Consider the following 54,588-nt stretch of genomic DNA (forward strand, 5'->3'; position numbering starts at 1 on the left):
CCCCAGGACTTATTCTTTGTAAGCCTACTTCTTATTCTATCGGTCACTTTTGCTGAACTGCTAAGTTATGGTCTCTTTTGCCAAACTGCTAAGTTACGAGGACATAAACACATCAACATTGGTTGTCAAGTGATGGTGGGGGAGACAAACACAGACACACAAATATATACACACACACATATACGACGGGCTTCTTTCAGTTTCCATCTGCCGAATCCACTCACAAGGCTTTGGTCGGTCCGAGGCTATAGTAGAAGACACTTGCCCAAGGTGCCACACAGTGGGACTGAACCCGGAACCATGTAGTTCTTAAGCAGGCTACTTACCACACAGCCACTCCTGCACCTAAGTTTAAAATTATAAAATTGTAGGCTATTGCTTTGTTGCTACTTTTAAATTCTAAATTTATTTTGAAACATGTTTTACACAAACAATTTTATTTTGAAATTAAACACAATACTTCAAGAAAATATCAAGAGGGCCACAAGATAAAAGTCTGTGGGCCACATGCAGCCCATGGGCTACAGGTTGGCCATTAAGCATTTTGTCCAACATGCCAACTGTTCTGCATTCTCACAACCTTAATAATAATGATAATAACTGATTTCAAATTTTGACACAGGGCCAACAATTTCAGGGGAGGAGGTAAGTCGATTTCATTGACCCCAGTACTCAACCGGAATTTATTTTATCAATTCCAAAGGATGAAAGACAAAGGTGACCTCAGTAAGATTTGAACTCAAAACGTTAGGATGGAGAAAATGCTACTGAGCATTTTGCCCAGTGTGCTAACAATTCTGCCAAATCTGCTTAAATAAACATATAATAATAAAAATAATAATAATAATAATAATAATAATCTTTTCAACTATAGGCACAAGGCCTTAAATTTTGGGGGAGGGGGTAGTCAGTTACATCGACCCTGGTGTATAACTGAAAGGATGAAAGGCAAAGTTGACCTTGGCAGAATTTGAACTTGGAACGTAAAGATGGATGAAATGCCATTAAAAGTGAAGGTTGAGCATTGCAAAAGAAAAGTGGTATTCAAGACTTTTCCAAAAACATTAGTAAAGCAAGGTAAAGTCGTTCCATTTTGAAATTCAACATCAGCCACCACCACCACCACCACCACCTTCCAACACCACCTTCACAACAATTACAACAATAAACATACCAAAAGCAACCTTAAAAAAATGAGAAGAACTGATTTGAAGAAAAGAAGAATGGACTTGAAAATTATGTTGAATGTTGATACAAAGATGATAAAGAACACGAATCCCATGCAAGAGACTGGATGCAATTACATTCCACCAAAAACTCAGTTTAATATTGGTTGTTTAAAGCACAAGTAACATATATTTAGTTTATTGGGGAACTGTAATAAATATAACAGTGACTGTCCTGGCGTTTTCAGGATCAGCAATGTTTGAATAAGAAAGAAAGGTGGGTCACTGATCAAAGAGGATTTGATATTGGAGATGTGGACTGAGTAATAGACAATGCCCACTGAATGGACCAAATAGCCAATGGTCGCATGTAGCCAAGAGAACGATAGACATTGTCCAGTGTGTAAGCTTCAGGTGTCTGGAATGACAGTCCAAGGACCTCCCAACACATATGATAAGCTCCCCATGCAGTCTGGAACCCTTCTTTGCTCATTCCCTGGAAAGAAGAAGAAATATAATGAAATTAAGTGACTGTTGTGAACACTGCTGCCAATAATTTCTCAAAAGATACAACAAAATACAATGCATATTAAACACAGGCGTTTCAATAGATGGGTGGTGGGAACAGACAAGTTACATTAAGAGGAGAGGATGGGTGAAACATGTTATACAATATAAACAGAGAACAAGTTAAAAAGAACTTATAAAAAACACAAATGATTTCATGGAATAAATAAATGAGAAAAATAAAATATTTATTAAAAAAAATTGAGTTTAAAAAGTGCAACAATCTGCACATAAGTGGAACGTTATCCTTGTATTAATTAAGGTACTCTACATTATCTGATTAACCAACATTACTTCTATTCAGTTGTGTGAGAATATGATGCCCTCCCCCCCGTAAGAATGGACTGGACCACTACATATAAATAGTAGTGGTCTGAGTAAGTGAGGTAGTTAGTGCTAGTTCTACAGTTTGTGTGTTGATAGTTCAAAGTTGGAGAACAAAGTTCACAGCTTGAGTTAGCGTGTTGGATGGTTGGTCCTTAAAAGATTGTTGTTACATTCCGTGTGGTTACAGCAATTTGTTTCGATTATATTGTTATTACACTATTGTAGTGTATTCGTTTATCCATAAGGATATAACATCTGGCAATGAGAATCGTTCGAAACTCACATTGGTCATCTGAGAATTTCTGCATCATGGAAAACCTATTAGCCGCAGTAGTACAGCTTCAAGAGAAGCAACAGGAACAAACTACAGTTACAAAAAACAAATACTACAACAACAACAATTAATTGAGTTACAATCAGCGAAGTCTGAAAATCCAGTAAGCTTGTTTATGCCAGAAGACGTAGTTAATGCAATTTCTGAATTTACGTATAATCTAGAGGAGGGTATTACATTTCCTGCGTATTATAGAAGATATATAGAAATTTTTAACAAGTGCAAGTCATGGTTGGAGGAGCAGAAAGTAAGGCTTTTACTACGCAAAGGTAGCTCGAGACTGGCTTCCAAAAAACCGTTGAACTGCAAAAATTCAAATGTGTTGTCCTGGGAAACACAATAAAAAAAAAGGGTCAGGTCTCAATCCGCGTTAGGGTTGTGGAGGCCAATACTACAAAAAGGATTGTCCATTTAAAAACAAAAAGTGTTATAGTTGTCAGAAGCTGAGACACAGTTCTCATTGTAGAACAAGACTATGAGGCTCAAACAGAAAAATGTTCTGAGGTGTTTTCAGTAGAGAGTGATTACTATGAAGAAACAAGAAAATTCATGCATGTAAAAATAAATGATGTGAATACTAAATTACAGTTAAATGCAGGTAGTAACATCTTGGGAAATGCTCAGAGTATTTGACAATTAATACACACAGAGGATTGTACAGATACACAAGATTACCTTTTGGATTATTCCAGCAATATTCCAGCAAATCATGGATACTATGTTACCTGATTGTTAATTTGCAATCCTGTACTTGGACGATATTTTGACCAAGAGTAATTCTCATGAACAGCATGTGGAACACATGAAAGTTGTATTTAAGAAAATTAGTTTTTGGGTTCATTTTGAGTGAATAAAAAATCTTCCAGCTTTACAAGCATTGGAATTGAAATTTGCACTATTTACCTGCAGAAAAGCACCATCCTACATTCTGCAAGAATCCTAAGAAAAATTTGAGATAAGATAAGATATCTGCTAACTAAATTAGCATGCACAACAACAACAACAACAACAAGAGCACTCAGAGTGCGCAAACCTCCGCCAAGGCAATACAAACGTCCTCTCAACGATTAGCTGGAGAAGATTTTTAAAATGAGAATATCTGAAATAAACTTGACTACTCTCCCAAACTAGAATACTAAAAATGAATCTGGCCACTCTCAAAAATTAAGTAAAAGAACAGAAAAATAATCCAGAATTCTTGTTCAGTACTGGATTCATCCCAAAATCTAATCAGTTTGTGCCAGTCACGAGACCAAACATACCTGACAGTTTCATCCGAATCCATTCAGCGGTTTTTGAAATATCTCGTCCATGGACAAACAAACAAACAAACACTACTGAAAACAATACCTTCGTCTTCACTAAGGTGGAGACAATAATGGTTTCAAATTTTGCCATAAGGGCAGCTTTTTTGCGGGGAGAGATAAGTTGATAACATCAACCCTAGTATTCAACTGGTACTTAATCTATTGACCCTGAAAGGATGAATGGCAAAGTCAACCTCAGCGGAATTTGAACTCAGAATGTAGCGACATGCGAAATACCACTAAGCATTTTGTCCAGCGTGCTTATGATTCTGCCATTTCGCTGCCTTCAATAATAATAATAATAATAGTAATAATAATAATAATAATAATAATCTAAGCACAAGCTAGCAAATTGTGGGGAGGTGTTAGGCAATTAAGTTCACCCCAATGCTTAAAAGGTAATTTATTTTGTTAACCCTGGAGGGGTGAAAGACTAACTTGACTTGAACTCAAAAATGAACTAGGCAAAACTAAATACCAAAAACCATTTTACGGAGATGTACTTGCATAGCAAGTGACCTGATCTGAGATCGTGTGCTGGAACGAAAACAATTGCAGCGTGGAAGGTGTTTATAAGCCATTTAAAATAACACACAAAATCCATTAGATTCACTTCAACATTTAAATTTAATTTGTCAAAATATTTTCGTCGCTTTGAGAGCGCGACCTGTTCACTGACAAAATTCTGTGCTGATTTTGTGTGTTATTTTAAACCATTTTGTTTGTCACTAACAGAGATTTCTGACAAAGATGTAATCTCGGGTGAGGAACACAAGTCATTAAATAAGCTGTAGTAAATTCCTGTAACTTATTTTATCAATCCTACAAGTATAAATAGCTAAGTCAACCCATATGAGATCTGGATGTAAAGGGAGATAACCAAATACCTAACGCTTTTAGCTTCATATGTAATTTATAATGTAGGGCACATTGCCTGAAATTGGGGGCCGAGAGCAGTCGATTATATTGATCCTGGTACTTATTTATACTTGCTTTTATTGTTGCCTTTTGATAGGCCCTCCCTCCCTCTGATCTGTCTCTCTCACTCATTCCTACAACCCTCTCCTTCCTTGTGCTACAGGGGTAGCCAAGTATCTTCTCTGTAGTAAGACAGCTATCCTTGTCCTGCCATGCTCCAATCTCTTCCTTGACACATGATCACTTCTCCCCTCTTCTAAGCTGAAAGGTCCTTGTCTTGCAAGTAATGTGGCGAGATCCTGTGGGTGCCGATGCACATAGAAAAACACCTGTGCTGGCACCATGTAAAAAGCAGCCATGCTTGGGCCATGCACAAACAACTCATGCTGGTACCACATAAAAAGCACTCCATAAAGTGGTTGGTATTAGGAAAGGTATCCAGCCATAGAAACCATGCCAAAATAGACGACTGGAGTCTAGAGCAGCCCCTTGGTTTGCCACTTCCTGTCAAATCATCTACCCCATGCCATCATGGAAGTCCTTTATATCAGGACAGTGGGGCCTTGTCGCTGCTCTGCCCTTCAGAATGGCGAAAAATTAAACAATAATTGATCACTGTAGTTAGTTTTTATCTTCTACTGGTTATAGTCATTTGACTATGGGGACATAAACACACCGACACCAGTTGTCAAGTAGTGTTTGGGGTAGGGTGGAGATGGTAGAGAAACAGATAACACACGTGCGCGTGCGCACACACACATACACACACAATGGGCTTCTTTTAATTTCCATCCATCAAATCCGCTGACAAGGATTTGGTTAACCTGAGGCTATAGTAGAAGACACTTGCTCAAGGTACCATGTAGTGGAAATGAACACAGAACCATGTGGTTGGGAAGTAAACTTCTTACTACACAGCCACAGCTGAACCTATAGTAACAATAAAGGTACATAAAAGAAATATATTCTGAAACGCATGACTTACCTCTTGTATCATAGTAGCAGCCAATGAGTAGATGATTCCTACCCAAAATTCCTCAGCCTGGCAATTAGTTGTATCCTTCATGCAATCCAGTCTACCACCATTGATGGCACCACAGTTACCATTATTCAATTTCATTACATTATGTTCATAAATCACATTCAACACACTTCTGACCTTTTGTGATGGAAATACCTGCAATATACAATGGAACATTCCAGATCACATTTGATAAAGGAAACACATATATTAGATATTTTAATATTTTGCTAGTATTAGTTTGTCTGTCCTTACGTTCTGATTTCAAATTCTGCCGAGGTTGACTTTGCCTTTTATCCTTTCGGGGTCGATAAATTAAGTACCAGTTGCATACTGGAGTCGATCTAATCGACTGCCCCCCTCCCCCCCCAAAAAAGAAAATTTCAGGCCTTGTGCCTGGGGTAGAAAAGAATATTTTGCTAATATTGTTTTTCAGATTTTGGCACAAGGCCAGCAATATTAGGTAAGAGGCTAAGTTGATTAAATCGACCCCCCACCCCGCCAGTACTCAACTGGTACTTATTTTATCAACTCCCTAATGGTGGGTGCTGTGCTAGGAAGAGCATCCAGCCAGAGAAACCATGTCAAAGCAGACATTGGGGCACAGATCTGCAGTTTTTGGATCTTAGCAAACCATCCAACTCATCCCAGTATGGAAAATGGACATTAAATGATGATGATGATGATGATGATGATGATAATGATGATGCTATATATATAAATAAAAAGGAATACAAAAAATGGGACAAGAACACAAGACATCCAGACAACTAGGTGATACAAAAAAGGGACAACAAAACATCCAGACAGATGATACAAAAAAGGAACAAGAAAAAACACGGACGGGTCATTCGAAGTTTTCTTTTCTCAGTCAAATTCCAGATTAGCTTTGCAATTTCAGTTGGTTATATTCGAGATTGCTCCAATCTGGCCAGCCCCAAGGAAAAACAAAGCTAAGAGCATTAGATTCCTTGGAAGAAAGCAAGCGAATGTATACGAAAAGATGGAAAAAAAAAAAAAACTGGAGAAATGGTACACAAATACAAATGCAAATAACAGGACATAACAACAGGAGTCTTTCGACTAAGGACGAATTAAATTAAGCTGGCAGGGACATAAGGGATGACAGATAAATATATATGAGAGGTATTGGTGTCAAGAAGACCAAAGGTGTCAGGGAATGCTGAGTAAGTGCTATGGACAGACTATAGTTAAGCTCCAGGTTCGGTAATTATGCGAATAAGGAGTCCAACGTAGGTCAAATATCAGCAAGTGTATATAAAAAAAAATTAACAGAATGGGATAAAAGTCCAAGGCTGTGAAAGTTTTCAGAACATTTATAAAGAGAAGGTCTTACAGCTGTTTCCGGGATATTTTATATATCACTTCATCAGAGGTGGTGCGAGAAAATGCTTAAGTAATAGTTATTGTAGAGAAGATATGAAGTACAGAGTGAAGTAGAGGAATGAAAACAGACATGAGTTATGTAGGGATAGTGTGTCTGCAGTTCCATTATTTAAGCAGAATGGTGTATATATAAGTTTCCTGAACATTGTGAGTTCCAATGGTGTTTATAATTGGTCATTCCAAGCATAGAGTCTTGTGAATGGTGTTATTTGATCCCTCACCTCTCCTTTCCTTCTATCATTTTATCCTGACCACTAGGTAGCACACCTTCTCTTTCTTAATTTCTTTATTGTCTCTCTCCCTCTGTTTTTTTCTCTCTTCTTGCTTTTGACTTGACCTTACAAACACATCCCCAACTTGTAAGTCACTTCAAAAAAAACCTCGATCAAATAACACTGTTTACAAAACTCTATGCTTGGATTAACCAATTATAAATGCCTTCTCTTTATAAATGTTCTGAAAACTTTATAGCAGTCTTGGATTTTTTATCTCATTCTGTTAATTTTATATATATATATATATATATATATATATAAATCATCATCATCATCATTGGCAAAGTTTCTATAGCTGGATGCCCTTCCTAACACCATCTCATGGATGCCCTTCCAATATATATATATATTGATTGTGGGTCAGTAAGAGTTCCATCAGTTGTGATGGTACTCTTGTTGACAGGAAGGAACTAAGCTAAAAATTGTGAAATATATGAAGCATGTAGGTGGAGTGGGCAATTTTGCAATATGAAATGCATGTAAGATAAGGGCAAAAACCCACTGGAGGGTGACAAGTCTCTAGAAGACCTGGCTTTACAAAATTTCTATTGGTGGTCAGTAATGAAGAAGAGAGTTTGGAGATGATGGAGGAAGTTGTTGTTAAATGCTGTGCCCATCATCTTTGAAATATTGGAAATGAATGAGCAAGGAGAGTTGACAGTGTGAGAAGAATAGCCCTTCTTTGGAATGGGTTGCACTGTATTGTTGTACTGTGTTCCCAGAGATTGTAATATGTCCTTGTAGAGTAAAAGAATTGTAGAAGAGTTTGAAAAAGATAAGGGCTAGCTCTGTGGAGCATTCATTGAGGTTAAAGGATGGGACATTATTAGGCCCAGTGGCTCTATCATGTTTGTGAGGTGAATGGAAGGAAGATTCTGTATAATCAGTAGAAACATGTTTTTGGAAAGGGAATGAGATAAATGGTTGCTGTACTTACTAAGTCATCCTGAATACCTGAAGCTCTGATGAACCATTGACCAATAAGTTGAGCTGCCATGATACTGTCATGGTAGGGTTTATCACTGCAATCGTAGTTATAGTATAAACCTGAAATGATGAGAAAGTGAAACCAGTAAGGTGACTGTTTAGCAGGACAACAATTAGTAAGTAATAATTACTAAATAGACAATAATTCACAAAGAGGCAATAATTCATCGGATCAATATAAGACAAGTGCACTGGTAAGAAGCTTGCTTCCCAACCACATGATTCTGGGTTCAGTTCCACTGTGTGGCACTTTGGGCAAGTGTTTTCGACAATAGCCTTGGGTTGACCAAAGCCTTGTGAGTGGATTTGGGAGATGGAAATTAAAAGAAGTTTATTGTATATACTCACACACACACACACATTATATATATATATATATATACATATATATATATATATATATATATATATATATATATATATATATATATATATAGCTTCCGCTATCTGGGCGACCAAGTTAGTAGTGGGGGTGGGTGCGCTGAAAGTGTAGCTGCTAGAATAAGAATAGCCTGGGCAAAGTTTAGAGAGCTCTTACCCCTGCTGGCGACAAAGGGACTCTCACTCAGAGTAAAAGGCAGACTGTATGACGCATGCGTACGAACAACCATGCTACATGGCAGTGAAACATGGGCTGTAACTGCTGAGGACATACGTAAGCTCGCAAGGAATGAAGCCAGTATGCTCCGTTGGATGTGTAATGTCAATGTGAATACCCGTCAGAGTGTAAGTATCTTGAGAGAAAAGCTGAACATTAGAAGCATCAGTTGTGGCGTGCAAGAGAGACGATTGCGCTGGTATGGACATGTGGTGAGAATGGAGGAGGATAGCTGCGTGAAAAAGTGCCACACCCTAACAGTTGAGGGAACCCGTGGAAGAGGTAGGCCCAGGAAGACCTGGGCTGAGGTGGTGAGGCAAGACCTTCGTACATTGGGCCTCACCGAGGCGATGACTACTGACCGAGACCTTTGGAAATGTGCTGTGCGTGAGAAGACCCGGCAAGCCAAGTAAGATCGTTGCCAGTGCCCCTGGACTGGTTCTTGTGCGGGTGGCACATGAGATGCACCATTTTGAGCATGGCCGTTGCCAGTACCGCCTGACTGGCTCCTGTAGGATTTTCGAGCGAGATCGTTGCCAGTGCCCCTGGACTGGCTTGTGCAGGTGGCACATAAAAGACACCATTTCGAGCGTGGCCGTTTTCATGCGGGTGACACGTAAAAGCACCCACTACACTCTCTGAGTGGTTGGCGTTAGGAAGGGCATCCAGCTGTAGAAACCATGCCAAATCAGACTGGAGCCTGGTGTTGCCATCCGGTTTCACCAGTCCTCAGTCAAATCGTCCAACCCATGCTAGCATGGAAAGCGGACGTTAAACGATGATGATGATGATGATGATATATGTAGGCGCAGGAGTGGCTGTGTGGTAAGTAGCTTGCTTACCAACCATGTAGTTCCAGGTTCAGTCCCACTGTACGACACCTTGGGCAAGTGTCTTCTACTATAGCCTCGGGCTGACCAAAGCTTTGTGAGTGGATTTGGTAAACAGAAACTGAAAGAAGCCTGTCGTATATATATGTGTGTGTGTGTGTATATATCTATGTGTGCGTGTGTGTGTGTCTGTCTGTCCCCCACTCCATGCCTGACAACTAGTGTTGGTGTATTTGCGTCCTCGTAACATGGCGCTTCACCAAAAGTGAATGACAGAGTAAGTACTAGGCTTAAAAAACAATAAGTCCTGGGGCCCATTTGTTCAACTGAAACCCATCAAGGTGGTGCTCCAGCATGGCTGCAGTCAAATGTCTGAAACAAGTAGAAGATTAAAAGTATAAAAGAAAAAAGGCTGGTCCCTAATACATAAACTCATCAACAGTATCAAGCCTTTAAACTTTATCCTCCCTCTTTAAAGATGCCATATCACAGAAGTTTCTATGTCAGTGCCTTCTCTCACTGTACTCCACCACTTTCGCTAAACTCAACTGAAGCAGCTGTGGTTCTTCTTCTTCCAATCAAACTCTTGTAGCTCCCTCACCCTTCGTCACAATTGCGATAGATTTACTCCCTTTGTTCTTTGTCAGTACAACATACCAGCAAGCGTTTCCTGAAACAGTTCAAACGAAACATTAACACTTTACATTTAAAATGGCCCAAATATTCCACCTGTTTTGTGTTCAAAATGGTTAGATTTGGCCTTGCATACCTATTCAACAATATCATTCTAAAAAGGCGGTGAGCTGACAGAATCGTTTGTATGCTGGGCAAAATTCTTAGTGGTATTTTGTCTGCTGTTAGGTTCTAAGTTCAAATTCCTTTTCTACTCTAGGTACAAGGCCCGAAATTTTGGGGAAGCAGGCCAGTCAATTAGATCAACCCCAGTACACAACTGGTACTTAGTTTATCGAACCCAAAAGGATGAAAGGCAAAGTCGACCTTGGTGGAATTTGAACTCAGAATGTAAAGACAAACAAAATACCGCCAAGCGTTTTGCCTGGCGTGCTACCGATTCTGGCAGCTTACCGCCTTGTTCTGATTGAAAAAAGCCTTGAAACAACCAAGGAAACTTTTATGGCTCCATGGTAGTGAGTAGTGAGTTCGATTCCTGGACCAGGCTGTGTTGTGTTCCTGAGCAAGACACTTCATTTCATGTTGCTCCAGTTCACTCAGCTGTAGAAATGAGTTGCGACGTCGCAGGTGCCAAGCTGTATCGGCCTTTGCCTTTCCCCTTGGATAACATCAGGGGCATGGAACAGGGAGGCTGGAATGCATGGGTGACTGCTGGTCTTCCATAAACAACCTTGCCTGGAGTTGTGCCTTGGAAGGGAACTTTCTACGTGCAATCCCATGGTCGTTCATGACCAAAAAGGGCCTTTATCCTTTACCCTCAAGGCCTCTGCATCATATAACAAATACAATAAATAACCCTCTCTACTATAGGCACAAGACCTGAAAGTTTGGAGGAGGGAGTAAATTGCCTACACTGACCCAATCACCACCAGTGCTCAACTGATACTTGTTTCATCAACCCTGGAAGGATAAAAGGCAAAGCTGAACTTGGCAGGATTTGATCTTAGGATGTAAAATTAGGCGAAATGCTGCTAAGCATTTTGTTCGGAGGAGGAGGAGGGCAGCATTGATCTCAGTATGCTTTGTTGCAAAAGTACAGCCTGAATATACAACTATTTCTAAGTTGGCAGACACATTAGCATGTCAGGCAAAATGCTTAGCGGTATATTGTCTGTCTTTATGTTCTGAGTTCAAATTTCATCAGGGTTAACTTAGTCTTTTATCTTTTTGGGGGTCGATAAAATAAGTACCAGCTGAACACTGGGGTCAATGTAATCAACTTAACCCACCCCCAAAATTGCTGGCCTTGAGACAAAGTTTAGAACCAATATATAACAATTGGAATATTCTTATCCTAAGTCTGTCTGATGACATCAATAAGAAATAACATATACAAAAATAACAACAAAAGAAAAAAACCCAAAAAGATGAAAATGTTTGAATACCATTCCATAGTTTTTTGTCAAATGATTCTTTTCCTTCGTGCAAGATCTCAGTGAACTTTATTTCAGTGTCTCTGTCTTCAAGAATTTTAGCCATTTCTACAGTGAGACGCAGAGCAGCCAACCAAATTCCTCCACAGTAAGCACTACAATATTGGTAAAAGAAAAAAAATTAAATTACAGAAATCTTCTATGTAAGAAACTACCAGGCTTCTTTCTTCAATATCTATATTCTAAAAGGTGGCGAGTTGGCAGAAATGTTAGCATGCTGGGTGAAATGCTTATTGGTATTTTGTCTGCTGTTACGTTCTGAGTTCAAATTCTGCCGAGGTCGACTTTGCCTTTCAACCTTTCGGGGTAGATAAATTAACTACCTGTTGCATACTGGGGGTCGATCTAATTGACTTAATCCCTTTGCCTGTCCCTGTTTGTCCCCTTTATGCTTAGCACCCTGTGGGCAATAAAGAAATAAATATATTTATTTACTAAAAGGCGGTGAGCTGGCAGAAATGTTAGCACGTCAGGTGAAATGCTTAATGGTATTTCGTCTGTCTTAATGTCCTGAGTTCAAATTCTGCCAAGGTTGACTTTGCCTTTCATCCTTTCGGAGTCAATAAATTAAGTACCAGTTGTGTACTGTGGTCGATCTAGTCGACTGGCCCCCTCCCCAACAATTTTGGGCCCTGAGCCAAGAGTAAAAAAAAATATTTAAATTCTAAGATATCAAAGAATGGGTCAATGAAAGTCAAACTTGGTTAAGTCTTGAGAACTACTAACTTTCTACATTAACAATGCATAGTAACTTAATGCACATGTATAGTAATTATATATATAGTAATAAAGTAGGTGTACTAACTGTGTATACTAACTATGTTGTGGTACTCCGTCGTTTATGACAACGAGGGTTCCAGTTGATCCCATCAACAGAACAGCCTGCTCAAGAATGAATGTGTAAGTGGCTGAGTACTCCTCAGACATGTGTATCCTTAACGTAGTTCTCGGGGAGATTCAGCATGACACAGAGTGTGACAAGGCTGGCCCCCTTTGAATTACAGGTACAACAGAAACAGGGAGAAAGAGTGAGAGAAAGAGGACAGCAGGGTTCACCACCGTCCCCTTTCGGAGCCTTGTGGAGCTTTAGGTGTTTTCGCTCAATAAACACTCACAATGCCCGGTCTGGGAATTGAAACCATGATCCTACGACCACAAGTCCACCAAGTGTCTAACCTCTCTGTAGATCAACATACTTAGCTATGGCTATGGAATACGAGTAGATACTCCACACTCTTCACAATTTAAGGATTAGAAACACCGTCATCATTCTTTTATCTTTTTTTTTTATTTGCTTCAGTCATTTGAATGTGGCCATGCTGGAGCACCGCCTTTAGCCGAACAAATCGACCCCAGGACTTATTCTTTGTAAGCTTAGTACTTATTCTATTGGTCTCTTTTGCCAAACTGCTAAGTTACGGGGATGTAAACACACCAGCATCAGTTTCAAGCGATGGTGGGAGAGACAAGCATAGACACACAAACACATACATACATATATATATATATATATATATATATATACACATACAACAAGCTTCTCTCAGTCTCCATCTACCAAATCCACTCACAAGGCTTTGGTCGGCTTGAGGCTATAGTAGAAGACACTTGCCAAAAGGTGGGACTGAACCTGGGACCATATGGTTGGTAAGCAAGCTACTTACCACACAGCCACTCCTGTGCCTGATTGTTTTACATTTGCTTTTCCATGCAGGTATGGGTTGGATGGTTCCTCTGTGGCAGTATTTTATTGCTGGATGCTCTTATTGTCAAATCTTTTAAATACCTCTTATGACATACATGAACACAATGAACCGATTTTAAAATGTTTTAAAACTATGATACCCACAGTAATTAGAATCAGAATAGCATCCAGGATATATACAGAATTTGATAAATATACAATATTTGGGATACATATGAAACTATAACAAATTAATTGCTCAGATAGACTGAAAATGGTGAGTTCAAGTCATCTTCTGAACCTAAAGTTGGCAATAGAAAACCACTAATAGGTGCTCAGAAATTCCAGGTTGTGTGCTGGGAGACCACTGGGAGTGAGGCACCCCTTAGTTTTTGTTAAAGCATGTCTCTAGAACCAACTTCAAAACCAGGCTGTGTCAGCTCCTATATTCGATGGTGACTTGGTCAGTGAATCCTCTGCGATGGTCAACAATTGACAGCAAAATGAGTTACTATGGCTCACACTATGCCAGAGTGTGTATATAGGTGAGTGGGGAGCACATGTGGACTTGTATTCTCTCTGAAACTCAAAACATGAACTCTACATCTCAACAGCAAATGATGACAACAGATATGGTGTCCAGACTCCTCAACTGTGGCTGACTATTGGATGTGGTCAGTATTCATGAGGGACGTAGTGAACTCATTGGTCAGAACTTGCTCAATACACCCCAAGTGAATGCCACCAAAGGTACAAGTAAGTAGAAAGTATCCCAGGGTACAACTCTCCTGCCACAATAATATCAGTTTGTATATTTCCAGCAGAACTGGACTGATTCCTTGAACCCCCACAGACCTCTTCACTTGAGGTGTGGAACTAACTCAGGTATCCATATTTGTTTTTAAGACAAGTGGTCATTTGAAAAGCTTGGGTTGACAGAGTGGTGGATTGTAACCGTTGGTGTCGGCATCGTCATCATCATCATCATCGTCTGCTTTCCATGCTGGCATGGGTTGAACAATTTAAAATGGAGCTGGCTAGGAGAGAGCTGACCAGACTCAACTGTCTGTTGAGGCATGGTTTCTACAACTAGATGCCCTTCCTAATGCCAACCACTTAACAGAGTGTACTGGGAGCTTTTTATGTGCCACCGGCACCAAAATATTGTTAGTGCATATCTGTCACCAATCTTGTCCATGAGTCCATTTACCAACTCACTTCTTAAAATGCACAGTTTTTCCTCTACAGCTATAGAATTAACAAGACTTCAGTGAGTCTGCAGTGCTGTAGCATACCTTTAACAATACAAAGTGGGGGGCAAGAAAAAAAGAAAGAATTAGTAAGTTTTACCTGGCACCAGTTGCAGTCCAGGCATCAAAAGTTTGATCAGCAAAACCTCCATTTTCAATCAGACCATCACCATCTTTATCCCATTTTTGAGCTTCTGTCATGATATTCTGTAATATGATGAAAGACTGGTTTATAATTCAGATATGTAATGAAGTACAGAAAGAGGAGAAGCAGTTAGCCATTTAGAAGCCTCAAGTTTGTTCACCATCACTGCCGCTGCCGCCGCTGCCGCCGCTGCCGCCGCTGCCGCCGCTGCCGCCGCTGCCGCCGCTGCCGCCGCTGCCGCCGCTGCCGCCGCTGCCGCCGCTGCCGCCGCTGCCGCCGCTGCCGCCGCTGCTGCTACCGCCGCTGCTGCTGCTGCCGTCACCGCCACTACCATCGCCATCATCATTTAATATCCCCTTTTCCATGCTTCCATGGGTCAGATAGATTTTGTTTTGAGGCCCTTCCTGTATCTGGCCCTGTCGTGTATCTAAGCAAACTAATATTTCCCATGCCTGATATTTTCTGCATGGAAAACTGGAAAAGAATAACCTTGCTTATATGATGATGATGATGATGATGATGATGCTCATTTACAACCATCATGTCTTGGGTACACACACACACACACACAAAACACTCTTTCAGTTTCTGCTTGTCAAATCCATTCACAAAGCTTTGATCGGCCCAAGATTATGGTAGAAGGCACTTATCCAAGGTGCCATGCAATGAAACTGAATCCAAGACCATGGGTGTCATTTACATGGCACCACCATTTATATATATATAGTTTGAATATTTTTAGAATGACATTTTCGGGTAGGTGTGAGAGGTTGGATCTGGTCAGTTTGAACATAAAACAGGCTTAATATTTAGGCTGGATATGGCTGGATTAAATGCTAAAGGATTAAAGCTCTCCTTCAAAATTCCATGTTAATTTATGTTCCAAACTCCAGCCTAAAACTGACAAAATAATTTAAATAAATTCTTCATTATCTTCAAAATTAATTGGAACAAACGCAGCATATTTCAACAAAAATATATGGTAATGAAAGGGTTAATATACCTTTACTTTTGGGTACATGTCCTTCAAATACTGTAAATCTTTCAGGGCATAATAATCTCTAAACACCTGTAGGATAAACTTCAGGTTGAGATCTTTCCAGTCATGCGTTGGGTGCAGGTTGTAGGTATTCACTCGGACCCAAGGTTCATCTTCTACAAAGTAAGACAAAAAACAAGAATCATTATTACAAACCAAGAATAACAAAAGTGGAGAAGAGTGACAGCAGATTCAGAAGTGGTTGGGGTGGATATTTCCTAAAAAGGTGTTTATTTTATGAGGTAAATGTGGTTCAGGATATAATCACCATCATCATCATCATCATCATCATCATCATCATCATCATCATCATCAAATATCCATTTTCCATGCTGGCATGGGTTGGACGGTTTGATAGGAGCTGGCCTAATGCCAACCACTTTACAAAGTGTACTGCATGCTTTATACATGGCACCAGTGATATACATGTGACACCAGTATGGGTACTTTCTACGAAGCACCAGTATAGGTGCCTTTTATGTGACACTGAGGGCAATAATAAAAAAAAAAATCATGGAAACACAAAAGTAAAAAACTTTTCCCCAAAAAGAAATTAAAAAAAGAAAAGTAATCAATATTAAAGAATACAAATTATCCAAAATGCAAAATAACTGCTTAAATTTAGAAGAGTTCGATACAGGATATGTATAAGGTGTTCAATTGTTTGGTCAAGACAGATATTTGGCAAATACAGTTTTTACATGCAAAATAGGCGTAGGAGTGGCTGTTTGGTAGGTAGGTTGCTTACCAACCACATAGTTTTGGGTTCGGTCGCACTGCATGGCACCTTGAGGAAGTGTCTTCTACTATAGCCTCAGGCCGACCAAAGCCTTGAGTGGATTTGGTAGACAGAAACTGAAAGAAGCCTCTTGTATGTATGTGTGTGTGTGCATATGTTTGTGTGTCTGTGCCCACCACCATCACTTGAGAACTGATGCTGGTGTGTTTGTGTCCCTGTAACTTAACAGTTCGTCAAAATGTGACCGATAGAATAAGTACTAGGCTTACAAAGAATAAGTCCTGGGTCGATTTGCTCGACTAAAGGCGGTGCTCCAGCATGGACACAGTCAAATAACTGAAACAAGTAAAAGAGTGCTCAGTCACTTGTACATTAATTTCATGAGCAGGCAGTGGTTCTGTTGATTGGCTCAACTGGAACACTCGTTGTTGTAACTGACAGAGTGCTAGTTACATAATCTATGATAAATTTCCCTGGGGGTCAAGTTATCCATGACTAAAACCAAATTCCAAATGTAAAATAAAACAACAAATCAACAGAAAATGAGGTAAAATAAATCTTTCCCATACCTGGATCTCCTAAATCATGGGGAATAGATTTTGGTGATTTATTTGGTCCTTTGGTGCCACACATCAGATATTCAACTATAGTAGGGTCTTCTTGATCGATAGCTTTCGCTGAAAGTACAAAAAATTAAAAAAAAACTGAATTATATGTTTATCTCTGAAAGCCATAATGTTTGGTGGGTGTAAAGAACCAATGGAATTGATTTATAGCTTAGTGTGTATACATTATACATCCAATGTTTCAGATTCAATCCTTTGTCAGGGGGCAGAGAAAACAAGAAGAAAAAGAGAAAAAAATGTCAAACAGAGTTGACATCCTCTCAGCTGTTTGACTTTTTTCTCCTTTTCGTCTCTTTTTCTCTGCCCCCTGACGAAGGATTGAATCTGAAATGGATATTCCACTTCTCATGGCAAGTTCACTGTACCCCTTTTATTTTTTCAATTCTTACCGATGCAGAGCTATCAGATTATTGCCTGATTATTATACATTATATATGATAAATAGATGGCTATTTTAAATAAATTCTACCTCAACTGCATATACTGGGTTTTATTTCGCCAGGCGGCTATTTGCAACATCAGTGAATGTTTAATCCACTTTTTTCTACATCAGAGACAAAGAATTCTTATTAGAGCATGTAGCTGGCTGCAGGTAAACATCATTAAAAAGGCACAAAAAGGATGAAATGCATCTAATGCTCTCACTGGCAGCTGCAGGGACAGATTTCTATCTCTCTCTCATATTTATTGTGTTTTTAACACAGCAAGTCTATAAGAGATGTTATTTCAGGACAAATACAACAGTAACTGGCCTATTGACGGTGTATATACATTAAGTATGATACATAGATGGCATTATATATATTGGCACCCAGGAAATCATAGTCGTGGTTGTTGCCATCATCATCATCATCATTGTTTAACGTCCGCTTTCCATGCTAGCATGGGTTGGACGATTTGACTGAGGTCTGGTGCAACCGGATGGTTACACCAGGCTCCAATCTAATTTGGCAGAGTTTCTACAGCTGGATGCCCTTCCTAACGCCAACCACTCAGAGAGTGTAGTGGGTGCTTTTACGTGTCACCCAGTATCATATAAATCACACCCATGCTGGTGGCACATGAAAATCACCCATTCCACTCTTCGAGTGGTTGGTATTAGGAAGGGAATCCAACTGAAAAAACAAACCTAGCCAAAATCTGACTGGAACCTGATGTAGCTCTCCAGCTTACCAGTTCCAATCAAACCATCTAACCCATGCCAGCATGGAAAGCAGATGTTAAATGATACTGATGTATATATTCTTTCACTTGTTTCAGTCATTTGACACTGTGGCCATGCTGGAGTACCGCCTTTAGTTGAGCAAATCAACCCCAGGACTTATTCTTTGTAAGCCCAGGACTTATTCTATTGGTCCCTTTTGCCGAACCATTAAATTACGGCTACCTAAACCCACCAGCATCGGTTGTCAAGCGATGTTGGGAGGACAAACACAGACACACAAACATATATATATACATATATATGATGGGCTTCTTTCAGTTTCCGTCTACCAAATCCACTCGCAAGGCTTTGGTTGGCCCAAGGCTATAGTAGAAGACACTTGTCCAAGGTGCCACACAGTGGGACTGAACCCGGAACCATGTAGTTGGTAAGCAAGCTACTTACCACACAGCCACTCCTACACCTATTTCTAAATATGGAACGCTTCACGAATTTGCATGTCATCCTTGCGCAGGGGCCATGCTAATCTTCTCTATATCATTCCAATTTTAGTATATGTATTGATTCCCGACCCAGAGTAACGTGGTGGTGGAACAAGGAGGTAGACAGGGCTATTAGACAAAAGAAACAGGCTTGGAAGGACTGGAAGAACGGTGGTAGCAGGGAATTGTACCAATGTGCCAGAAGGGAGGCTAGGCGACAGGTTTATTTAGCCAGAGGGGAAGCAGATAAGGAAAGATTTGCCAATGTTCTGCGCCGTGAGGACCAAAGACTCGAGGTATTTCGTGTTGCAAGACAGTGTAGGAGAGAGAATAGTGATGTTGTAGGAGAGAAATGTGTTCGCATGGATGATGGTACGCTTGCACTAAATGAGGATGCAAAGAAAGAGGTCTGGAGATGCCACTACGATAGATTGCTTAATAAAGAGAATGAATGGGAGAAAGAGAGCCTGCCGTATGTCGACCCAATAGAGGGACCAGCTATCCGAGTTGATAGTACCAGGGTAGATAAAGCAATTAAGAGTATGAAGACCGGGAAAGCCCCCGGCCCATCAGGAATCACTGCAGAGATGCTCAAAATATCTGGCAGTGTTGGCTATAGCCTAGTCACCCGTATTACGAACCAGGTGATACACGAAGGAGTCATACCCAATGACTGGTGTAGCAGCATCATAGTCAACTGCTACAAAGGTAAAGGTGACGCTTTAGATACAAATAATTACAGAGGCATCAAGCTGTTAGATCAGGTTATGAAAGTTACAGAGAGGGTCATAGCCCAACTAATTAGGGAGCGAATCAATTTAGATGAGATGCAGTTTGGGTTCGTGCCAGGTAAAAGCACTACTGATGCCTTATTTCTAGTGAGACAGTTGCAGGAGAAATACCTAGCTAAGGATAAACCTCTGTACCTGGCTTTCGTTGACATGGAGAAAGCCTTTGACAGGGTCCCCCGATCCCTTATCTGGTGGTCAATGAGGAAACTTGGGATAGAAGAATGGTTAGTGAGAGCTGTGCGAGCCATGTACAGAGATGCTGCCAGTAAGGTGAGGGTTGGAAATGAGTACAGCAATGAATTCCGGGTAGAGGTAGGGGTCCACCAAGGTTCCGTCCTCAGCCCCCTCTTATTTATCATAGTCCTCCAGGCAATCACAGAGGAGTTCAAGACAGGTTGCCCCTGGGAGCTCCTCTATGCTGATGACCTTGCCCTAATTGTGGAGTCACTATCAGAACTAGAGGAGAAGTTTCAAGTGTGGAAGCAAGGTCTAGAATTGAAGGGCCTTAGAGTCAACCTAGCTAAAACCAAAATCCTAATAAGTAGGAAGGTAGATAAAACACAAACCCCTTCAGGTAGATGGCCCTGCTCAGTATGTAGAAAAGGAGTAGGTAGTAACTCTATAAGATGTACCCGGTGCAAGCTATGGACACATAAGAGGTGCAGCAACATCAAAGGCAGGTTAACTAGCAAGTTAGTTTTTGTTTGTGGCAGATGTTCAGGTGCAATAAAGACTGTAAACAAACAGGAAACAACTTCTATCTCATTCCAGGGTGAAAAACTAGAGGTAGTCGATAGCTTCCGCTATCTCGGCGACCAAGTTAGTAGTGGGGGTGGGTGCGCTGAAAGTGTAGCTGCTAGAATAAGAATAGCCTGGGCAAAGTTTAGAGAGCTCTTACCCCTGCTGGCGACAAAGGGACTCTCACTCAGAGTAAAAGGCAGACTGTATGACGCATGCGTACGAACAGCCATGCTACATGGCAGTGAAACATGGGCTGTAACTGCTGAGGACATACGTAAGCTCGCAAGGAATGAAGCCAGTATGCTCCGTTGGATGTGTAATGTCAATATGAATACCTGTCAGAGTGTAAGTATCTTGAGAGAAAAGCTGAACATTAGAAGCAACAGTTGTGGTGTGCAAGAGAGACGATTGCGCTGGTATGGACATGTGGTGAGAATGGATGAGGATAGCTGCGTGAAAAAGTGCCACACCATAACAGTTGAGGGAACCCGTGGAAGAGGTAGGCCCAGGAAGACCTGGGCTGAGGTGGTGAGGCAAGACCTTCGTACATTGGGCCTCACCGAGGCGATGAATACTGACCGAGACCTTTGGAAATGTGCTGTGCGTGAGAAGACCCGGCAAGCCAAGTAAGATCGTTGCCAGTGCCCCTGGACTGGTTCTTGTGCGGGTGGCACATGAGATGCACCATTTTGAGCGTGGCCGTTGCCAGTACCGCCTGACTGGCTCCCGTAGGATTTTCGAGCGAGATCGTTGCCAGTGCCCCTAGACTGGCTTGTGCAGGTGGCACATAAAAGACACCATTTCGCGCGTGGCCGTTTTCGTGCGGGTGACACGTAAAAGCACCCACTACACTCTCTGAGTGGTTGGCGTTAGGAAGGGCATCCAGCTGTAGAAACTCTGCCAAATTAGATTGGAGCCTGGTGTTGCCATCCGGTTTTACCAGTCCTCAGTCAAATCGTCCAACCCATGCTAGCATGGAAAGCGGACGTTAAACGATGATGATGATGATCATCATCATCATCATCGTTTAACGCCCGCTTTCCATGCTAGCATGGGTTGGACGATTTGACTATGGACTGGTGAGACCAGATGGCTACACCAGGCTCCAATCTGATTTGGCAGAGTTTCTACAGCTGGATGCCCTTCCTAACGCCAACCACTCCAAGAGTGTAGTGGGTGCTTTTATGCGCCACCGGCACGAAGGCCAGTCAGGCGGTACTGGCAACGGCCATGCTCAAAATGGTGTATTTTATGTGCTACCCGCACAAGAGCCAGTCCAGGGGCACTGGCAACGATCTCGCTCGAAAGTCTTTACACATGCCGTGAGCACAAGTGCCATCACGATTTCGCTTTCACTTGCCCCAACAGGTCTTCGCAAGCTGAGTTTCGTGTCCAATGAAGGAGACGACGTTGGCATGGGTGCCAGTCATCGAATTTAGTACGATTTCGATTTCACTTGCCTCAACAGGTCTTCGCAAACGGAGTTTAGTGTCTAATGAAGGGAAGGTACGCATAAGTGGGCTGGTTATACACCACTGGCAGAGGCCTTAAGACACATGGCTCTAGAACATCAGGCTTACAATTGAGGGGTTACGAGCTTGATTTCCAGGCCAGGTTGTGTGTTGTGTTCTTGAGCAAGACACTTTCTTTCATGTTGTTCCAGTTCACAGAGCAGTAGAAATGAGTTGTGACATCACTAGTGCCAAACTGTATCAGCCTTTGCCCTTTCCTTGGATAACATCAGTGGTGTGGTGAGGAGAGGCTGGTTATGCATGGGCGACTGATGGTCTTCCACAAATAATCTTGTTCAGGCTTGTAACTCAGAGGGGAACTTTCTAGGTGCAATCCCATGATCATTCCTGATCAAAGGAGGTCTTTTTATGTCATCCACATTTCACAACCATAGGCCATATTAGTAAGAGTTGAATGGTTCAAAAAGTTCCAACCAGCCTGAGAGCTGTGCTGGTCTCTAGTGTCTTCTTTGGCAAGGTTTCTACAGCTGGATGCCTTTCCTTGAGCCAACCACTTTACACAGTGTACCAGGTGCTTTTTTTTTTTTTCAAAACACAAGCACTGAAGAGGTTGAAAGTAACTCACAAGACAAGACTCGTCGACTGAATGGGGTTACAGTATTGAGGGAGCTATCTTTTTGCCAGATATTGAGAGGCTAAAGTATGATAGAAGGACCAGAACAGTTGCTTTGCTCTTGTACCCAATCTGTCCCAATCAAGTCTTCTCCACAACTCATTTAGCTGCTGTAAGTATATGAGAGAAGAACTACACATATTTCATCCCACTTTTTGAGCTACTAGTTATCCTCCTCCTTAAAACCACTTCCTTTATCACTCATTCTGCATTCTCAATATCATCCCTTAACACTTTATTTTCCATTGAATGCCCCTTCCCCTTGAACACCCTCACACCTCATATATGTATGTATGTATGTATGTATGTATGTATGTATGTATGTATGCATGTCTGCCTGTCTGTCTATCCATCCATCCATCCATCCATCCATATATATATATATATATATATATATATATATATATATATATATATATATATATATATATTACTCTTTACTCTTTTACTTGTTTCAGTCATTTGGCTGTGGCCATGCTGGAGTACTACCTTTAGTCGAGCGAATCGTCCCCAGGACTTATTCTTTGTAAGCCTGGTACTTATTCTATCGGTCTCTTTTGCCAAACTGTTAAGTTACAGGGACGTAAACACTCCGCCATCGGTTGTCAAGTGATGGTGGGGGGGGGGGGACAAGCACAGACACTCAAACATATACACACACATACATACATACATATGTACATATATACGACTGGCTTCTTTTAGTTTCCGTCTACCAAATCCACTCACAAGACTTTGGTCAGCCCGAGGCTATAGTAGAAAACACTTGCCTAAGGTGCCATGCAGTGGGAATGAACTCGGAACCGTGTGGTTGGTAAGCAATCTACTTACTACACAGCCACTCCTGCGCCTATGTATATATGTAATATAAAATAATATATATATATATATGTGCGCATATATGGGTACAGGACATCACCAACTGTGTAAACATGAAATATGAAAACAAATGAGTTAAATATGTAAACAATGAAAGTAAAAAATGGAAAACAGAACGAGTAAACACAGAGAAAGGAGCCTTTATCAGTTGTCGGCTGTCTCTCGCTACTGCTCATTTCGAGCATTCAATGACAATATGGGTCTTCGAAGACAATTGCGCCTATGAATTCTAAAATAAAATTTAGGATTTATGGAGGATCAAAGTTGGGAAAAAAAAACAGGACAGTGGAGACATATAAGGAAACCGAACAAAAGGAAACATGGAGGGTCGTTAGACCAGAACGAGAGGAAAATAGTGAATGTTGGGAAGTGAAATTAATGGGTTCTAAGAAATCAATATTGATATTGAATTAACAATTAACTGAGGTATCTTACCAAAATCATATTGAAGACACAACTGTAGTTTGGGCCACAAGGTCAGCAGAGCAAATGAAGCATAAAAATGAACATCATAAGTATTGTACATCCGATATTCATGACCTTTAAAGGAAAACACGAAAAAAGACAAAAAAAAGAAGTTTTTTTCATATTACGAGTCCAAACACTTTTTGAATAATGCTTTTACGGAGAATGGGTTGTATTTTCTGTTTACTATCTTGAGTATTTACATATTTGTGAATTACATTTAATTTTATGGTTTTACATTATTTAATATTTTTTCATCTTGTACAATTTCTGTCTTGATAGCATACAATTGTAATTAGATAAGAATTACTGTGGAAGAAATAGTTTGAGCTTGTGTTTCCTTTGTAATTTAAAATTTTTTTCCCCTGTTGCTAATTACTCAAGTATGAAGTGAATGCAGCTGCTACTCTAGACTAAGTAGCCAAAGCTAAACAGAGAAATGGCATTTAGCCCATTCTGTCAATTTTAAAGCTTATGTTAATCTGAGTAGCCAATTCTGTCAAGTTTATCCTCTCCATTCATTGGTAAGTCAACAGTAATATTTTTGTGTTTCCAACTTAATCCCATCTTATCTTACCATTGAGAATCAATGTTCTCAAGTCTCCTTTTACAATTTTTCAAATCTTGCTTGATCCACTTCTTCATAAGTAAATGCAATGTCAATTTATAGCACTTTCTCCAAAAATATTTGGTTCATTTAATTTCTGAGAGAACTATATACAATCAGTTGGATTTACCTGAGTTTATTTGGAAATCTCCCAATATAATAATGAGCATAGTGTTTTTATTTATTTGTGTATATATACATATATATATATGTATATATGTCCAGGATCACACCGGATGCAGAGGAGGAAAGAAAATAGTAATTCAATGAAGGAGAAGTAGTGAGAGTAATAGTCCTGATTGAGAGGGAGTGAGAGAAAGGAAGGGGCGATAGACGAATAAGGAAGGAAGGGGTGAAAAATAAATCAGCGTTTCAACTCTGTGTGAGTATACATGAGTATGTGTGTGTATGTACAAGGGAAGTATGTGAATGTTTGTATGTGTGATTATTATGTACCTTATTTATATATAAAATACTACAGTTAGCTGTCATTATTGACGGTACGTGGTCAGCTAGTACTATAAGAGTCAACCATTCACATGTGATCATTTCAAAGAGAAACGAAACTAAACACCAATCTATCTGGTCCACCACTCACCTGTTTCTTCCAACTCGACATTCAACTTCATCTCAGAAATAATAGAAATGAAATGTTTATAACAGAATATTAAAAGACTGAATTAGTTTAGTTACCTTCAAGATAAGCAAACTTGCCAAATTCTTGTATCACAGCAGGTATTTCTTCTTTGGTTTCAGAAGAGAGATCAGAGTTTGGAACAGGATCCAACCACACAGTGCCACCATCACTCACATAATACAATTCATTAAATAAAGCTGACTTGTACCAAGCAGGAAGATCGCTAAGACAACAAGAGCAAAAAGATTTACAGTAATTTTGTTAACACTAAAAAAAAACCCCCAAAAAAGCCTAGGGAGGAGATTGTTGATCAAACATTAGATGAGGCACAGCTAATAGTTCAGAGAGGATTCCAATATCAGAAGTGAGCTTTAGCATGGTGAAGGTGTTGGTGCATGTGTGTGTGTGTGCATATGTATTTCTATAAATGAACCACCCAACTACATAGACTGAGGTATGGCCAAGGGGTTATGAAGTTTACTTTGTAATCTCAAGATCCTTGATTCAATACCACTTCATGGCTTATTGGGTTAGAGTCTTTTCAGAGTAAAGGGTCAGCGTGTTGTACCACAAGACCCACATCTTGTGACAGAAGATGGGAAGAAAGAAATGACATGGAACCTTATTTGGTCAATTGAACCCGTAATACACAACCCTGTCACTCATTGTGTATTATACTGATTCTGACTGAGAATTATGTTATGTTAAGGATTCACATGACTAAGGAATACTCAGCCACCTACATTCCAGTTCAATGAGGAGATAAATTAATTGATTGATCAAATGGGTGCTCTAATATGTTGCTTTCAACAAGAGAGTCCATCATACAAGGAGGCAAGCTGGCTGAAACGGTAGCACACCTGGCGAAATGCTTAGCAGTATTTCGTCTGTCTTTATGTTCTGAGTTCAAATTCTGCTGAGGTCGACTTTACCTTTCATCCTTTCGGGGATGATAAATTAGGTACCAGTTGCGTACTGGAGTTGATCTAATCGACTGACCCCCCTCCCCCAAATTTTCAGGCCTTGTGCCTAGAGTAGAAAAGAGAGTCCATCATACGTTCATATTATACTTACTTGTTCTGTAAGACAGTGTTCTGCCAAGCTTCAATCTTCTGTTCCCAGGTTTTGTAGTTATTCAAGGCATAACTACAGAGTTGAGGTGCCGCTTGAGCTGTGTGGCCAAACCAGCGTGTGTAACGTCTTCAAAAGAAAATAAATAGCAAACGAGTAGCAGTCAAAGTCAATTGACTTTTCAAACATATAAAGACACTTCTGTATAGGATTCTACTTTATAGAATGTAAATCAGGAGCTAATTAATAGTCAAACCATTAATATAAACCACATCTGTTGCCATGTAGAAAACCCCCTGTGCTGGTCCCACGTATAAAAAGCACCCATGCCATGTAAAAAGCACCCATGCTGGAGCCACATATAAAGTGCCTGTACTGGTGCCATGTATGGAGCACTGGTACTAGTTCCACATAAAAAGTACACAGTCCACTTTGTAAAGTGGTTGGCATTACGAAGGGCATCCAGCCATGGAAACCATGCTGAAACAGACAACTGGAGTCTTGTGCAGCTCTCTGGCTTACCGGCTCCTGTCAAACCATTCAACCAATGCCAGCAGGGAAAACAAATGTTAAATGGTGAGGACGATGATGGTGATGATGAGGGTGACATTTGTCACACTCTAGTGTACTTGCTTACCCATCCACCCTTTCTCTTCTTATTCTCTCTTCTCCTATTCACCCTGTAACTTGAGGGCATGCCTTCACCATCTCTTTCTCTCATTTTCCAGATGGTGAAACCATTTATTATTCACCCACCTCTTCAGCATGACCCCGCTGTTGCTGTCCCCCTATCATACTTTCGTAACCCTCAATGCTATACTTCATTCAGTTGAGGGGAGCCTTGTCTTGTTGGCACTTGGGGGCCTCATCAGTACTGGTGCCATGACAAAAAGCACCCAATACATTCTGTAAAGAGGGTTGCATTAGGAAGGGCATCCAGTTGTAGAAAGCATGCCAAAGGTTAACATTGCAGAGCACAGTGCAGCCCTCATGCTGGTTGGTTTCTGTCAAACCATCCAACCCATGCCAGCATGAAAAAAGGGATGTTAAATGATGATAATGATGATGATGATGATGATGATGAGGAGGAGGAGGAGGAGGAGGAAGAGGATGAAGGTGATGGTGGCAGTGGGGTATATTTCTTCTCTTTATTCTTTGTTATAAATTGCAACATGTGCAGATGAATTGGTATTTCTATATTTCCCAACATTCATCACTTAATTGTGATGTGAGAAAGAGAGAGAGAGAGAGAGAGAGAGAGAGAGAGAGAGATAGAGAGAGAGGGGGGGAGAGAGAAAAAGAGGAAGAGAGAACTGCATATTGGGGTTTAAGTAGCCTTGATCACTCTGGTTCAGATTAACATTTCTAGAAATCAGATTGTCCAGTTTCAGGATTGAGAAACTGGACAATCTGATTTCTAGTGTAAAAAAAAAAAAACATTGAGATAGGCGCAGGAGTGGCTGCGTGGTAAGTAGCTTGCTTACCAACCACATGGTTCTGGGTTTAGTCCCACTGCATGGCATCTTGGGCAAGTGTCTTCGACTATAGCCTCGGGCCGACCAAAGCCTTGTGAGTGGATTTGGGAGACGGAAACTGAAAGAAGCCTGTCGTGTATATGTATATATATATATATATATATGTGTGTGTGTGTGTGCATGTGTGTGTGTGCAAGTGTGTGTGTGTGTGCATGTGTGTGTGTGCAAGTGTGTGTGTGTGTGTGTGTGCGCGTTTGTCCCCCTAGCATTGCTTGACAACCGATACTGGTGTGTTTATGTCCCTATCACTTAGCAGTTCAGCAAAAGAGACCGATAGAATAAGTACTGGGCTTACAAAGAATAAGTCCCGGGGTCGATTTGCTCGACTAAAGGCGGTGCTCCAGCATGGCCACAGTGTCAAATGACTGAAACAAGTAAAGAGTAAACAAAAAGGCTAAGTGAGAATATTAATTAGCCCAATGGCTTATGATAAATCACTAAAACGAAGTTCTCAAGCTTGCTTTAGAAGTTGTTTCAACTCTGATACAAAACTGAGAAAAATGCAAATTTCTTTGAATGCTGGGTGCTACTAAGTGTGTAGCACCTGAGCACCTGAGCAGGAAGCTGGGAATCTGGTGTTTTGAACATCTGAACCACTAAACTTCTTAATGTCATAATTTCTGGATTAATTTTCTTCGCTAGCTTAACCCTTTCATAATTGTATTTCTTTTGAGATGCTCTGTGTTTCTTTCAATTACTCTAAATATAACAAAGAATTTAGTAAAATAACTTCATTATTATCATTAAGCTTGTGTTAGGAACATAAATTGTGACTAAGGTCTGGTGGAAGATTTTAATTCAAAACTTATGGAAACAAGACGTTTGTACTCAGAGCCAGTTTCAGCCAGGTTGGTAACGAAAAGGTTAAGTAATACAGAATATATGACATCATATTTTAATTTTCCAGTGGCCCTATTCTGTGGCATTCCATCCATGTAACCTAAATTTGATTAAAATACTTGATGTGCACCCACCAGATGAATCACTCTACATCTCATTCACATCTAGTTTATGATATTCTATTCAAATATACTTTACAAAACCAAAGATATGTTTTGCATATTTTCAGAAAATCAATACTCTTTTACTTGTTTCAGTTATTTGACTGTGGCCATGCTGGAGCACCACCTTATTCTTTGTAAGCCTAGTACTTATTCTATCGGTGTCTTTTGCCGAACCGCTAAGTTACGGGGATGTAAACACACCAGCATTGGTTGTCAAGCGATGTTGGGGGGACAAACACAAACATACACACACATAGATATATATATATATACACACACACACACACACACATATATATATATACACACACACATATACGATGGGCTTCTTTCAGTTTCCGTCTACCAAATCCACTCAAGGCTTTAGTCGGCCCGAGGCTATAGTAGAAGACACTTGCCAAAGGTACCATGCAGTGGGACTGAACCCGGAACCATGTGGTTGGTAAGCAAGCTACTTACCACACAGCCACTCCTACGGCTTTCTTTGTATATTTTACCTTCGATAATTCTGTCCTTTTGATTTGAAATGAATATTTGGCATGTCCCAACTGAGGGAGAATTCCATTTGCTTAGAAGGGCCACCAGATGCAACTGCACATTTGCAACATACACCTACTGCACATTCACTGTTTTTCTTTGTTGGTTCACTTTTACTTTCAAGGTCAGCTTCTACAAGACAATAGAAAGAGCAAACAAATATAATAAAAAAAATAAACTGGTGAAAAACGAGACCCAAACATGTGAAAAGTATGTTTCCTGACATTTTAAAGAAGAATGTTAACACTTTAGCATTTAAACTAGCCATACCAGGCCCAAATATTCATGCTGCTTTATAATCAAACAGGGCAGATCTGGTCTTTCATATCTACTTTACAATGCAATTCTGAAAAATAAACAATCACATCATAAAAATCTCAAAGCTACAAAACAATGCATGATTAATTTTAAATAATGTGAATAAATAAGAATTACATTTGATAAAGTAATCATCATCATCATCACCATCATTTAATGTCTGTTGTCCATGCTGGCATGGGTTGGACAGTTTGACCAGAGTTGGCATGCTGGAGAGCTGCATCAGGCTCCAGTCTGGTTTCTATGGCTGGGTGCCCTTCCTAACACCAAATCTGAATGTTAAAGGGTTAAGCTCTTGTTTTGGGGTATTAGATAATACATGAATTTATTTCAAGTAAAATTCTCATTACTTAATAAACTAATTCTAACTGTTTAGTGGTGAATGTAATCCACCACAAACTTAATGTAGACTGCAGTGGTGGATGTAAACCAGACTTTTCAGTTGGCTGTCTAGTGCCGTGATCACTTGGTTATTTTACATCTATTGGGCCATACATGAGTTCATAATTCTTTTTTCCATAAACACAAGGCCTGAAATTTTGTGGGAGTCAGTTACATCAACCTCAGGACTTAAATGGTACTTATTTTATCAATCCTGAAAGGATGAAAGGCATCGACCACGTTCGGATGGTGCTTTTTATGTGCCACCGGCACGGGGAGCCAGTCAAGCAGCACTGGCAATGACCCACACATGAATGGTGCTTATTGCGTTCCACCAGCACAGGAGCCAGTCAGGCAGCACTGGCATCGGCCACAACTACAATTTCCATTTTTGATTTCGAATTGATTGAGATTCTGATTGTGATTTTGATTTTGATTTTACTTGACTCAATGGGTCTCCTCAAGCACGGCTGTCACCCGAGAATGTGGTATCATACTATGACTGCGAGCAGCTAGAAGAACCTTTAAGGTTGCTTAAATGTTAGGCCACATCCGTAGTGAAGATCTAATGAATACACGTTTTCAACATAAACAAAACTACATCACAATGACTGGCTTATCTCTTCAGAATCTCAAAACACTTAATCTCCGAACAACTCTTAATTCTGTATAAAGTTCATGTGAGATTCACAATGGGATACTATATCCATGTTTAGAATAGATCTGGTAGTGCACACATCCTAGACCACAGTTAAAGAAGGGCCAATCAACTGACTGACAAAAAGTTACTTGCCAACAAACTGCAATATTTGGCGCATATATGTGCTTTGTCCTTGTGCAAATGAGAGAGTCAGGGAAAGCGAACAGTATACAATGAACACTGTATTTAATGGACTGATATAAATGTATGGCAGATTGATAGAAATGTATGGCAGATTGATAGAAATGTATGACGAAGTGTTTGAAATGAAACATGAAACTGAGTCAGAAAAATCTTTAGCAGCAAAACATGACAGAAAGGTAATGCTATGAAATACTGATTTCAAATTTTAGCACCAGGCCAACAATTTGAGGGGATGGGGTAAATTGATTACATCAACTTCAGTCTTTATCATCAGCCAGTGTTTTAAATCCGGGTTTTGTCCCCGTTAACGGTGGGTGGCCGGATCTACCTCAATGCCTTAGCAACTTAGGTAGGCAGGTGCAGCCCACCCCAACCTTTGGGCTGGCTGGCGCCCATTCTCCTTTGCTATCATGAGGCTTTTTTAGAGCTGGATTTTCTACTGGGAGCATGCCATTGCTTACCCGACAACCCCAGCAGAATTTGAAAATGCTATAAAATATTGGTAGATGTCTTTGATAGAATAAACAAAATATGATGTTAATAGAATAGCAACAACAATAGTAGTTGGACTAGGTTTCATAAGTTAAATGAAGAGCCATCAGATAAAGTGCAGACGTCAGTGAAAATAAGGAAAGTAGTATATACTTTGTATTTACCACTTTTGGTGAGGGAGCCATCTTCATAAAGATCTTGCCAAATGTCTTCCCCAGGACCACAGGGATCAAAATACACACAGTGACTGACTGAGAGGTCAGGCTGGAAAAACAGAAAGATGGTGAAGTGAAGAATGAAGGCAAGAAATGAGGAAAGAAAGCAATGTAGCAAAATAAAGGAATAACAAAAATAAGTGCAAAAGAAATGAGGCTTTGTTTTCCATCTTCTCCATGACTTTGAGAAGAGGAAGAGCAAAATATTTAATTCATTGCTCTCTCTTTCTCATCTTTCAAGTCTTCACCAACCTTATGTGAGGGTCCTGTAAAACTACATATTTTCCATTTCATAAATCAAGAAGTACAAAAATAGAAGAGGGGAAAAAAGGAGAAAAAAAAGAGGAAAAGAAAGAAGTTGGAACAGGAAGTGAGAAATAGAAGGCAGAATGTGAATCTACAAACAGAAAGGAGGAGAAGAAGAAGAAGAAGAAGAAGAAGAAGAAGAAGAAGAAGAAGAAGAAGAAGAAGAAGAAGAAAAAGAATAAGAAGAAGAAGAAGAAGAAGAAGAAGAAGAAGAAGAAACAATAGAAAAAGAGAGAGAAAAACAGTTTTACCTTGTGTTTGACAGCTATTCCATAGACACATGGCATATCTCGAAAAGATTGGTGAATCTGTACTCCAGACACTGGTTCAGACGGAGAATCATTGGATACATGGAAATACTCATTCCAGCAGCCACCTGCTTTGTCTTCTTTGACACCACGACCATTTTTGAAGGTAAACATAATGCTAACTTCCAGATCTTCCTCCCCGAGATTCTCAGCTGTCCACACAAACACTGCACAGGGAAGGCTGGTATCCTACAAAATATAGGAAGTTAAACTCACAAATGGTTCAACCCTTCATTAGATAAATTAATAATTTATTAAACACTTAAATATCTGGAACAAGTTCTTGTTAAGAAGGTTATAATTTTAACAATATAGTTGCAGGTGAAGCTGTGTGGTAAGAAGTTTGCTTCCCAACCACATGGTTCCAGGTTCAGTCCCACTGCGTAGCACCTTGGGCAAGTGTCTTCTACTTTAGCCTCGGGCTGACCAAAGCCTTGAAGTGGCTTTGGTAGATGGAAACTGAAAGCAGCCCATTGTATGTAAACATATATCTGTGTGTGTGAGTGTCTTTGTGGCTCTATTTGTCCCCAGCAACCAGTGTTGGTGCATTTATGTCTCTGTAACTTAGCAAGTCAGAAAAAAGAGCCCAGCAGAAAAAGTACAAGGATTAAAAAAAAGAGAAGTACAGGGATCAATTTGTTTGACTAAAATTCCACAAAGCAGAACTACCCCAGCATGGCCACAGCCTAATGACAAAAGATAAAAGACAAATGATATAAACTGTTTCTTTTGATGGGCTTCTTCTTCTTCTTCTTCTTCTTCGATTATCACCAGCTATCTTACTCCTGATTGTCCAGATAGACTGGACTGAGATTAAGAATTTCTATTACTAAACTAAAGGTATTTTGTTCTTATTGACCAAGCCTTTGTCTGTCTATTTGCCCAGTGGCCATGCATCATATAAGCTACACATTCCCATTGAATGTAATCCTAGATAGACTATGCCTGAAAAAAGAAACTGACACAGTCATAAGTCTGTTTGATTAGGGCTGACCCAGGTTTCAATAACAACAAAGAATAACTTTCACCTGATATTCATGGGGGAAGATTGGTGAAACTTGGCGGCATGTCAGTCGGACATTGTGCTCTGGAATATCATATATTGTCCAAGAGTGAGGATAAAGGGCATGATATATCGCATGATCTGGATCTAGGTTCCATTTCCAGCAATTCAAACATTTATTATCTGGTTTCTTCACTGACAGAACCTCTTGGTAGACAGTCTTGTTTCTCTTTCGAATGCAGACAATAAACTGTGGATGTGTAAAACAAAGAAAAGAAAATGAAAATTTGATTTCATATATTGACATTATTGACATTATTTACATTTGACGGATATTCATCCTCATCTTGTCTGTTGTAAACACAACGTTTCAGCTTATACACCCTCCAGCTTTCATCAGGTGTCTTGGAGAAATTGCGAAGACGAGAAAAGAATGAAACTAAGATGCTCCACTGGATGTGTGCATTGTTAGTGTGTGTATATGACAAAGTGCAAATATGTGAGTGTGTGTGTGTGTGTGTGTAAAAATATACACACACACATATATACACATGCATATACATACACATATATATACACACACACACATATATATATATATATATATATATATATATATATATATATATACACACACACACACATATACATATATAGATAAACACACACGTACATATATATATACATAGATTTTCATATATATACACATGCATACATATATATACACATACATATATATACATATATATATATACACACATACATATATATATATATATGTATATACATAAGGTTGAGGAGGGTATTGGATTTAACCAAACCCAGGAGGATACAGGTAATACCGAGTAAGTGCTGTATACCGATTAGTTAGCCCCAGTCGTTGTATGAACAGGATTGGGGATTATAAGTCGTGTATTAGCGTGTGTATATGTAAATATATAAAAACAAAAAGATAAAGAGAGCAAAGGAAAGGTTGGAGAAGTATTTTATGGATAGAGTCTTACAGCTGTTTCTGGGAAAATCCAGTACTTCCCTTCATCGGAGACAGAAAAAATAAAGTAATCTATTATTATATCCAACATGCACAGAACCCCCCAAAAAAGCGGTGGCCGCTCCATCCTGTGGTACACCCCCCCATTCTCTCTTAACACTAGGAACCTAGCCAAATCTTTCTTTAAAATACTAGATTCTAATTTCCCACGACAACACGAATACCACTCTATATTCAACAGATCCACTTTAAAATTATTGTATTCTACCACTCCTAACTTTGAATCTATTATAGCAGCTTCTAACAAACAAACTCTCGCTCTATTACCAAAACCTAAGCAACCGTAACTATGCTAGCACCAGCACCCGACCCACACATACACCCAACACGGACATCAATATACCTTCATCTAACACTAACGCTCGTACACTGGAACAAAACCACAATGGATCCCAACCCATTAATATTCTAGACAATAACAATACCAATAATAACACTGATAGGACAAACAGCCATAACAATAATTCCACTGATCTAGATTCCTACACATCCCCTAATAACATATCCTCCAATAATAATAACTCAACCACAAGCATACGCAACCCTCTAGCCTCCTACACTTGTAACTGTCGCTCCGGGACTATCTGTCCGCTTCAAACACATTGCGTAAGATACAATGTAATATATAAATGCACCGTGAAAAATCTATTACATAACTCTACTGCCACGTACATTGGTGCAACTATAAACTTTAAACATCGCTACGCAGCCCATATGTACTCTTTTAGAAACGATAAACACAGTAAATCTACAACATTAGCCAATCATATTCATCACCTCAAAAACAAAAATACCCAATACACCTTAAAATGGTCCATCTTAGATTCTGGAACTCCATACCAGGGCCAGTGCTCCAATTGCAAGCTTTGCCTAACGGAGGCGTTCCATATTTTAAAATACAATTCTCCCACTCTACTTAATCGATATAACGAAGCGTTTAGCAACTGCAACCACCGCTCTTTTCACACATTTAGGTTATATCACAAGCAAAATTGCACAAACGATCACGCAACATAATCACACAACCCCCCACAGACAACCTAGTGAACCTGGCAAAAACATCCATCTTTCACCATCTTTTGAATAGGATTATTTCCTTTCGATCATCTCACCACACATATACCACCAAATCTATTTCTTCTATTCTCAAATTCACAAGAACACCATCTACGCATACAGACTACGTCACTTCTTTCAATCCCTTTCCACCGTCTATAAATAGGCTTGGCAGCATCCTAAAATATGATACTACTAACTACTTTTCCCACCCATCCCTTCCCTTTATCTCTGTCCTTGGTTTATCACTCATACCCCCACCACCTATATACTACACACACGCATTCCTTCCTACTCACTAGACCTTTTAACCTCATCCCCCTATTCCTCCTTCACTCTATATGCTCATCCCCTCTACCCTGTTAAGACCAACTGACCATAAATATATCGCTACCATCCTCCGCCTCTATCTCTCTTCTATCCCCTTTCACATTCTGTCTTCATGACTTGACCTAATTACCACTCACTTTTTCACTTGACTTGGCCATTCTTCAAGTAAACAAGCAAAAATCCATCACAATATGGAATATATGTACCTCTGCTATCTATGCTATATCAACTTTCGCTCCAACATAAATTTCCGGATTATCCACACAAGGATTACTTTGCACGGATTTCTACACGGATATTTACCACTGGAATGAAACTACACTTCAAGTACTGTTCTCTCTTTTTTCAGCACATCACACTCTTTACCACTTCATACTAAAAATATCCGCCTATGGATATAATAATAGATTACTTTATTTTTTCTGTCTCCGATGAAGGGAAGTACTGGATCTTCCCAGAAACAGCTGTAAGACTCTATTCATAAAATACTTCTCCAACCTTACCTTTGCTCTCTTTATCTTTTTGTTTTTATATATTTACATATGTATATACATATATATATATGTATATACATATATACATATATATATATATATACACACACATATATATACATATATATATATACATATATATATATGATGATGATGATGATATATATATATATATATATGCATATATAAATCCAAGAAAGTTAGGGGTTGTGAATCCAACCCACTAAGAGATAATATCTATCCAATATACTGCTGGAAGAATACCCAATTATTATTACACTAGTGTTTTGTCATTGCATGGCAATTACATTACCAAGTGCAATAAATGGGTGAGGGTAAAAAGATATTTTACCATTAATTGATATAGCAATAAGAAAATGGAGGGGATTAATAGGTGGTATTCATCAACTTGCAGACATTGTATTGTGTCAATTTACCTGTTTATCTGTTTACTAAAAGGACAATAATAACAATATACAAACACATGTGACATATTATGTCATATCAGTAATTAAAAAAGGACATCTAGTGACTTCCATTTTCTGTCACTAGATGTCGTTTTTTAATTACTGATATGACCTAATATGTCACATGTGTTTGTATATTGTTATTATTGTCCTTTTAGTAAACAGATAAACAGGTAAATTGACACAATACAATGTCTGCAAGTTGATGAATACCACCTATTAATCCCCTCCATTTTCTTATTGCTATATAGATACATATATATATATATATATATATATATATATATATGCATATACTCTCACATAGACAAGCATTTGTATGTATGTATGTATGTATGTATTTGTTTCAGTTATCAGACTGCAACCATGCTGGGGCTCCACCACGAAGGATTTTTTGTTGAATGTATTGACTCCAGCATTTACTTTTTCAAAGCCTGGCACTAATTCTAAGGGTCTGTTTTGTCAAACCACCAAGTTACAGGAACATAAACACACAGCACTGGTTATCAAGCAGTGGCAGTGGGACAAACAAAGACACATAGATACATACATGTATATATATATATATATATATATATACAGCAGGCTTCTTTCAGTTTCCTTCAACCAAATCCACTCACAAGGATTTAGTTGGCGTGAGATTATAGTAGAAGTCACTTGCCCAAGGTGCCATGCAGGGGGACTGGACCCTGAACAATGTGGATGGGATGCAAGTTTCTTACCATACAGCCATGCTTGTGCCTATACCACAGAGTGACACTTGCACCTATGCCACTGACTGACACCTACATCTATATGTATGTACGGATGTATGTATGTATTTGTAGAAAACCCAATGGCAGTCTAAAATAGCAACCTCTAATGTTCTATATTATACTCTGAATTATAAATAAAGCAAACAGCTCCATGATTTCTAGTTGGGTAATTATAGTAAACTACATAACTGAAAGCAGATAATCACTGCCTGCTTTCTTAATTTATGCATTGACAATTAATTTGCAGGTGTTAGACATGAGATCTTCCAGCTTGTGCAGTGAGTGGGTGGCAGATTTGCTTGCTTTCTTGTTTGCTGTTGATTTAAAAACTGTTTCAAATGGTTTATTATTGTTGTTGTCTTTTTTTGCTTTTGTTTTTTGAAAGCAACTTTAGAATAAGTGGTCTCATTAATTTTAAATAGCTGTATTTTTTAAACCTGCTTTTAAATTGCAGTTAAGGTGAGATAATTATTATAATTATCTTTCAACACCACCAATATCATTTCTCTGTGACAACAGCTGCTTCAAGGAAGGGAAAGAAACTCTCCATAAGTCACTTTCAACCTGCTGGAAATAGCAGCTAAATTTGACCTAAATCACATTGTGCTCTGCTCTTAAAAAAAAAACACATTGAACAATGTAGTCACTAGTATACCAAATGATGAGATGGTCACATTTGGATTGCTTTTCATCTTAGGCTGACCTAAGGATAAACAAACACAATAAATACTTACAATGTAGATTTATTTGAATAACTGCAACTTTTTTTTAGGGGATTTCAGTGTTTTTTATTTATTCTAAGCGGTTGAAGAGGCTCTAAAGAGTTAAAGCACTGGTTGACTGGTGCATATATATATATATATATATATATATATCAATTTAAATAAGAGCCATAAGGCAATCCTATAATAATAAAACTTGTTTAATATCCTATGCACATTTCAATGCAAGATCCCGACTCACTCTTGTCTGAGATAAGAAAATGGGGTCTTGCATCTATTCAGGGCCAAGTTACATTAATTCACAGCAGACAACAGACAACATTATTAGTTGTCCTTAAATTACATGTGTATAAAAAAGTTATAATCAGGTTGTAACGACATGAACATATTGAAAGTGCATACAATATCGGTTAAGAAAACCGTTATATAGTAAATTAACTAAGTAGAATTGTTAACCTAGGATATTAACCTAGGATGTTAAGTAGTGACAAGCAATCGACGCTGTAAATTCAATAAAAGCCGTTGGAGGTTTGAAAGTAAATAAAACGAAGAAAGAAAAATTATCTGTTTAGATCTTAATAGAAAAATAAATATAAATTGATGGTCAATGGGAGGTAAATCTAGTAAATAATATTTTTGATTTATATAATTCACTCGATTGTGAATAATCATATCAAATAATTATATTTATTTTTAAGTTTAGAATAGTTATGAGACTTAATTTAAGGATATGTAAACAAGATAAATTAGAAAATTACACAGAATCAAGTTTCTCCCTATTTCCTATTTGTGTATCAAGTAATATATCATTCCAAAACTATAAAGTCACATCCTTGAAATCTTGAAGCTACGAAATAATGAATGATTAATTCAAAACAATGTGAAGAAGTAAGCATTACATTTGACTGACTAATTTGAATGCTAAAGGGTTACAAATTATTTTACATTTTTATTTCAATTTTCCTCAGAATGTAAAGCCAGATGAAATGCTACTGAACAATTTTACCTGGCATGCTGATGGTTTTGCCAGATTGCCATCCTATGTAATATTGATGAAAGATAGAGGATGGCTGAGCCAAGGAAAAGGGTGAGCAGAGTGCAAGAAAGGTGACTGCATTGATATGGACTTAGAATGCAATGAACACTTGGTGAAAGTGCTGTGTACTGTAGATAGAGGGTGGCTGCAGTAGAAAAGATGATGTAAGAAGATGTAATAAAGTCAGATTGCTAGATCAACTCCCACCTCCACCACTGCCTCAGATAAAAAAAAAAAATATCAAATTAAATGGTGATGTGTTGCAAGGTAGACCCATCCAACCCCTAACGAATAAACTATAACAACACACCGACAAGCTTATTGTGTTTAGGCTCAGAGTATCTGTTATGGAGAAAAGCAGAAATAAAAGGAACATAACAAACAAAGAAATGTAATACTTGATCAGCTAATACTGTCGTATGGTCATAACATCCTGGGATAAGCTGGAATCGACAGAACTCGCCTTGGTAGCCACGACCTATAGTACCACAACCAATGCCTCCAATAGGGGCACCTGCAATATAAAAAGTATTGTAAATAGATTTTTTCAAACAAACCATTATATGTGGTTGTCAAGCAAAATTCTTAACCAAATAGCTATGCCAGCACCTGTATAAATGAATGTAAAACAGATAACGATTAAAGATAGGGGCTGATATCATCATCATTTAACGTTTTCCATGCTGGCATGGGTTGGACAGTTTGACTGAAGCTGGTAAGGCCAGGGTCCACACCAGGCTCCATTTTGTCTGTTCTGGCATGGTTTCTACAGCGGGGTGCCTTTCCTAACTCCAACCACTTTACAGAGTGTACCGGATGCTTTTTATGCTGGTATGTGTTGGATGGTGAGCACTGAGCGCCAATGTCAGCTTTGGCATGATTTCTATAGTTAGATGCCCTTCCTAATGCCAACCACTTCACAGTGTGTACTGGGTGCTTTTTCATGAGACTGGCACCAGTGAGGTTGCTAAGTAACTTGCAAAAAAGGAAAAAAACAAGAAAAAGCATATTTGACTAAATGAAGGGGTTGGGTATGTGTGGCTTTATGCCTGGTGTTGAGAGGCTAAAGTATGATAGAGGAACAGGCCTCAATGTCCACTTTGACATTGTTTATATGGCTGGATGCCCTTCCTAATGTCAACCACATTTCAGAGTGCACTGGTTGCTTGTTTTCACGACACCAGCACTCAGGAAGCCGCCAGGTAACTTGTAAGACAAAGTAAGGAAAAGAAAAGGAAGAGGAAAAAGCTCCATCGACTGAGGGAGAACACATTTGAAAGAGGGGAGATGGCTTAATGCCAGATGTTGAAGGCTACAACATGATAGAGCAATTGAAAACTATGACAGTGAAGGTTTGATAGTCATGCAAATCATAATTTTACCTGGTCTCTCAGGAGACAAAGATTATTAAATATATAATCAACATTATCATTGTTTAACGTCTGCTTTCCATGCTAGCATGGGTTGAACGATTTGACTGAGGACTGGCGAACCAGATGGCTGCACTAGGCTCCAGTCTAATTTGGCAGAGTTTCTACAGCTGGATGCCCTTCCTAACACCAACCACTCTGAGAGTGTAGTGGATGCTTTTTACGTGCCACCGGTACGAGGGCCAGTCAGGCGGTACTGGCAATGGCCATTCTCGAATGGTGTTTTTTACATGCCACCTGCACAGTTTTTTTTCTTAATCCTATTTGTTTGTCTGTCTATTTGTTGGTTTATTACTTCCTTTTTGTCTCTCACTTGAACAAAACTCAGAACCAAACAGAAATCAAACAACACACTCACCGTATATTGGCTGGTAAGCGAGAGCATTCATGTGATCTATGAATGGTCTCTTCCCTTCCTTGTGTTTTCTCATCCATAGTTTACAATATCTGTAGAGAAAAAGAAAAGAATAAAGAATCTTTAAAAATTCCTTTTTCAGTTATTATTGTTATTATTATGATTATTATTACCTCTGCCTTAGCGAAGGCGAAGGTATTGTTGTCAGTTGTGTTTGTTTGTCCATGGACAAGATATCTCAAGAACCGCTGGATGGATTCAGATGAAACTTTCAGGGATGTTTCGCCTCGTGACTAGCACAAACTGATTAGATTTTGGGATCAATCCAGTACTGGACAAAGATTCTGGATTATTTTTCCTGTTTTTTCACTTAATTTTGGAGAGGTCAAGTTCATTTTTAGTATTCTTGTTTGTGAGAGCCATTGAATTTATTTCAGATATTCTCATTTTAAAAACCACCTCTGGCTAATCGTTGAGAGGATGTTGGTGTTGCCTTGGCGGAGGTTTGCGCTCTCTGAATGCTCTTGTTATTATTATTATCATTATCATAGCTATCATTATTGAGTAGTAGAATGCTCTCCAGCCATGTGTGCAGCTCAGGTTCAATTCCTGCTGATGCACATCACTTTCTAAGTGATTAAAATTTCTATCAAAGAAATCATTATTGTAACTAAGGTAGCAAGCTGGCAGAATTGTCCCCAGGCAAAATGTTTAATGGCATTTCATCAGTCTCTATGTTCTGAGTTCAAATTCCACCGAGGTTGATTTTTGCCCTTCATCCTTTTGGGGTTGATAAATTAAGTACGAGTGAAACATTGGGGTTGATGTGACTGACTAGTTCCCTCCCCCAAATTTCAGGCCTTGGGCCTATAATAGAAAGGATCATTATTATTATTATTATTAAAACAGTGAACTGGCAGAATCATTAGCATACCAGGCAAAATGCTTAGTCTCATTTTGTCTGTCTTTACATCTTGAGTTCAAACTCTGCTGAGGTCGACTTCACCTTTCAACCTTGTGGGTCTCAATAAATTAAGCCTCATAACGAATAATAAATAAGTGGTATACAATCAGTGTATATGTTCAATTATTGGCATAATGACCCTCCCAAGATATGACAGAATTCTTTCTTAAAAAGTAAAATTTTGTTTGTATATTTTTGCTACCTGTCATCTAATCATTTAACTTCAGTTTTCCATACAAACATTTGGAGAAATTCACCCATTTCACTATAGCAGTGATTCTCAACCAGTGTTCATCTAACCTTTGTGAATCCATAGAAGATGTTGTTAAAGTTTATGATGGACGAAATACACTATTTGAAGACTTCATAGTCATGGGATATCAGGGTCGAGTCAATCAGGTGGAAACTACAATTCTACATTAATAGGCTACAAGTAGCATCAACTATCAATCAATCAATCAATCAGTCAATTAATCATTTATCAGCATCATCATTTAACACCCACTATTCCAGGCTTGCAAAGATCACATGGAGTTTATTTGAAGCAGAATTTTCTACAGCTGGATGCTCATCTTGTCACCAACCTTCAACTGCTTCCAAATAAGGAAATACTTCTCCATGGCCAGATATGTTCTCACAGAATATTGGAAATGAACGACACTGCTTATATGACAATGACACTCACTCAAGACAAACACACACACGATGGGCTTCTTTTCAGTTTCCACCTACCAAATTCACTTACAAGGAATTGGTCAGCCCAGGGCTATAGTAGAAGACATTTGCCAAAGGTGCCATGAGGTCAGAAAGCAAACTTCTTTACCCCAACCCCGAAACTTATGTCTATTATTTATTTTCAAAATCTTAGCTGCTCATTATTTATTCTTACTACCAGATTTTAGTTAAACTTTACTATATTAAATATCAATAGAAATAGTCTGACTTTGTGAACTAAATTACTAAGTACCGTCTAAATAAGACAATCAATAACTAACTTCTATAACAGATAAACATCAGTCCTTAATAAGAAAGAAATCGTAATCTTATTGTGTAAATGTTAGCAGATGGTGCATTCAGAACCTAAAATATATGCTATTGAATTCCTCTGACTCAGTTGATTCTCAATCTCAAATTGTTGGTTACAATGACAATGTTTATATTATACTAGCAGAAATACCCGGCTTTGCCTGGGTTAAAGAGAATAATGAAATCTAAAAACGCTGTCTAGACTATGCAACCCTCAACTGTTAGTAGCTATGATACCATATTTCTACATTAATAACTCTCCAATCCATGCCAGCATGGAACATAGACATTAAGTGGAATGCCAGTCTCTCATCTAGGAGGGCCTTGAAATCAATGTTACCAACTGGGGACTATGTGTGTCGCAGTGATAATAAAAAGACCCAAAGGAGGTCTGCAACGAAATAATTTTACTCAACACTTTGCAAGTGAATCAGTGGAGGCAAAGATGCGTCTCATTTACTTGACAATTTATGCACCACATTGCAGAAATCTGTACCGTTGAATTACAAATAATGCTCATCTGTTATGTTCGGGTTAAAATTTCATCAACATCAAAAATATATGAATTTTGATGGGAGTTATGGCCGTTATACATAGAATATAATTTCCAAATTTCATAAAGATTCGTTCAGTACTTTTGACGTAGTTTTGGATAAGAAAACAAATGACTAATGTGTGTGTTTGTGTGCATGTGTTTGTGTGTGATGGGTGTATATATGTATAGATATCTGTATGCATGTATATATATATATATATATATATATATATGTGTGTGTACATATTACATGTACATCTATATATATATATACATTTACACATATGTATACATATACATGTATCCAAGAGTGCTTATGAATCAGTGATTGAGTCAAGTGATGCTGTGCAAGAGTCTAGTGTGAATGAAAGGGATTCAGAAAATGATTATAATATTTTTTTTATTATAAATGATCTTCACATTCTTTTTATATAAAATACTCTTTACATTCTAATTTTGTTTTATTGCCATTTATTTACAAGTATTATTCCGTTATTCTGTTATTCGTTTCAGTCATTTGACTGTGACCATGCTGGAGCACTGCCTTTAGTCGAGCAAATCGACCCCAAGATTTATTCTTTGTAAGCCTAGTACTTATTCTATCGGTCTCTCTTGCCGAACTGCTAAGTGACGGAGATGTAAACACACCAGCATCGGTTGTCAAGCAATGTTGGGAGACAAACACAGACACACAAACATATCCATACACACACATGTATATATAGACATATATATGATGGGCTTCTTTCAGTTTCTGTCTACCAAATCCACTCACAAGGTTTTGGTCAGCCTGAGGCTATAGTCGAAGACACTTGCCCAAGGTGCCACGCAGTGGGACTGAACCTGGAACCATGTGGTTGGTAAGCAAGCTTCTTACCATACAGCCACTCCTGCGCCTATCAAAAAATTTTATAGGTGAAATATTCTTCTAAAAACAAATTACGATTTATAACATTGCTATTATGGGAAATTATTGCTCTGTTTTATGAGTTTTCACTTTATGAGTTGTGTCCGGGAACAAACTAACTCATACACTGAGGCATTACCGTATATCTCAAAGCAAACTACATACGTCCATTTTACATCTGGCAAACCCTGTCCTATATATACACTATCATTATGCAATCTATGTATGTGTGAGTGTCTCTCTAGCCAGCATTTACATTGATTTCGTTTGTAAATTGTGTAAATATCTATATTGATATAACATGTCTGATAGATCAATGTCCATGTACAGTAGTGTCCAATCAAAAAACATGCAGGACATCAATTTTCTTGCCAACCACTTGTAATACAAAATGAAAATGTAGATAATCAGATAAAAGTGAATTAATTTCCCAGTTATCTGAAACCACACAAATGTCTAAAACTAAACAGAAACAATGAGGTAATGAGCACACATGCACAATGATTGTGCATGTGTGTGTGTGTGTGTTTTACTTCATCTCCCCCACTGCTTGTTTGTTGGCTTGCTTATGTTCCCGTAACTTAGTGGTTTGGCAAAAGTGAATGATATAGAATAAGTATCAAACCTTTTAAAACATAAGTGTTGGAGGTCAATTTGTTCAACATAAATGTGCATATGTGTGTGTGTGTAATATATACACTAAAAAGCATGACATGTAACTCCCTACTGAATACCAAATCACCTCTCTCTCTCTTTTTAACTCTTCCATCAGCCACGAGGGTGAGTAATCCCCCCATATGGGTAGTCAGGATCCTCAGTATAATGCCCAAAGGGCCCAGTTCTGGGTGCCAGATTGCACTCTGTATCGACCCATTGTTACGTCTCATCCACCCAGTCTTTTCCTGATAAATATACCCAGGGATGAGTAATACACAGCCCACCTTGTACAACAGAGACCCTGGGTATACTAACCAGGAGAAAACTGGGGGAGTGAGTAGTAACTCTGGGCCTATACAGGGTGCAATCTGGTACCCAGAACAGGGCCCTGTGCTGAGGGCCCTATGCTGACGATCCTGACCAGAGGTATTACTCACCCAGTGGAAGAGGATGGAAGAGGAGAAAGAGACAGGTAATTCAATATTTATTTCTTTATTGCCCACAAGGGGCTAAACGAGGACAGACAAAGGGATTAAGTTGATTAGATCGACCCCAGTGTGTAATTAGTACTTATTTAATCGACCCCGAAAGGATGAAACGCAAAGTCAACCTCAGTGGAATTTCAACTCAGAATGTAACGGCAGATGAAATACCACTAGGCATTTCGCCCGGTGTGCTAGCGTTTCTGCCAGCTCACTGCCAATTAATTCAATATTACCCACCCTTCTTATCTAATGTCAAAAACCAATCCTTTTCCAGATCTCACCAAAGTACAATAGTTTCTTATTTCTTTATGGCCCATAGGGGGCCAAACAAGGACAGACAAAGGGATTAAGTCGATTACATCGACCCCAGTGCATAACTGGTACTTAATTTATCGACCCCGAAAGGATGAAAGGCACAGTCGACCTCGGCGGAATTTGAACTCAGAACGTAAAGACAGACGAAATACCGCAAAGCATTTCGCCCGGTCGCTCAACTTGTGAGAAATAACAGCAAAATCTTTCCTAATCGCAGAGAGAGAGAGAGAGAGAGAGAGAGAGAGAGAGAGAGCACCGTAATCTCGAGAGATATTTAAAAAAAAAAACAATGTCGTCATAAATTGTGTACTTTGAGTACTTCATATCATAGGTTTGTTCGATCGAGTCGACTCGGGCATAAGTAAGATATTTCCGAGTTAACATATCCTTTTATATTATCTTGTCTATGTCTTCACGTTGGAACCGCTACCTTATCGATCGAACAGCTGAAAAAAACCCATAAGGATAAGTAGCCCTCGATATGCTACGTTTGAAACTATGCCGGGATTATCGTGGTATAATTAAAAAAAAAATCTGTTGCAATTAAGCTAACATGAAGCTAAACAACAACAATTGCAGTATTTACATTCACCTTAGTTTAAATAGTGTTAGAATCGGTTCTTTCTTTTATCTCTTCAGTAATATCCAGATGTGAATTCTGCCCAATTCATTTTTATCCGGAATAAAAAATATTAATTTTTTTTTTTTTTTTTTTTTTTTTGTAATGACTATCGTAGAATAAGAGATAATCTCTTGACAAAAGACGTTGTCAGCTGTCAAGTTTCGATTATAATCGTAACTACTTCACATTTTCTTCCAAAGAAATAAACAGCACAGTAACCCAATTCCCTTATAAACACCGAGCAAGCACCATGAGTGCATGATGAAGTACTTACGATCATAATCGAAACTTGTATGTGTGTATAAGTGTACGGGTGAGAAAGGAGAAACAGAGCGAGGTAGATAGATAGATAAATAGATAGATAGATAGATAGAGTGAGAGAAAGAAAGATAGATAGATAGAGAGAACGTGGGGGAAGTTTTAACAAGAAATCTCACAAGACCTGAATGTTTCGAAGTGAAGAAAATCTATATGAAATATATAAAAAAAGAAAAGAAACAAAAACAGGTGAATATCTTACCGGACTCCTAATCCGAGGTAACTAGGTATTTGTTTTAGACGGGGAGTAAAGAAGGCCTTACATTTCATCTGACAGCTGTAGCTAAGAGGAACTCTCCACCCAAAATCTGGTACTCCTGCTATCTGTTCTGTAGGTATAGTAAAGCCGGGTGCCAACTCATCTTTTGATGTCTTCTTGGACGATTTCGCGTTAAGACAATCAAATGTTTTATCCGATGAATCATTTGCAGTTTTAACTTCTGCCATTCCTTCGAATTAATAGTTAAGCTGACTAATTCTTTAGCACTTACACTCTATCTCTCTTTTTATGTGTAGATAGATAGATACAATTAGGTAAATATTACTTTTTCTCTCATCACCTCCCTCACTTGCAGCGAGAGAAACGTCATTCAGGAAGAAGCAAGAAATGAATGAAAAGAGAAACAAGCTTTGAAAAGGAGTCATTTAGAGTTACTTCCCTTAGCAATCAGCTCTCTTCAAACGAAACGTTAACTCTGTCAATTTAGGTTTTAATTCTCTTTAAATTTATTTTGGGGTTTTAAGAATAAACGCTGTCACTCTTTGTTTTTTTTAAAATTTAAGTTAGATTTGAACATGGTATCCGGTATTATAAACAAGTAGAGGAAGAAACGGTGAACTCAGAGAAATCGGAGTGGCGATTAGTTTCAAACTGTGGGCCAATTGCCCTGCAGAAAGAAAGGGCTTACCTTGTCACTCTTCTATCAGAAACAGTTCAAATACTAAATATGATAGTAAATGAGTATGTGTCTGTTACCATTTACTTTTATTTGTCTTTTTCCTTTTATCTTTTTACTTCTTTCTGGCATTAGACTGCGGCCACCTTGAACCTTTAATCAAACAAATTGACCCCAGTACTTATTTTTTGCAAAACCTTCTTCTTATTCCATTAATATCTTTTGCTGAACCGTTAAGTTACGCAGACGTAAAACAACACTGGTTGTCAAGCAGTGGTGAGAGACAAACACAGACACACACGCACACACACACACAATCACACACACGCACATACATAGGTACATTTCTTGATCTGTATGAACAAGAAATGTTCATATTTCGTTGGAGAACAAGGAAAGTCAGTCCTTCAAACCCAAAGCCTGTGCATCAACGGTCTCTCTATCTCCCACATTCCACACAAAGAATGCTTTCTTGGATACCCCTAAAAAAAACTTGCTCAGGATTATAGTACAGCTATGTAGAGAGGTTATGGTCTGGCAATCTCATGCCAGGAATCAATTCAAGAAGAATTTTATCCAACATCTTCAAGGAATTCGACCTGACTATAATTGATACTTGCAGTGTAACAAATGTGGACTTTCTGGTCGAATCTCTAGACCTCAAGGCAAGCAAACCTTATGGAAAACCCAATGAGGACTCAGTTTCTCTCTTTAGACAATTCAGCCAACCATGACTAATAAATAGTTACAGGTATCAACTGTAGAATCTCCAATCTATCAGTGGACAAAACAATCTTCAGTGCGGCCAGATTCTATTATAATGAGACACAAATGATGAATGGCTCTACTGATAAATCAATTTGTTAGTTAGATAATTGAATAGTTAGTTAGGCAAATAGTTAATTAATTAATTAGTGTGTTAATTGTTTCTTAATTCATTAATTAATTAGTTGGTTAATTAATTAGTTAGTTAATTAGGTAGTTAGTAAGTTAGTTACTTCATAATTAATCAGTTAAATAGTTAATTAACTAATTAATTAGTGAGTTAATTAGTTAGTCAATTAACTATTTAGTTAATTCATTAGGTAGTTAATTAGTTAGTTAATTAGTGAGTTAGTTACTTAGTTAATTAATTAGTTGTTTAGTTAATTACAGTTAATTAATTTGTTAGTTAATAAATTTCTTAATTAGTTATTTAGTTAGTTAATTAATTAGTTAATTAATTACTTAATTAATTAATTAATTCGTTAGTTAACAAGTTAATTAATTAGTTTGTTAGTTAACTAGTTAGTTAATTAATTAGTAAGTACAATAGTTAGTTAATTACTTAGTTTGTTCATCAGTTAATTTGTTTGTTCATTAATTAATCAGTAAATTAATCAGTTAGTTAGGTAATTAGTTAGATAATTAATTAGTGAATTAGTTAGTTAATTAGATAATTAGTTATTTACTTATATAATTAAATAGTTAGTTAGTTAATTAGTTATTTAGGATTCTGTCTACTGCACTCTTCCATTCTTTTTTCCCATTCCATTTGGTTAGAACCTTGTGCCAGCCACAGATTTGGTCAGAGATTTCTAATTTTCATCCATTTTATAAATCTATATCTTTTTCCCCTTCTTTCAGTCATAAGTATCAAGTAGAACTTCACTGAATCTAGGACTGGCAAAGGCTCATTAAACTTCAATATCATCCTTATCTGAATTGCCTTTTGTTCCTGTACTTATTGAGTAATAAATCATTAATCTACACTGAGATGTACATTCTTCACCAAAGAAAAATTTGCTATGTTATGATGTTCTGTCCGTTTCATATTCTGGTGAGAAAGAAATCTTTCTGGTTAGCATTTTCATTTGATTGCAAATGGATCAGGCAGTCAGCCAGCCAATTTCCTGAAGTTCATATTGCAGATTATTAATCCATTTCCCTCATAAAACTTACCCTGGTAACCTTGACCCCCTCCTGTTCCTCTATTTAATATTCTAATTCAGCATTAATTAAAATTTTGCACCAGATAACCAACTTTCTCCAACAACAATAACATGTAAGTGAAAATGCTCCAACAATAATAACATGTAAGCGAAAATGGGAAATGGAAGATAAATAGTTAAATTAAAAATGGCATGTTTTTTTTTCCTTTGATAGAATAATGTCTTTCAGTCAAAGTCATTTTTTTTTTTATTCAACATGAACAAATTTTCTGTCCAAATTTTGAATTAATGCAAGTCGATCGAGGAACTCATGACTAATCATTTTCATATAATACATGTTTATATATTGATTCTATATATTGTTTGATTGTCTATATGTGTACAGCATCAACATCAACATTGTGATAGACTGGATTGTATCGAAATACACTGCTTGTCTGGCAGCTGCTGCTGCTGCTGGCTGGAACATCTATTTATCCTTTGAGTAAAATATCGTTTTATGTTTATATTTTGTGGATTTGAAAATCATGAGTAAAAATATTGGTTTCAAATATTGGCACAAGGCCAGCTGTTTCGGGAGAGGGGTTAAGCCAATTACATTGACCCCAGTGCTCAACTGGTACTTATCGACATTGATTTATCCTTTGAGTAAAATATCGTTTTATGTTTATATTTTGTGGATTTGAAAATCATGAGTAAAAATATTGGTTTCAAATATTGGCACAAGGCCAGCTGTTTCGGGAGAGGGGTTAAGCCAATTACATTGACCCCAGTGCTCAACTGGTACTTATCGACATTGATTTATCCTTTGAGTAAAATATCGTTTTATGTTTATATTTTGTGGATTTGAAAATCATGAGTAAAAATATTGGTTTCAAATATTGGCACAAGGCCAGCTGTTTCGGGAGAGGGGTTAAGCCAATTACATTGACCCCAGTGCTCAACTGGTACTTATCGACATTGATTTATCCTTTGAGTAAAATATCGTTTTATGTTTATATTTTGTGGATTTGAAAATCATGAGTAAAAATATTGGTTTCAAATATTGGCACAAGGCCAGCTGTTTCGGGAGAGGGGTTAAGCCAATTACATTGACCCCAGTGCTCAACTGGTACTTATCGACATTGAAAGGATGAAAGATTGAGTCAACCCTGGTGACATTCGAACTCAGAATGTAAAGACAGATGAAATGCTGCTAAGCATTTTGTGCAGCATGCTGATTACCTTATAAGAAGTAAAGATATTATTTAATTTGATTGTTCATAGCAATGAGGAGTATGACATACTTATCTTTCAGCTTTTTTATAAAAGCAGGTTAGATTCTCAATGTATGTGCATGAGTGAAGGAAGAATATATAAAACTTGAATATCTAGTTTTTGTTGGTTTTTAACAGCAACTAAACATAATAGATACAGAAAGAAGTTTAAATCTATGCTATCAGACTAATTGGTATATGTTTATACAGACATAGTACCTTTTATCTTGAATGGTTCAATTATTCAGTCTTTCACACACGTGGTTTTTATGTATTAGCCTAGTATTATCAAATCTATACATTAGCCATCATGGTGAAGTCTGTGTTAGCTGAGGAGGTTAATTAGACACAAACATCATCAGAGTTACTAAAATAATCAAAATGTTATCAGTCAATCTCTCTTATATATTTTTATTGCATTGCATAATTTTTTTACTAAGCTTTTTAATATTTCTAAATTTAAAAGGTGGTGGGAGCTGGCAGAGTTGTTAGCATGCTGGGTGAAATGCTTTGTGATATTTCGTCTACCACTATGTTCTGAGTTCAAATTCCGCCAAGGTCAGCTTTGCCTTTCATCCCTTCAGGGTCAATAAATTAAATACCAGTTATGTACTGGGGTTGATCTAATTGACTGGCTCCCTCTCCTGAAATTTCAGGCCTTGTAATTATAATAGAAAGGTATATTTCTGCATTAAAGCACAGTGGCAAGTTGGCAGAATGAATAGCACTCCAGGAAAAATGTCTAGTGATATTTCATCTGAGGGGGTGTGATATGTTGAGTCGTTAACCCAGTCTTTTTATTCTTGAACTAATATATATATATATATATATATATATATATATATATATATATATATATATATATGGGCTTCTCTCACTTTTGCATCCGCCAAATCCACTCACAAGCCTTTGATTGGCCCAAGGCTATAGTAGAAGACACTCACCCAAGGTGCCATGCAGTGGGACTGAACCCAGAACCATGTGGCTTGGAAGCAAGCTTCTTACCACACAGCCATGCCTGCGCCTATGTTAAATGATGATAATGATGATGACGACAACAACAACAACGACGATGACAGGTAATTGGTTTCTACTTTCAAGTTATATGATTGAGAGTCACATGACATACTCCAATAGACAGAGATGAATCACATGGTGTGTAGTGTAGGAGATGAAGCATGTCACACTCTCTCCATGTTCCAGTCTGTTTAAATATGCTTGTTGTTGTTGCTATTTGGCCTCAGGTCACCCTTGGTAAAGCAGACCTATGATCAAATGCATTTCAGCCTTGGTCATCCTGTCATATTTTTATGTATGCTGCATTTGAAATTTAGGAATAAGGAAGAAGATGCAGAGAATCTATCTATCGATCTTTCTATCTGTCTGTCTGTCTGTCTATCTGCCTATCTATCTATCTATCTATCTATCTATCGATCGATCTATCTATGTATCTATCTATCTATTCTATCTATCTATCTGTCTGTCTGTCTATCTGTCTGTCTATCGTCTATCTGTCTGTCTGTCTGTCTCTCTCTCTCTCTCTCTATATATATATATATATACACACAAAAATAAGAGGAATGACCAGCAAAAGTGGACTCCTATATGCTAGAAATAGATGCCGAATCATCTAACCACGAAGAAATATGTTCTCAGTAAAAAATTAGCGACACAACAGACTGTAAAAGGGGCAAGACAAATGAAAAAATACTAAAAAAAGAAAAAGAAAACGATTAACCTACGTACCATGGTTTCACCTGTTAAAATTTACGTAAGTAAATATCTGCAGGATCATCAGCGTAGTCTGTCGATTTAAAAATATAATTTCCAGAACTAGACATAAGACGTCCACCCGAAATGGAGCACGTGTAGAGTTCTACAAATTACATATCCCAACATTTGAAGGGATACACTGAATGTAATTTGTAGAACTCTACACGTGCTCCATTTTGGGTGGACGTCTTATGTCTAGTTCTGGAAATTATATTTTTAAATCGACAGACTACGCTGATGATCCTGCAGATATTTACTTACGTAAATTTTAACAGGTGAAACCATGGTACGTAGGTTAATCGTTTTTTTTCTTTTTTTAGTATTTTTTCATTTGTCTTGCCCTTTTACAGTCTGTTGTGTCGCTAATTTTTTTACTGAGAACATATTTCCTCATGGTTAAATGATTCGGCATCGATTTCTAGCATATAGGAGTCCACTTTTGCTGGTCATTCCTCTTATTTTTGTATGTAATATAATTTTAATCTTCGGATTTTTTTAATATGCTAGACCACTGGTTTTAATTGATTAATATCAATTTCTACCCTTATTAATAAATTTATATATATATATATATATATATATATATATATATATATATATATGTATATATATATATATATATATATATATATATATATATATATATATATATATATATATATATATATATATATATGCGTGTGTGTATGTGCTTCCTTGTTGCAAAGGTCTTAAAATTTCTAGTCTTAGGTAATCATGTCTAGCACCATTTCATTTTTTTTTTTTTTTCACAATCATGAACATTATATATATTTGAGATATATAAATTAAACATTTTATGAAGCAAGATATTTCTTTATGATGGAAAATAAATAGTCTGAAAGAAATTCAAAGGATGTGTTTTTTTCTTTCCTTTTTCTTCATGGAGCAGTGAATACAGACAAAGTATCTCTCTTCAGTTTTGTAAATTGTTACATTATCCTCACCAATAATTTTACTGAATTTTGTTTTGCAAACAGTATAGTCCAAAGAGTATATTTTGATACTCAGGTAAGCATGTATACAACCGAACAAATATTGCAGATCAGAAAAACAAAAATCAAAACATTAAAACAAAAACATTTTATTGTGTTTATTTTAAAAACAAGTTATTTTTTTTACAAAACTACAAAATAAAAATTTTGGAAAATTGTTCATTGATTACAGGATTGAGCTACAACATATATTATACTTGTCGCTGATCGAAATGTTTATTGCATGGTTTACTTAGAATTACAATAGAATCATAGAGTTTAGTGCTCTATTATTCAATGTCACCTACACATACATACATATGCGCATACATGCACACAAAGTCACTCATGCACATAGACACAAATGCACATATATATTATATAAAGATGCACATATACATAAACATATATGTACATAAACATATATATATATATATATATATATATATATATATATATATATATATATATGTATGTATATACGTATGGATGTATTATGTGTATGTATACATAGTCACCAATGTACTTTATAAGCATTATGTCCCACACTGGGCTTCTGGTTGGAGGTGGGGGACTATTTTTCAAACTCCTAAGGAGTTTTGAATACAGAACCTGAAGGGCCAGAACAAACAATGTATATATATATATATATATATATATATATATATATATATAAGCATAAATATATGTATAAGTGTGTGTGTGTGTGTGTGTGCGTGTACATATAACTATCTACTACAAACATAACAAATATATGCACACATACATAAATACTCATACACCCACATTGTAACATAATTTTAAATTATGAATTTAAATTGCAAATTGCAATTGTTGGGATTCTTCGTTAAGTAACAATAAATGTCAGCACTAATCTTGAGATGCTGGGCTTCACAAAACCAGAAAGTACAAGACTAACTAGGAAATCACAATCTATTAATGC

General features: G+C 38.0%; 1 protein-coding gene and 1 pseudogene across 2 annotated transcripts; both read right to left on the minus strand.

Moving 5' to 3' along the window:
• Positions 1-1,336: 1,336 nt before the first annotated feature.
• On the minus strand, positions 1,337-47,457 carry LOC106868018 (non-lysosomal glucosylceramidase). 2 transcript variants are annotated; one of them, XR_016243786.1, is made up of 18 exons: positions 47,000-47,440; positions 40,972-41,060; positions 39,582-39,697; positions 33,298-33,522; positions 32,213-32,458; positions 31,605-31,704; positions 29,366-29,537; positions 26,333-26,458; positions 25,315-25,481; positions 23,985-24,089; positions 17,290-17,397; positions 15,946-16,097; positions 14,898-15,004; positions 11,816-11,958; positions 10,287-10,407; positions 8,260-8,369; positions 5,605-5,796; positions 1,337-1,662 (listed from the first exon to the last, which is right to left on the minus strand). XR_016243786.1 is itself a non-coding variant. In XM_014913114.3 (17 exons), exons 1-17 carry the CDS (start codon positions 47,242-47,244, stop codon positions 1,456-1,458), a joined length of 2,610 nt encoding a protein of 869 aa, XP_014768600.1. In that variant the 5' UTR covers positions 47,245-47,457; the 3' UTR covers positions 1,337-1,455. The 2 variants fall into 2 exon arrangements, 1 of the variants encoding a protein (XP_014768600.1); XM_014913114.3 differs by lacking the exon at positions 10,287-10,407 and having other exon boundaries at positions 47,000-47,457.
• Positions 18,981-19,079, minus strand: LOC128249223 (U6 spliceosomal RNA; annotated as a pseudogene).
• Positions 47,458-54,588: the final 7,131 nt, after the last annotated feature.

Source organism: Octopus bimaculoides, chromosome 12 (genome assembly GCF_046866305.1).
Source record: "Octopus bimaculoides isolate indiv1 chromosome 12, ASM4686630v1, whole genome shotgun sequence".
NCBI lineage: Eukaryota > Metazoa > Mollusca > Cephalopoda > Octopoda > Octopodidae > Octopus > Octopus bimaculoides.

What these genes read in the sequence shown, in the direction of transcription:
- LOC106868018 (XM_014913114.3), bottom strand. Translation starts at nt 47,244, where the DNA reads ATGGCAGAAGTTAAAACTGCAAATGATTCATCGGATAAAACATTTGAT. An exon ending in GTGTCTTCAATATGATTTTG is followed by an intron (nt 17,398 to 23,984) that starts GTAAGATACCTC and finishes TTGTACTTTCAG; the next exon opens with CGAAAGCTATCGATCAAGAA. An exon ending in CAGGTATTCAGGATGACTTA is followed by an intron (nt 5,797 to 8,259) that starts GTAAGTACAGCA and finishes TGTATATTGCAG; the next exon opens with GTATTTCCATCACAAAAGGT.